The sequence below is a fragment of the Pyrus communis genome, chromosome 12 (genome assembly GCF_041283825.1).
Source record: "Pyrus communis isolate YQ-2024b chromosome 12, ASM4128382v1, whole genome shotgun sequence".
NCBI lineage: Eukaryota > Viridiplantae > Streptophyta > Magnoliopsida > Rosales > Rosaceae > Pyrus > Pyrus communis.
In genome coordinates, this window is record NC_142576.1 from 8,720,270 (window position 1) to 8,780,025 (window position 59,756).

The window sequence follows — 59,756 nt, forward strand, 5'->3', positions numbered from 1 at the left end:
GAGATGTGTTCAGAACGTCATGATCTTTAAAGTAAGCTATCTTGGGCCGGATTTGGAGGAGATTTGAGGCTAAAACGTGGTTGGATATTTTCTGTGCAGATTCTCCTAGTTTAATTATGACTCCATTTTCTAAGTTATTTTATTTTTTATTTAGTTTCCTAATTGGAGAAAAAGACTAGGGTTTGTGCGATAGCTAAAGTGGATTTTAAGGCTTTTGCGGTTCTTAGTTTTCTTTCTATGCCTTCTTTTATGCAACTTTGGAGACAGTGAGTAATTGCTAAGGTTCTTGGAGATTTTCTACTTTAAGATGTTTTCATTCCTTTTATTCTTGATAATATTTTCTATGATTTCAATTATGAATATGCGTAACTAATTCCTTTTACTAGGGCGAAGCCTTGAGCCTTCACATGAATATGTGATTTTTATTTAATTGCTTATGATTGATTGCATGCACACTTTGAATTATTGATCACTATTTTAAACTATCTAATTTTCTTAATGCCTGATCACCATTAGGATCTTTAGAAAATTAATTTAATGCAATTTTGGTCGGAAGGTTCCCTGAAATTGACGATGACTTCTTGTGGTTAATAATTGTAATTTCACTTAAGATGAACACCATGACAATGGTTTCGAATGATTTAATAATACCTGTGGAGAACGACCTTGCGAGAACTGTTTATACTACAATAACCTTGTCATTCTTGCAAGTAATATAGGAGTTTTTAACCCTTTTGCGTGTGTGGTAAAATCTCTATCGGTGAGTATTTTCTATTTTGCTTCATATTAATTTTTTAATATTCTTTTTTGAAGAAACCACATTCATTCATCAATGAAAACATTTTATAAGTGGTAGATTGTCATGGTGGTTATAATATTTTTCATCAATTCATTGCACTTTGCGTTCAAAGTTCAAACTCTCATTCTCCCCTTAATGTAGATTAATCTACAATTTTGTTTATACTGGAAAAATAAAAAAAAGATAGCCAAATCTAAACTCAATGCTATTGAATATAAGTCCCACATCGGGAAGTTAAGAAATTAATATCCAATACATAAGTATATGGTTCCACTCCTAATAACATTAAGATCTTTTATGATAAAACCTAACATTTAATAATAAATGATTAAATTATAACAATATTAATGAGATTAGGACCAGACCAGTGGCACTAGTAGAAAAACCAACTTGCGTGCGACGAAATAATTGGTCGCGCAAGAATACTTAGCGCGACGAATAATTGTTGTCGTCGTGTAAATTCAATGCGGGGTAATTTTATTTGGTGCGAAAAACTTGCGCGACAAACGGGCTTTTGCGGTACCAATTGTTCATCGTGCAAGTTCCAGTCAGCTTTTACCATTTAATGCAGGTGAATTAGAGGACATTTCATAGATATGTTTGTGCGACAAAGCCTTCGTCACTCAAAGATCCTAACTTTGCTATAAATAGGTGCTTCTACTATCCTTATTCTTCACAATTCTGTTATCCTTATTTTTCACAATTTTGTTCATGTTGAGATGGCAGATAAAAACAACAATAAGAGTGTGTGCGACGCCAACCCGCATGATTTGAGAGAGCATTTTGAGTTTGCTTATGCGATTGTTGTAGCTATGGGGAATAATTGTCCCACTGCTGAGTGGCGTTCTTGGAAAGATGTGTCCGGGAATGTGAAGAAGGCTGTAATGGATGAACTCTTAGTAAGTATATTGTTGATGGATCAATAATGAAGTTTGTGAAATTTTTAGTTATATGTTGAAATTAATTATTTGCATATATGTGTAACAGTGTAACTATGTTTTTGATGATGAATCGAAAAAACAATTGATGAAGTTGCTGGAGGATGCATTGGAGGGAGGTTACAATCGATGGCATTATGAAGTCTGGTGGAATGGAGCAGGATCATCCAAATAGTAGATTAAAATTTATGTTTTGTGTGATAATATTTAAATTTCAGGTTTTTTTTTAATTATTTTTTTTATAATTTATCTATTGACTTAATTAGGTTTCAATTCCTGTTAGGTTTTTTTATTGAGACCTAATGTAAGCACCCTAGCTATCTTCGGTTTATATGTGTTTTTAATCTTTAATGAATATCGTATTTATGCTGAAAAGAATTGTATGGATTAAGCCATTAATTATTTGTAGAATAAATATTTAAGTTATTAACTATTTATAGAATAATATTTTAGGTATTAATTATTTAAAGAATAAATATTTAAAGTATTAATTAATTTTAGAATAAATATTAAGGTATTAAATCGTTTGTGAATATTTGTTTGTAATTATAAAGTTTACGTAAGCATAGATATCTATGTTTACGTAAACTTTGTAATTACAGTTATTTTATTTGTCGCGCAATATATTGCGCGATGATACTTCGTCGCGTATTGATACGATAATTTTTCTATAATTTCATTGCTTTTCTTTTCTACGCAATTTTTTTTTTTTTTTGTCAAACATTTTCTTCTCAAATTTCATTAAGCGAATTTTCTTCTCAAATTTCATTAAGCGAACTTGTAGACATTTTTTCATAATAATAACTTGTTATATATATATATATATTATTAAAAATTTAACTAAATAATTTAAGTACTTAAATATGATAAATGTAAGTTCTTGTAAGCATCTTGATGTTTTCCTTAACACAAAACTTAGCCATCGTGCATGGAGACTTCGATGAAGATATCTTTCTTCTCCAGCAAGACGTCATCCGATTTGATCACTTCCTCTCTGGTCTTCTTTAGATCCGATTTTTAGCCAGTTTTTCAGTCTCGCTCATATTCTATTCGTGCACTTCTTTCAATCTCTCCACCTTCAATTGCAGATACCTACTCGATCAAGTTGGGACTTGGGAGCAAGAGAACTGAGCTATTTGGAGAGTCGATAGCGGAGGAGCCAGAAGAGTCGTGAATTCTAGATTGAGATCAGAGATAGAGAGAGAATGAGACAAAGTCTGTTTCCTCAGCTATTTGGACAATGGATTCTGTCTGGATTAAGGGCCTTTTTCTCTATTTAGACCCATCTCGCCCCGCCACATTTTGAATTTAAAAAATTTGGACCCTCCCCATACCCACCGGGAACTGTTTTAACTCGCCCAACCCGTGGTCTAGTTGCCCGTTTGCCCAGCCTTAAAGTGAACACCACAACCAGAACCTAATCCTACTAGGAAAATCCTAAGTCATAAAAAATACAAACAAACCAAATAAGAAAGGAAAACTAATTAAGGGCTGGTTTGTTGTTGAAATTTTTTTTAAAGCAACATTTTAAAAAAGTTGGAGCCAAAATTGTGTTTGGTAAATAAAAAAAGTTGGAGCTAAAATTTTCTTTTTAAATAATGGGTCCAAAACAGCATAAAGTAGAAGCAGATCTACCCCTGCTTCTCAAAACAACACTTTTTTCACAGCACAGTAGCCGCAAACTAGGCCTAGGAGCTTATTTAAAAGTGCTTTTAAAATGACTAAAAGCGTTTTGGTGGAATTGATTTTAAGTTCCAAAAACACTTTAAGTGGTTTTTGAAAAAAGCACAAGATAAGTGCTTTTTGGTGGAATTGATTTTGAACTAACCCAGAAACAGTTTTCTCCTCCAACCCTTTTGGGTTAAATTTTATTAAAGAATGAATTGAGGATAATTTTTTTTTCTTAAGGTAACTTTAAAAAAAAAATTATGTAGACTATCTTAATTTAATTTTATGAACATTTTAACCTTAGATATTTAGATTCCGATAAATATTTAAAAATCTTTAAACCGACACCATGAAAATCGTGAAACATTATGAAGGAATATGAAATACAGAAATTTTTTTTTTTTTAATTACTATAGCCGTTGGATTTAAATTTGGACTATTAGATCTTTTTTTTACCTTTGGATTTAATCATATTAGATCTTAGTCGTTGGAATTAATGAATATGTAAATATAAAACTAAAAAAAGTACACATATACGATGAGCCAGCTTCACTAACTCAGGTAGAATCCTAGGTTAAATTTGCCCCAAAAATGAGTTTTGGGTTAAAACTCATATTTGCCCAAGGATTGAAGCAAGTTGGGGTAAGTTTAGAACCTAAAATTTGAGTTTTACTCCAAGGGTTGAAATAGGTCTTAATGTAGATAATATCGTTTATTCAAAAAAGAAAAAAAAATCATTTGATGCGAAATACTTTTTTTTATAACTGGAACTACGTCTCTTACGATATTTTGAACGTGTTTAAAAATAGAGAAAATAATATTTAATAGCACAACTGATTAAATCACATTATTACTTACCCATTGTGAGGTATTAATTATAAAAATAAAAAAACTGTGCAAAAAAAATCAATTATAAAAAACACTGTTTATATGATAAAAATACCCTTGCATTATTTTGAACTGCTTTTGAATTTTTTTTGTTTATGGGGTATTTTTGTCCCATTCTTTTTAGGTGAAGCCCGTGACCCTAAATGGGCTGCTGGATTTATATAGTAGTATATAGAAGACATAGATATAGATGAACAAGTTACAGACAACACATTTGCTTGCAGATCGATTTGGAGATTGTAGCTGTTAGGAAACTATCGGTCTGGATTGTATAGGTGTCACTCTGTTAGTGGTCATTCACTAATTAACAAGTTGTTAGCTGTGATAATTGATTTGTTAGTTAGTGACGTCAACTTTAAGGAGATATGCTGCTCATACGAGTCAAGGTTGAATGCTTTGGTTTATAACAGTACAGACATGACATGTACCAGCCTGTACACACGAATTTTTCTCAAGGATGATTTCAATTTTCATCTTATCACATCAAGAAGTTGAAGATGGTGACGCTTTCTCGCGAAGCGTGAGAAAAACAAAGGCGGTGTATGAGATTGCAATAGCGGCAAGCATAACAATCAACATTGCCTGCAATGAGATGTATGAACTGATAAAGAAGACGACTGCAATCGAAGCACTCTGCCAGACCTTGAGCTGTGCAAATGCTCCTTCCTGTTCCCAGAAACAACACAATGTGAGTACAGATTGGTACACGTAAAGCATTAGGGAACAGAATTAGGGAAAGGTGTAGTCAATACCGTGTCGCTCTTGAAGAATATACCAAGCAAAGCACTGAGCTGTGTGTTTAAGACTCCATCACCAATACCTAATACAGCTGCCATTATAAGAGGGTAGACAATTCCGAGTACACCACTCTGAGCGCTGCATCATGACAAGAAATTCATATTCAACAACAGCTTCAAATCAGATATTTACATTATCGGCCAAAGGTTTGAATTAGATTTTACCATAAAAATTTCTCTCTCTACAAAATTGTGGTACACCACACGTAAATACTACTAACCTGTATCCTAGAAGAATCCACAGGAATATTATAGCCTGAAGGAGGACTCCACCAGAAATTATAATAGTGATGGACTTGAGACTGGACGTAAGTCGACCAGCAGTCAGTGAACACTGATTTATGATCCAAACAAATGTGAGATAGACAAACACCAGATATCGAGCATGCATAAAAACTCCATTAATGCATCATCAGCAAAAGTGTTGATTTTGAATGCAACCTCCACTGACCTAACTAATGGTACAAGCTGCATTTAATCAATGATACAAACTACTTTCGTTGGCATACTTACGATTGCATCAAAAGCTCCATAAACAGCCATTGCACCACCCACGCCAGACACACCAAGTGTTGGAGTAACAATATACTCGGTGTATTCGGCCCTAAAATTAGAACAATTGTGCAATGTTCAATAAGGGAAAAAGTAAAAGAAGAAATGAAAACCTAAAATATAATGTTTCGGCTACAAGAGAGTAGGCAGTAATAACTGGTCAAGTAATTACCACACAAATGCTTGTTGCAATCCTGAATACGCCATGAGGGGGATGATCAATAACATCCGTACATCATACAAAGGAGTAATGATTGTCTTTAACAAAGACAACAGAGATGCACAGAAGCTGGGAGAAGAATCCTGGGTGTCCTCCTCTGTTCTACCCTCCCTTTTATGTAAGAAGCACATCAGTATGGTACCCAAAGTCATACTGATGAGAAACACACTAAACAATAAGGTTGTGCCATTATTACTTCCCCCCTGCGGTGATATGAAAAAAAATAAATCAATGCACGTAGTTTCAAAACACTGATAAGTTCTAAATAAAAATCATAGTCTAGTGTATGTGCAGGACTAGACACTCCTAAATTTCGTCGTTACTGAGAAGTCCAAAGAGGAAGTAAGAAACCTAAAGCCATGTTTGCACAACCGTAAGACTGCTGTACTTGTTAAAATAGTATCAGGTTTCGTTACCAACAAATGCATTTTGATTTAACTTATGAGATTGAAGAAGATTCCAAAATGACGGTTCTTTTCTATGCTAGGACCATCAGACTCGTGGGGTCTAATGAGTGAACAAAATCAACAGAAAGGGCACAAGATAAACACAAGTTTAACTACAAGGATGGCAGAGTCACATACTGTTCCATCTCTTAGCACGGCAAGTGATATAAGATTTCCCACAAACTGCAAAAGTTTAAAGTAGAGATTATAAGCCAAAACAGCCACAAACATTACCAATAATGTAACACAAATTCACCTGGTGAGCGGCAAACATTCCCCAAAATTCTCCATTGAAGTGGCCAATGACTGTTCCTTCATGTAAATTATAATCTTTGGCATGACTACGCGCGGTGGAAGTTAGATATGTCCCCTGATAGAGACACATTATGGTCAGCACTTCCACCAAACGCTAAAAAGAGACTTGCAACAGATACATATGGGGTGTAATTTGCACCTGCCCAACCCATATTATCGAAGCAGCGAATCCCAAGTACAAAGCAGCCGGAACCATAGTATACCTACATTGAAATACTTCAAACCTAAAGCATATGCATAGTGAACAAATTTATGTAAGAGAGTACGGATATAAGAAAATTAGTTGCTACCAAGAGGGTAGCAAGTTTGCAGCTATGAACAACCAATAGCCAGTAGTCCCAATAATCAAAGCATTCTTCGATCCCAATGCTCGAACAACAGGAGACGCCACCATAGAGAAAAATGTGAAAGACAAATACAAAATCCCAAGTGAAATTGTCCCCAAATCATCCTCCTGAACACAAATTCACAGCCCCAAACAATCACAATCAAGCTGAAAAAATCACAACAATCTATCAAGGGGAAAGCATTTATCAAGCAAAAGTTTCAAACTTTTTTGTTTCGACATAAGGGGATATTCTAAATCACTCAAATCTACGAGCAGCGGGTTCAAACTCCGGTGCGGGCGCGCCAACTGGCCTAACCCACATCCGCAAATTAAATTTCGGAACTTAAAACTCACCGTGTTGACACTTGTCTCGAGATTCTGAGCGGCCCCATAAGCGAGGAAAATCAGCAAAAAGGCACAGCTGAGAATATGAACGTCTCTGGTATGACTCCTCCGGCTTTGAATCGGCGAATTATCCGCCACCAGAGGCGTCTCTTCGTCGGGAAAACCGGCCGAGTCCATAGCTTTCGAGTCCTTCTCCGTACAGATTCTCAAAGAATCGCTATAAAACCCTAGACATGAGTGAGAGAGTCCAACAGTGCGAGGCCAAAAGGAAGGGGTTTCTGCCGGCAGAGAAAACCGAGAGCTAGTGGACAAACAGAGAGATTGACTTTCAATTGGGGTTAATTTTCAGTTCTATCTCTAAAATACTGTTTGGTTGGTGAGAAAATTGAGAGGGAGTTAAGGGGATTCTGAATTTAGGGATTTTGCCGGTTGGTCGGGAATCAAGCGGTAAAGGAAAGGTCTTTGAATCAATCGAAAGAAAAATCTGACGAAACGACAAACGCCGGCGAGCAGTTTCCCAATCATTTCGGTGTCATTGCCGCCATTAATTGCAACGTTTTTTCTTTTCTTTTTTTATTATTTTTTATTTTATTTCTTAAACAATCTCCAACTTTTAGGCTAAAAACTAAATTTTTTAACCCGAAAAATTTAGCTTTTAGTTCAGAAACAACTTTTATACTTCAACATTTCTGGCCTAAAATTTTAGGTTAGGATTATCAAATAATGAACTTAGGTTAATTTTTTTTCTTAAATTTACTTTTAAAAAAAATAAAAAATTATGTAGACTATAAATAAATTAATTTTATGAACATTTTAATCTAAAAATATTTAAATTCCAATAAATATTGAAAAATTACTAAATTGATACATGAAACACTATGAAAGAATATGAAAATCATGATAGAGATGGATAAACACAAAATACATAAAACATACAAGACACATAGAACACATGTAAAACACATACAAAACACATGTGAAGTACATACAAAACAAATGATAGAGATGAAGCACACACAGAACACATGTGAAACACATACAAAATACATACAAAACACATGAAACGCATAAAACATAAACCTACACACATGAAATTGAAACCTTCAATCATCCTCTATATAAACACAGGTTGAATATCAGTTGATCACACAATCTTTCAATCTTCAATCATCCTCTATATGCACCAATCTTTCAACTTTCAAAGTGTTTTTGTTTCCTAAAAATCCTCAATATCTCATCATCAATGGGTCATAGAAGAAGGCGTAGCAGGACAATGCAGATGGCACAATACCAAGCAAGCCTTGACATTGAGGATACATAATGTAGAAGCTAAACTTGCAAACTCGATTACGCAATATGAGCACCATGTCGAATCTAGCTATCGTGGTTTTGTCACGGGATGTTCATTTGTGCAGCGTGAAAAAGAAGAATGTCATGACCGAATGATGAAAGATTATTTCATTAAGCGTTCGAGATTTCCTGCTCATGATTTTCGGAGGCGGTTTCAGATGTGGATGATGACTAACCAACACATACGAGAGCTATGGCAAGATATGTTGAATATCTCGCTGCAACCACATATGAGACCCGACAGGATAGAGTCACATTGAGTGAGTATATGAGATGTTTAAATAGAATTCAAACTCCTCAAGGTCATGACACACTCCGTAAGGATTTGGTTGAGCATGTATGGCGCTGAGAAGGTGAATGTTGATGATGTTGGTGTATTAATGTGTTCTTGTGTTAAATTGAAGTGTGCTATGTTGTTATTTTATGTAATAATTTTAAGTGCACTATGTTGGTATTTGCTGGTAATAAATTTAAGTGTATTCTTGTGCAAAGTTTTTTGTCTAGTACGTTGGAAAAGTTATTGAATGGAGGTTGAATTATTGAAGGCATCTATTCTACATCAAAGTGTGGAATAATAAGTACAATAATTATCCTTTTTGCTCTTTAAGATTTCATATTTCATGCGCAACACATCATGAACCTGAACCTGAACTCGATGAAGCGAGGTTGATTTGTCGCCTCAGCGATACAGAAACAGAAAGAAGGCTTACGAGAGGCAGATCGCAGAGAGCGTAAGAACTAGCATTGCCTGTAATGAGATGTATGGACTGATGAAGAAGATGAGTGCAACGGCGCCACACTGCCACACCTTTAGCTGCGCAAACGCTCCTTCCTGCGCATGGTCCAGGAAAAACAACAGACTCGGATTCAGATTGTCAAGGCAAGTGCAAGGATAACAAAACTTATAAAGGAGTGATATTTTTCATACCGTATTGTGTCTGAAGAATATTCCAATCAAAGCACTGAGCTGTGTGTTGAAAACTCCATCGCCGATGCCCAAGAGAGCTGACATGATAAGAAGGTTCATTGTGCCAAGTAGTCCACTTGACGGGCTGCTTGATCATTAAAAAGGTAAAATATGAACTAGAGATAACAAGGCATTCACTTCAGATTGGAGATTACAATTGCCATAAAAACTGCTAAGTAACCTGTAAAAAAGAAGCAGCCAGATGAATATAGCGGCCTGAACTAAAGTTCCGCCTGTGACAATAAGAGTGATGGACTTGAGACCCGAGGTAAGTCGACCAGCAGAGAGTGAACACTAACATAAGCGGCACCCAAACGTGTGATCACAAGTCTAGAAAAAACTTCTATCAAGGTTAAAGAACTACTTGTGTATATATACTTACTACTCATCAAAAGCCCCATAAACTGCCATTGCACCGCCCACACCAGACATACCGAGCATTGGTTTAACGATGTACTTAGTGAATTCAGCCCTGAAATTAAAATAATTGTGCAATTATTAACACGGGGCAAGAAAAAGAAAGATTAGAAAAGGAAAATAAGTTATTATTGTTTGGCTGCAGGACAGTATAGCTGCGATAATTGGTCAAGTAGTTACCATACAAATGCTTGTTGTAATCCTGTATATGCCATGAGGGGGATGATTAATAGCCTCCGTATATCAAACAAAGGATGAGCGACATTGACGAAGATGACAGAGTAGCAAGTAAGTTGAGAGACTCTACTTTGTCATCCCGTTTGCTTAAGAAGCACATCAGTATGGTTCCTAAGGTCATATTGCAGAGAAACACAGTGAACAACAAATTTATGTCGCCTGTATTTCCGTCCTGCAGTGATCAAAAGGGAAACAAAATCAATGCACATCGTATCCAAACAACCATGGATTCTAAACGCAAATTGAAACAAGCAATGTATACAAAAGGATGGCAGTTGGCACTCACTTTTCTACTTTTTAGCAAGAAAAGTGGTAAAAGATTTCCAATGAACTGCAAAAGTTCATAGCAAAGATCATAAGCCAAAATGGCAGGATAAATTCGATAGAAAATTGTAGCACAAATTCATAAGGAGGACCGAACAGATTCACCTGTCGACAGGCAAACAATCCCTAAGTTACCAATAACTGTTCGTTCATGTAAGCCATTGTCTCGGGCATGACTATGCACTGCTGCAGTTAGATATGTTCCCTGATGGATCCACAATCAGTTCAGCAATTAAATTCCATCTTTTGTCACTGAACACTAAAGACTTGAAGTTGACGCAAATATGAGATCTCGTACCTGCTCGACCCATATTATTGAAGAGGCAAACCCAAGGTACAAAGAAACCGGAACAATTATGTACCTACAAAGAAATAGTTCAACGTAAAACCATGTGCAACAAAACTAGAGTAAAGACTTTCTTATACTTGGCTCCTCTGTGCAAACGAATCTCAATTTGACATGTTTGCATAAACTTTTTACTTTCGTGATTTCAATGCGTTGCAAAGAATGTATGTCATATGTGTACTACTGTAATTTGCAGTTAAGGAGTCGTGTTCTATGCACATCAGCTGGGATTTTTTTTTACTTTGGACTAAGAATTCAGTTGCTAGTTATTTAGTGGATTAGTAAAGTAGCTACCAAGTTGGTTTCAAATGTGCAGCTATGAACAACCAATAGCCAGTAGTCCCAAGAATCAAAGAGTTCTTTGAACCCAAACGTCGAACCACTGCCGACACCACCAAAGAGAAAAATGCGAATGATAAATACAAAATTCAAGCAATGTGGTACCCAAATTCTTCTCCTGATTGCCAAATCCAAAAGTTCCATAACCATCAGAATCAAGTTGATCAAAAACATAAAACATATCTAGTACTTCTAGCACTCATTCTTTATCCTTCTGTACTACTTTTGCAAGTGCTAAAAATTTCCAAAATATTTAATTCGGAGTGCAGATGACTAAAAGAGCGAGTGTCAAACCCTTGAAAAATAGAGGAAATGGGAAAAAAAAACATAAAAAAACCCAACTCACAGTGATGAGAGTGCTCTCTAGATTCTGAGTGGCACCAAAAGCAAGAAAGATGAGCAAGAAGGCAGAGCTGAGAATATGGACATCTCTGGCATGGCTCTATGGGATTCGAAGCCGAGAATTATCGACAAGCAGTGGCTTCTCCAGATCATGAAAAGAAGCTGCAGAGACCATAGCAGCAGACTCCACAGCTGATTCTTCTTCTTCTTCAAGTTCCAATCCAACAGATATAGTGAGAGTTAGAGAATTCAACAACCGAAAGTAGGGTTTTTTTAGTAGTGATCAACTCAAAAGTCTGTTTGGTTGCTGAGAAAATGCAGGAAAGATTCTGGATGTAGTGCTTCTGGCACCCGAGAAAATTAATAATATTTAAGGACACCCCATGCAGTGAGTCACTGTTTAGAGAAAAGACATACCCTCTTATGATGATAATCTCTATGATTATGCTGACAAGTTAAATAGATTTATGTGCTACTGGTTGGCGGCAGCGGCTGAGGCAGATGTACACAATTTGATGTGCCACTTCATGCCACCACCCTCTCGTTATATACTTGTGACTACTCGACCAAGTTCCCACAACATGTGGGGTCTACATTTTTTTGGTGAATATCACGTAACTGCATGCATGCAGATAAAGACAGATTGGATCCTCGCAAATTGGAACGCGAAAATTCTGGAGGGTTCATGACGTGGATCAAGATATATGGCCGTTCATTTCTTAGCCAAACCATTTAACGGTTAAGAATGTAACAACTATTGATTTTGGTTTACTCGAACATGCGTAACCGTTTGATTCTTGGCTATAAAGATGAACTAAGGATTCAACAGCCAAGAATTCTGGTTATCATCACATGCATCGAGATTTATAACCATTTGATTCTTAGCTAAACATTCATTAATTAAGGATTCAACAGTAATATGATTATGATTTACCATATCACATGATAGTTCAAATCTTAGCTAAAGGGTAAGGATTTAGAGACTAATGATCTACCGGTCTAGAATCATGTTCTATGCTATGCTATGAGCTGATCCATTCTCGACAAACTCAAGTATATATTAGAAGTTGGAAGCAATATTCTTTCTATAATTAAATAATTAAAAACCCTCTGACTAATAAATAAACTTGCTAGGAAGAGTAAGATTTTAGGATATTAAAGTATGTGTCTTCATACAATTACATGGCTTGAAGGATGTTCCAATTTGATAAGTTCTTGAAACTCTTTCTCCATCTCTTTTGCTTCCCTCAGCAGACTGCTGATGCAAAACCCTAATCCACCCAAACAAACAGTTACTTGCCCTCTAAGCTTCTGATGATCCTCTATTAATCCAGTCATGGCGGCAATTTTTTCGGATAATTCATTGGAATTTTGAAGAAAAGAGTCTACAATGCTTTCAGTCTCTTCCTTATCTGAATCCAAACCCCTAGAATCATTTTCCCTTGCTGATGTTCCAAACTCAATGTCATGTTTGTTATGAACTGCAACAGACTTCTTGGAAGCCAGTTCTTGAAGACAGTGCAGAGATTTCCCAACTTTTTTCTTGAAAATCTCCAAATCTTTCTCAAAGCCCTTCATGGGTTTTCGGAGTTCTTCCAAATCAAGGTCGAAGCACTGTAATACGAGTGATAGAGATTCTATTATGTTGGACATGAAAAGTGAAAGATTCTCCATGTTTGATAAAGATCTCAGGAGCTTGCCATAACAGGCACCGTTGAAAGGGATGAACCAGAAATTAGGCTCCAGCTGAGCTTCTTCAATGAACTTCTCTAACTTTTTGACATGGGATTTCAACTTGCTCTGTTTCTTTCTCAACTTTGGACTCATTGAAGCGATTTGGTTGTCGAAAAGAACTAAATCTTCGATGCATTCTTGAAGGGATCCCAATCCAAGTGAAAGTTTGAGTTTTGCCAGAGTTGCTGCTCTTGCAGGGGATGTGAGAATCTCTATGGTGACGAAACATATCAATCCAATGACAGCCCCTGTGATTCGAGCAATTGCAAAATCGATCGGAGGGCCATAATCTTTCCTGCCAAGTATTAGTAGTGCCCCTACAGCTGCTGATATTCCACCGGCTTGGCCATACATCCTGCTGTGCCTTAGGAAGCTTGTGAAAACTAACCAAGGTAGAAGAGATAAGAAACTCAAGTCCTCGACTTCCTTGAAGATGAAGCAACACAAGATCCCGTAGATTGATCCCATTGCCGTAGATTGTGCTCTAGCATTCGCTACAGTAAATGTTGCTTGTCTTCCCCTAACAAAGCTTATTGCAATTATTAGTCCTGCCCAACATGCTTCTCTCTCATTGAACAGCAAACCCAACAGCACAGCAAGGCCTAATGAAAGTGAGCACTTAACTGCAAAATATAGACTTGTTTTGCTTGGTTTAATGCACAAAATGTCACAGCTCCATTTGATTTGTGAACCACCTGAGCTTTCAGTGTAAGAGCTCTCTCGCTTGCATTCTTCAATAGCCTCGGTATTTTCTTGGAGGAGTTTCAGACAATCAACGAAAAAGAAAGCCAATAAATCTTCATGAAAAATGGTTTCAAGGGGCCAGAAGGCCTCTTTCAAAGATCTTTCCTTTTTCTTTCTTGTGTAGAAAGGTGCAAAGCGCTCGAGCTGCTCAAGCTGGTCATGTATTCGCCTTTTCAGGTCGTGTAAAGCATCCGCTTGCAGTTTCTTCATCATGGCAACTGGAAAGGAAGGGCATGAAGTTGAAGCTATTGCAATCCCTCTCAAGGGTATTTCAACTTCCTGCAATTTTTCTCGAACATAGAAGCGACTAGGGTTGAGGATATTTTTGATTGTTGGTCTTTCCCACAGTAAGGCTTCCTGTCCAAAAGGAAACCAGATTGGTTTAACTTAAAATCACAATGTCAGCAGAGAGAACCTGAGCAGAGGAACCAAGCTCCTGTACAGAAGGTAGTTTTACCTGTTTATGTTCGATACTTCGGAGGAGCTTTTCTCCTGCTTCAGCCAAGGGTTTGGCCTGTAAAATAAAGTCAAGTGCAGCAGAGCTGTCTTGAGACAAGATTGCATCTAAATAGAAGTTGAACCTCTTCCTAGCGTTCTCGGCATATTTTTGGCACATTTGTCTCACCTGAAATGTTACAAGCATTCCCTTTAGGTTCATCGTGACATGTGATTTTGAGGTGTGACAAGAAAAAGAACAGGTTGAAGGTTATATCACTCAATTTGCATATTTATTCTACGCACACATCATATAACCATTTCAAATCTTATCAAAATTTCAGTAAAACTAATGTTGAAATCTCGAATTTGGACGGAGTAAGTTGCTACAAAAAGAATGGAATTACGTGGTGGATGTGAAGTTGAAGATGAAGCCACGAAGGAATATGGAATAGACCGATTTTCAGGCATCAGTGACAAGAATTTAAGGACCTCTTCTTCCACTGACCCTTCTTTTTTTTTGGGTGACCCTTCTCTTTTTGGGTGTGTTTTCACTTTCTTTTTTTTTTTCAATTAAAACTCGATCCTCTATAATATTATTTTTCCATTTTTGTTCCTAAATTTTAGTTCAGTTTATTCAAAATTTCTGTTAAATTTTGTACCTTTACCATTTTATAACCTCAAGAATGCCTTTTATAACCAAAACAAGAAAAGAAAAAAAACGAAAGAATGGACCACATGATTTGAATCATCGTGAAGTTTTTAAGAATACGATATTGTGAACTACTCCAATCTATAACCAATGGGTTGCGAACTTCCATGCAAGAAGGTGGACGCACTTGCCTAACCAACGTCTATGAATCCCGTACAAAATGATATGCAAACATATGGAAGACAAACAACACATGTTGTAAATGTATGTGTGTGTGTGTGTGTGTGTGTGTGTGTGTGTGTGTGTGTAGATGTATATATACCTCGTGGTAGGCAAGGTAAGGAGACAACGCAGTTGCCAGAGATGGCTTTCGGTAGAAGAACAAGTTGGGAAACAACATAGCCCCAACAGATGCCGAAGCTCCAAGCACAGTACTCAAACACACCTGAATCGGGCGCATAAGTACCAACTCATCAGCTTCTGCACAATGAATGGCAGTGCCTACATACACAATCACAATCTGACCAAACGCAATCCGCTTAGACATCAAGTGAGTTGCTCCCGGCAGTGCCACAACAAAAGTGCACAGTGCCACTGCAAGGGCGGATACGAAATAACTGAAGTGTGCGGGTCCTATCAGCCGGAGGCTCAGGAGTGTAAGGATCAGGACCTGAATACAACCATAAAGCGCGTGCCAGAAGCCTCTCAGCGCCTCCCCAAGTGTCGCGTCTGGGAGGATGAGGATTGTGGTGAGGTAAGAGTATCCAGGGTAAGCTACTAAACGCCTGAGAGGCTGTGGACCGTAGAGGGTGGTGGTGTAGACTATGGTGCAGGCTAAGATGGTTTGAAATGCTGAGCGCAGCCTTAGGCACCACACGGCACAGGTCCAGCTCGTCCTGCTGGCCGGAACCATTGATCCCGGAGCGTTGTGAGTCTCCAAGTTCACATGTAAAACTGAATGAGATCATATGGTATCATATAGTCATGTGCTAGCATAGCAAAGCTAGATTCGACTTAAAACAAATTTGCCGGTGTATATTTGTTTGCTTTTAGCATGCAGATGCTAGTGAAATGGTAGTAGACAATTTTCATGGCTTTGGTAGAAACAAAGATTTTTTTTACATTTACTGAGATGTCAATGTGCAATGTCTCTACAAGTACAGAATAATTTCCTTTTTTTTGTTTTTTTTTTTTTTTTTTGACTTATTTTTTGTTATGCTCTTTGGAGCTTCATTTTGATCTTATTTTGCTTTCTGTAACTCCAAAATTACCATTTTACTCCCTGAAAATGAAAATTCGTATCACTTTGACTTGTGGACTCTCTTCTCCATCAAACTTATAGGTTGCCTCTAGAAACATATGTAGGACCTAACATTTAATAAGACTATGCTACATGCAATAAATTTGATTATAAATCTCCATTATGTGTTTACATTCAACAATCAAAGAATATTAAGTTTAAAAGAAATTGAAGAGGTGAAAAAGATTAAAAAAAAAAAAAAGAAATTGATTAGCCTGTCGCTCCCAAATCAAACCCACATAAGAAATTAACAGATTTAAGGCAATGTGAAGCGAATTTGAGTTTTATATAACAACTTTCAAGGTTCAGGGGGCAAAATAAGATCAAAATCGAGTTTCATGATGCAAAGTTGAGCGAACTTTGAATTTCAGGGAGTAAAGTAACAACTTTTGAGTTAAATAGAGCAAAGTGAGATTAAAATTGAATTTCAGGGGACATAGCTAAAATAAGCCTTATTTTTTGGGGGATTTTTGATCTAGGTCCAAAAGTATAGGTTATTTTTAGGATTGGACCCAGTTATCTAATTACATATTTTTGTATCAATTTGTCTTTTTAGATAAAAAAATTTTAATTCATTAACTTTTGTGATAAAGTTATATTATAAAGAAAGATGTAATACAATTAATCTATGTTATAGGTAGACTATGAACAAAAACTTATGGTATAGGTAGATAGACAGTTAAAGCTAAATTACAATTCTATGGTTGGTGTTTTAGTCAAAAGCCACTCTGGCTTACTTGGGAATCATGGATTGTTAAGGGGAATTGGATCCCATCCGGATTCACTTTGTGAGGATTCTCGGGATCTCCATATCTTAGTCATTCATCATGTATCATGCGGTCAGAAATCATTTGACTTTTTTTATTTAAAATTAAACACAAATAGTATCTCATGAAAACTGGCCTCGCGATATACGATGAACAGTTAGGATGTGAGGATTCCTAGGATCCCCACAAAATGGATCCAGGATCATCTTTCTAAGAGGAATTGGATCCCATCCGGATCCACTTTATGGAGATCCTAAGGATCCCCACATCTTGTTAAGGATGATCTGCATAAAGTTAAGGTGGGGACCACTATGACGGTATTCCAAACTCATAACCAACTATTAGTTGGCAAAATGAAGCAATGATAATGCATTTTTTTGTTTGAGATACTGCCCCGGCGGCAGTATAGGTCCTTCCTTCGTATTGGGTTTACTGCTTACCCTCATATTTTAGTTAAGATATGATTCTCATACACCCTTTTTTAGTTCTGCACAATTATGTTATTTTTGTCTATTGATTCTCCTATAATTTATTCATATAAGACCATAAATAAACAAGAGTGTACACTATGCAAGAGAAGAAAAAAAATGTGCGAAAATCACTTTCCTTTTAATAATAATGACTAAATTTAATTGAATTGCTTGTAATACCTGCTAACAACTGTATACTGTAAAAAGAATAATAATAATACAAAAAAATATCTATACTAAGGGCTAAGGGGTGCGGATTTAAGCTAAGTCACACAATAAGTCGGCCATAATAATTTGTTACCGAACTCGCCAACTACATAAGTCAAACCCAAAACCTCACACTTACACACGTGAAGATGAAGACCAACTAAACTGACACTGCATTGTAACTTAAAGACAAAATGATAAACCTTCATATGTCATTAACATGACAAATGATATTATCTACACTAAGAGGAAGGGGGGGCTAGCAATAATGTGGTTCAAATTCGCCTTTGGCGAGAATCGAACCTCTCCCTTACAAGTGAAGAAGAATACCACTAGACCGTAGTAGTGTAATACTAAGTAACTGTTTTAATGAATTTAAGTTACTTGTTTTTATATAGTTTTGATTCCTATTTGGAGAGAAATTGAAGCATTAAGAACATATACGGTTATCAATAGAAAGACCCAATTCGACCAAAGTACATACAAGAAATTGCAGAAAAAATACAGGAACAAGACCCAATTAGATATTGTAAGCCGTATAAAATAAGTGGGTCCAAATTAATTTATCCGGTTCTTATTTACTACAAACAGCGCTAAACACTGGATCCATACTAGACAGTACTATCCGGTGTCTAGAAAAGTCTGCCAAACGAGGCCTAAAGATTCCAAAAAGCACTTGCATTTTAATTAAAAATCTTGATGTGCTTCTAAGCAGAAATGTTTTTTAAGATAGCATTTCCAAACACTTGTAGAAAAACTAAGGGTTTAGTTCAAGAGTAATGTTAATCACTCGTCTTTGTGTTCGACTGGTACGTCCCTGATCAACAAAAAAGCCATTTGCACTGCAAACTGAATTCTGTCCTGACCAGATAAGATAATGGATCATCAAAGTGTCCACCAGATAAGGCAAATCTAAATGCTAAATATTTTGTGCGACTGAATGAGGTGCATAAGTACCAGATGAAAGAGAAATAACATAGTTAAAGAATACACCTTAGCATATTCTTCACAATTACGAGAGCACAAAATAAGTTCCAATGGAGAGATGGAGAGAGCGAGAGAGAGAGAGAGAGAGTAAAAATACGTTCCATCATGGGTCGCCTGAGACTAAGAAGAGGAGGATCTGATTCTAAAATGAAGAAATTTTCTTCTTATATACTCATAAGTTCAAGACAGACTTGAACTTCCAGTAAGGTTCACATTGAAATATGTTGTGCCAGAATCTGCATGGCACAGCACGAGTGACAACTCAATACTCCCATCAAACATGTGCTACATTCGAAGAAGAACCTAAACCCGTTACACACAGCAGGGGTCACATTTTACACAAATATGAATGCATGACGTGAATATGTGAGACTACAGAAAAATCTATAGCTCTATTCTTAATGTTTGATCACTTCTTTTGGGTCTTTCTCTATACACGTAAAGTCCAACTTGAATCAACATAAAGTGAGAAGTTGCAGTCGTATGCATTCGAATTAATATCATGATAAACATGTACTATTGTTTCCAAAAACTTAGTCCATACGCCAGCTATTTTTTTCTATACTCTAGAATAATACACAAGCACCATCAGGGAGAACGGCTAATACATTTGAAAAAAGTTTGCAATACGTTTACATTATCTGCTACATCAGCTTAGAAGATAGAGTATCAAAAGAAAGGATGGATTCATTTTCGGTGGTATAATATTACCATATCTATGGAAGTACCTGAACTCTCCTTTTGTAGATGGGGAACAGTGCTGTAATGTATTGATTCCATGCTTCCTAGCTTTACGCATATCATCCACCAAAATACCTTCATCATGTTTACTACATCTATGTTGCATCTTCTGTTGGACTAGAAGCTGATACTTGAAAGTTGAAACTGATTCAGAATAAATCATCTTTGCCAATAAGATTTTCTGGGCTTTTCTCTATTCAAGATACCACCAAGGTTGGCCAATGCATCCTGATATTTGCGGATTTTGAGGAAACCGCTTATCATGGAAACTTCACTGTCTGAAAGCTTTGCTTTCTCCATGACCATATCAACAAGGTTAATTAAGGTATCCTCCATGGATAAAGCTTGGAGTCCTTCAGCCAGCATAGAAAATGATGAGAATTCTGGTAAATAACCTTTCTCCATCATCTCAACTGCAAAGTCAACTGCTTCTCCAATTGGTCCTCCACCATTACAAAGCCCGCGTAGGACAATCTTATATGTTATAGAATCAGGAGGATCACCTTTCTCCATCATCTCTCGGAAAAGTCTCATGGCTTCTGTTGTTCTCTTCCGTTTAAATAGCGATTGTAGTACGGGGTTATAAGCCTGGGGAGATGGGATCAACCCTTTCATCTGCAGACTTCTGAGGAGTCTGCTTGCAACCTGAACCCTACCTGCCCTACATAACCCCCCAATCAGTGTCCCGTATGTGACTATGTCTGGTTCACACCCATTTGAACTCATTGTCTGAACAATATCTGCCGCCTTCTTTATATCCCCAGCTCTACAGAAATACGTGAGCATGGAATTATAGGTGAACTTGTCGGGCTTCAAGCCTTCCATTATCATCTGGTCCATAAGCTGGGAAGCTTCCTCCACACGTTTACTCTGACAAAGGCCATCAATAAGGGTGTTGTAGGTCACTGAATTTCTTGAAATCCCCTGCAGTTCCATCTGATCAAAAATCTCTTCTGCGTCATCAATTCTTTTGTTTTTGCACAACCCATCAATGAGAGTATTGTATATAACCACATTACGTGCACAACCTCTCAACTCCATTTCTGTCAGCAGGCTCATTGCCTCCTTTAGCCTCCCTCTCGAACAGTGGTTATCAATCAACATACTGTAAGTAAACCCATCAGGCTGGCATCCTGATGCCTTCATCTCCTCAAATAGTTCCAAAGCAGCTTTATGATTACTGTTCAAGCAGAGACCTTGAATCAGAGAATTGACAGTACAAACATCAGGCAAAATTCCCTTGCTAGTAAGAACACGAGCAAGTTTGGTTGCCTCTTCAACCCGGTTCTCCTTACACAATGTGCTAATCAGAGTATTATATGTGACAGTATTTGGAGAACAGTCCCTCGAAACCATTTGATCAAGAAGTTCCACTGCCTCTTCAATTTCACCCAACTTACACAATCCGGAAATCAAGGAGTTATACGTGTAAATATCCAGTTCAAATCCCTCTTGAAGCATCACGTCCATGATCTCCAAAGCATGCGTAACATGCCCCACCCTGCACAAACCCTTCACCAACGTATTAAACGTAAACTGATCCGGAGAGAACCCCTCATCCACCATCTTTTCTATAAAACTGAACGCTTCATCGACCTGACCCTCTTTGCAAAACCCATTAACCAAAACATTAACAGTCACATTTGTACACGGGCACCCATGTTCTACCATCTGGTCCCTCATTCTCAGTGCCCCTTTCATGTCACCTTCCTCAATGTACCCCTGCATTACTGTCGTGAACGTTTTCTCATCCGGCTTCAAACCATGGTTCGACATATCCTCCATCAACAAAAGGGCAGGCCTAATCTGATGAGCTCTACACAATGCCTTTATCAAAATGTTAAATGTGGAAACATCCGGCTTAATTCCTCTACCAAGCATGCCCGAATTCGCAGTTTCGACAAGCTTAAGTTTGTTCCCCTCAACAACAACATTCAACAAGAAATTGTAAAAATGAGTGTCGGGTTTGCACCCGAACACGCCTTCCATCATTTCCACAACCCCAAGAATTTCATCATACAAATCAAAGGCTGCGTAGCTCTGAACAAAAATCAAGAAAGTACCTGAGCTAATAGGGCAGCCGACGTGCTTCATCTCGTTAAGGATGCTCCTCATCGACTCGAAAGACCCCACCTTTCCGAGCTTGCGGAGGACCTCCTCGTACACGGTGGAGTCGGGGGTGAAATTGGGCTGCTTGGAGGCCCAGTCGAAGAGGCGGAGCGCAGAGGACTCGTCGTTCTGGCGGCGGAGGGTATCGAGGAGCTGCTGCTGAGTGAAGTCCGGAGGGAGGTGGTGGTGGTGGTGGGTGGAGGTAGGGGTTGAATAGGAGAGGGAAGAATGGATGAGGAGCCGGTCGTGGCGGTGAGAGAGCGGGGAGGAGAGAGAAGTGAAGGGTTTTTGAGCGGAGGAGGGCGGCGGTGGCAGGGTTTGGGGTATGGTGTGGGTGGGAGACCATGGATAGCATTTGAGAGAGAAGGAGAACGCCATTGAAGCAATTCAACAAACGGATGGGGTGCTTTCAGGCCATGGCGGAGAAGAAAGGCAGCTTTTAAATTGAGCTGAAAATTTGTTTGAACTACTGAAGTAGAGAGAGATGGACGGATAAGTTGCGGTTTGTATCCTGGTTATGGGATTTTCTTTCTTTCATTGAAACGACGCCGTATGGTGAGTTAATACGTGTAGTTGACAGTTGACCATTCTTCTCTCTGTCTTTGCCTCGAATCCCAACTGTTCATTCCTCTTTCCTTGCTTCAAATATAGATCGAGAGCTTATTTCAGATTGCTTTTCAAAAAGCACTTTTATTCCTTGGCATTTTTTAGGAGGCACTTATCAATCGTGTTTTGACAAAGAAGCACTCTTTCGTTTGACTATTCACACGGACGTGCTTTGCACGATAAATAAGTGCATTTGATGGCGTTGGGCTGTGAGAATATCTGTCTCGCTGAAGGTGGGTCAAAATCACTCGTGTTGGTGTCCCTAGAACTAGTTAAGATTGGAATTGACTCCAGCACGTCATGTATATTCCCGTCCCACAAAATAGGACGTATAAGACACAATAGATGGGATGATTTCTTCACCTTTAAAACTCAAAAACCGTCACTTTATTTTCTTGTTTCTTTTAACTTCGTTAGACATCTTGTATGTGGCGACATGTGTCAGACAAACCACCCAATAAGACTGCCACCGTGTCACTAGGTCTAGGCCAACATCGACCAAAGTTGTATTTTACACCAGCAGCAGGGAAGTTATTTCCCTCGAACAGATAGGCATGTACATGAAAGCCAAAAATAGGCACAGAATCACAACTCAACAACGGAAAATGGGGAGATCATCATCTTAAAACCACACCCAAATGATTCGTCGAAACAGTCGACATTTTACTCGAGGGAGCGTGCGAGGGAGCATGCTCGCTTAAGCGTTGCCGCAACCATAAGTAAAAACATCTCTTACCAACTAGAAAAGATACCAGAAGATCAAAAATACAATTAAGATGCCAAGGTAGGTCATACAGAACAGGCATGTAAATTAGCAACAAGGAAAGGCCATAAAAGCATGCTCCTTTTATACTGCTCCAAAGTAAAATGACAAGGGTCATATACAACACTCGGAAGGCGGAAAGGTGCCGTCTAAACCCCACAAACAGCTGCATATTAGTTTGTTGACGTACAGCTACCAAAGCAGCCACTCAACAAAGATAGGTTCTATCAAATAAACATATCATATGATATACCAGAAACCACAGACGCTTGTTTAAAATAAATAAGAAACAACGGCGAAACTTGGAAATTGATTCCATCATTTGCCAAGTTGCCAATTCCACAATGTATAAACATATCACGCAAGTAACAAAGGGTGCAGGGACGAACTCCCCACCAGATAGCCTATGATTCATAATCTAGCTGGCTCGGCTCTTGATGACATCGAGACCAATCTCAGTTGGATCAGTCGCTTGCAACTCAACCTGAATTCCATCGAGCTCTCTCTTGAATCTGTCTTTGGAGCTTGCGTAGATCATCTTGCTTCTCACCCTTGATGTATCAGGAGACCTTCATAGAAAGGAGAGGGAAACAAACAATTGAATTTAGAGAACGGACGATTAGACAACAGAGTACACACATGTTTGAAAATGGTTAAAAAACGGGGCATTACCAGGCAATGAAGAATATCCGGCTTTTCTGGACACCTTCAGGTGTAAGAAAGTCAAAATCAAAAATAGCATAACGGCATTCATCAGCAGGAAGCTTCTCAGTGAACTGCTCATAGGTTTCTGCTGGTTCACCAACATGTTCCACCACAACTTGCTTTTGCTTCTCCTCAATCTTGAAAACTATGGAGCGGTAGGTCCGCTTTGCCTTAAGCTCCAAAAACTTCAGTTTGCAATCATCGTGCACAGCCATACCAGATGCTGCGTTGGCCTGTAAATTGCATGCAATCAACAAAGATCAAACGGCTACACTACAACTTTTCAAGAGAGAAATGAATATAGATTGAAAAGACGTTTTATCAAACAAAAATTTGACACAATGAATCTCTACATGCAGTCCCAAGTTCTCAACCGAACCATCATGTCTTATGTCCAAGCAAACCGCATAACTCGGGTGAAATGCGCACAATTTTTCTTATCCTCAGAATGTCTTTTCATGATATGATCCAAAAATTATAATCTATTGGTCCTTTACAATGCCTTAAGTACAGTAATAACACAACAAAAACAACCAATGTCAAACTTCTTTCCCTCGCGCCGTAGAGAAAATTGATACGAATTACACATTTATATGTTTAATTTTCATCCGAATCGTATCAAATTGACTCTCACACAACATGCACACACATTAATAGCCCAACAATACAAGATCAGCAAATTATACATAAACAAACATAAATACTAAGTACTCAACAATATTTCTTGGTACCTACCAAGTACTCATTACTTTATTATATGTTTAAGAACAAATATACAAATTACACCTGGACCGGACCGGACCGGCCCAAATATCTGTTACAGATAGTAGATCCACAACATTCCCAATCAGCAAAAACCAGATCAAATTCCCGGCCCAAAACACATAGACGATGCAAAATCCAATCTTAAAAAAAAAAAAAGAAAAAACAAATCGCGATCAAAATTTCTACAAAAATACAGATCTGAAGGCACGAGATGTATAGATAACAGTAGATGAACTACAAATTGGAGCCAAATTAGCTTAAAACTATCAGATCGACACAGCGGAGGCAAGAAAATCGAATGAACAAAACCGATGATCGATTAACCAACCAAGAAATCGCAATCGGACGTAAATCCGTGATTTTTACTTTATTTTCTCTATTTTCTCGGCAGCCAAACAGAAATTACAGTCAGAAAACCCTATCCGAGCAAAACGGAGCTAAAAGAGTGCGAAAAACTCACCATTTTCGCTGCTGTTCGGTTCTCTGTTGGCGACGAAGGAGGAGGAGAAGATATAGGGAAAGGGTCTCCTCCGATGACGACTCGGCTATCTGTGTCTCGCACAAGAAATGTCCAAGGGCCCTTTATATTTGGTGGCTCTCTGGATGCCAGAGGATTGACAACGTGGAGCTGATCGTATGATAGAGGAGCGGGTGATGGGCGGTTCGGCCAATGGCGTGCCGCCACGACTTGTACGGGTCTTTGTGTATGGATGCGGGAGTGGCTTTGCTTGAGTCGGCTTCTCCAGACTCGGCTTATGAGAAATGCACTGATTTCCTATTTTAAGACATGGTTATTAGTAGACTCGGAAGAAATAGGTACCGTTAATAGCGAGTTGGACACTAATTTATAGTGAGCGGATTACTCGTGACTTAAATCAAATTTGTTGATGTAAATATATTGATGAACTAAAAACTTAATCTATAATTTATTCCACATTTTAACAAATTTATTGGTGTAAATATATATTGGTGTATTAAAAGAATAACTAAATGATATGAATGAGAATGTTGGTTTTCATTATGATATACTTGAAAAATGAATGCATCACATTAATATACGAGATGTATATCTCGTACTCTGTGAGTCTTTCGATCTCTATAATGATGAACCGTCATGACGAAACTACTAACTGGTCATTTTTAAAGATAAATAGACATCTCACTATAGTTGAACTTAAGAGCTCTCCCATACAAGTGAAGATGAATATTAATTAAACCGTAATGTTAAGTGGTAAACAAAGAAATTCTAGTGTTTGGCATCCGACCACCAATTTCCAACGGCCCGGACTCAAAAGCGCTATCATGGCCCACCCTCTAATTTTGAGGCCCACCACTACCCCATTTTCTGACCTACCGTCTCGCACTTTTGGTCTTATCTGGTGTTCAGACAGAAGACCTTCTCCTGAACCAGAGAAATTGTATTATTTTATTAATATAATAGTACTTAAACAATGTTTTAATGCACATTGGACCTTATATTATTGTGGTTAGTGTCTAATTTTTATTTTTTTGGTTTAACAATGTTTTACTTTAAGAGGTGATGTTTTGGGTAAGTTACGCAAACTAGGTATCAAACTCAATAAAAAATTTCAATTATTATGATTATCCAAGTAAGTCCAACATGGTACATCTCAGTTACCATGTAAAAACAATACCACTAAACTGTAGGGTTGTAAACAAGTCGAGCCATACTGAATATTATATTTGTTTAATTGAAAAGCAAACCAAGTTAGGCTCGAGCAAGCCTAAAAACTTCAAGCTTGATACTAAACTCAAGTTGTTCGGGGTCATTTACTACGATAAGTCAACTTGAATTGTAATTTGCAACTTATTAGTGGCACTGACACACCCCGACCGAGATCGGAGCGTGCTGGCCGTCACTCAAAGGTGACGTAGCCATGTGCACGTGCGGAAGCTAGTAAGTAGTAATATAAAGGTACGAATAATTAAAAACTAGCATACAAGTACTAGAATAAGTGCTAGTTAGTGCTATACAAATTCAGAGCAGGTCTATAGCAGTCCAAATAAAACGACAACAGTAGTACGCCCGAAGGCGACCCTACAATGTGGGGTGTCTGTCAGAACGCCGAAAAGCTCTCAAGGGAAACCACCGCAACGGCTAAGCAACTAGAACCTGGAGGGGCGCAAAACAAAAGCGTGAGTGGGCAAAAACAAAGCTCTTTGAAAACCATTTCATAAAATACATTCTAACCCCTCACCGTAAAACCTGTATACTTCCCAGGAAATAAACATATGTACGTATGTATAGATATGTCCAACATGCTCAAGGGTATGCCAATCATGCTCAAGATATGCCATGTCAAAACCTCGTAATGAAATGTATGTGCTCAGGTATGAATCATATCAATAACATAACATCTGGCAGCCGGAGTCACCTAACGTGACCTGTACGGCTGCATATAGAGCTCAATCTCAAACTCAACAACTGAACCTGCCCACGAGTCGGAACCACTCTAGGTGGTCTGTACGACAGGCCTGGGTGTAATACATATATACGCTCTAGTGCTACGATCACGTGAAGGCTGTGCGAATAATCGCGGGTCACCTACGAGTCGGAACCACCTAATGTGGTCTGTACGACAGGCCTATGCACCTAACTTGGATCCAAGCTGAGCGTGTGGTGCGGGAGGTGAACATCACGTGAAGGACTGTGCCCTACTCTGGGCGGGAGCACTAACACCGGGGGCGCAGGTTATGAGCTCTCTAAGTCTCTCAAACTACTGCTGAAAGTAAATATGCTTACCACTTACCTGGCACTTACCTGTGCGTCCACAGCACCCAATATGCATATATATGTATGCCACTACTAATGCGTGCAATGATGCATAAACGATAACAATAACATGCATGGCATAAGGCAAATAACCCTTTTTAATTCAATTTTTGGGAATATAGATGTATATAGGTATATACGGAAAACAAAAGCCCACTCACTGGTATGTAGAAGGGTCGTAGCCCCCCTGTCTCGCGTGTGCACGCTCGTCCTCTGGGTACGTGTCACCTAGATGCGAAACAACTATAAAAACGTTAACTTTAAAGCACATAACCCGTTTCTCGTAATAACTTCTCATACATTGCTCAAAATGGACAAATGAATATACCCACGTGCTCTACACAACCTCAGGATCACAACCATATTTTTAGAAAAAATTTTGGACCCCGCACGCGCCCCCACGCGCCAGCACAGGCACGGACCTACGCGCCCCCCACGCGCGGCCACGTGCCAGGCACACTGACGGTGTCAACAGACGCCGTCAGGAATATTCCGTTAAACTGACGGAATATTCCGTTAAACTGACGGAATATTCCGTTAAAACTAACCGGATCCGTTAACGGCGTTAGGAATATTCCGTCAGAATTGACGGAATATTCCGTCGCCTTCTTCATTCGAACGCCGGCGACGTCGCCGGCGCCGGAAACTGGGAAAACCTGCAACTAGGGTTTTCTCGCTCGTTTCTCGACCGTTTTTCGTGATTCTTGGACCAAATGAAAGCCCTAGACTAGTAGAACATGTCCCAACAAGTTTTAAGGGCTAAAACTAAGAGATTATACCTGTGCAAATTCTCCAAAACCGGCCAACTTCGAGCAGGACGATCCCGACGTCCAAATTCGTCCAACGAAGTACTCCGAGGCTCCTGGGAACCTCACAAACACAACTACGAGCTCAGAAAACCCAAAAACTTAATGTATAAATTTTGCATGAACAGTACTCAAAACGGACATCGTCGAATCGACGTGAAAACGATGTGTTTCTCACCTGAAAATGCTACGGTTGTGTTCCCCTCGACCTCACGAGCTCAAATGTGTCCTTGGTTTCCTCGATCCACCACAGTTTGAGGGGTATGTGTGTTGGTCCGTACGTTTTTGGAAGAAGAAGAAGAAGAAAGGGAGAGAGAGAGAGACACGGGACAGAGACAGAGAGAGGGTGAAGAGAGACAGTGTATGTGCAGGTGTGTGTGTGTGGCCCAAAGCTTGCCAACACCACACAAAGTAACCAAAAACAATAATACGAAAACCAACTAGGGGTAAAAAGGTCATTTCCTAAGCACATTTCCGATATTTTCGGGACGGGATGTCACAACCTTCCCACCTTAATAGAATTTCGTCCCGAAATTCAAAACAACCTAGTAACCACCCCTAGTAGCCAAAGAACAAACGAGGGTACAAATCCCTCATCCGATCTTCTGTCTCCCACGTAGCTTCTTCGACTGAATGGTTTCTCCACAGAACCTTCACTAAATTCACTGTCTTGTTCCTTAGAACCTTCTCTTTCCAATCAATGATCGTCACCGGTTCCTCATCGTACGTCAAATCTGGGTTAATCTCAAGCGGTTGAGGAGGTATCACATGAGATGGATCAGCGACATAGTGTCGGAGCATGGACACGTGAAAAACATTATGCACTCTAGCCAACTCCGGAGGCAACTCCAACCTGTAAGCTACCTCACCAACTCGTTCTGCGACTACGTATGGTCCGATGTACCTGGGGCTCAACTTCCCTTTATTTCCGAACCGCACAACACCTCTCCACGGTGAAAGCTTCAGAAATACCCAGTCTCCGACCTCATATGCCCTGTCCGTAGCATGCCGATCCGCTAGACTCTTCTGCCTGTCCTGAGCTGCTTTCAGGTTAGACTTGATCACCTGAACGTTCTGAGTAGTCTCCTCAACAATCTCTGGACCTACTAAAACTCTCTCGCCAACCTCTGACCAACACAACGGTGTGCGACAAGCTCTGCCATACAAGGCCTCAAATGGCGCCATTCCAATGCTTGAATGAAAACTGTTGTTGTAAGCAAATTCCATCAAATCTAACCGCTGGTGCCAAGCATCACCAAACTGCAACACCGAAGCTCGCAGCATATCCTCCAAAGTCTGAATAGTTCTCTCTGACTGCCCGTCGGTCTGTGGATGATATGCCGTACTATAAAGTAATCTCGTGCCCAAAGCTTCCTGGAAAGCTACCCAAAACTTCGATGTAAATCGTGGATCTCGATCCGAAATAATGCTCACAGGGACACCGTGGTACTTCACAACCTTCGAGATGAACAACTCCGCTAAACGGCTCAAAGAATACTTCTCTCTTACCGGAATAAAATGAGCCGACTTAGTGAGTCGATCAACGATCACCCAAATGCCGTCAAAGCCATTACGTGTACGCGGGAGCTTGTACACAAAATCCATGGTGATATTTTCCCATTTCCACTCCGGAACGGGAAGTGGCTGCAACAACCCAAACGGCTTCTTCCTCTCTGCTTTAACTTGCTGACAAACAGCACATCTGCTCACATACTCGGCTATCTCCCTCTTCATACCCGGCCAATAATAAAATGGTCGAATGGTATGATACATTTTCGTAGCTCCTGGATGCATAGCGTAAGCCGAGATATGAGCTTCATCGAGAATTTCTTTCTTCAACTCCGCACAATTAGGCACGAACATTCTACCTTCTAGCATCAACATGCCATCTGAATCACGAACTCTGAGGTCTCGCCTCTTTCCTTGATCTCGAGCTTGAATAAATTCTTGAGTCTCCTGATCAGCTACTTGGGCTTCAAGCACCCGATCAACAAGTATCGGCCTAACTTGAAAATTAGCAAGTAATGCCACATCTCGATCTTCGGCTTCTAGCCTTACTCCCGTAGTACGCAAGTCCACCAAAAGAGGAGCACGACTAGCGTACAACGCATTAATAAGGCCCTGTGACTTCCTGCTAAGTGCATCAGCCACTACGTTCGCACGACCAGGATGATAATCAATCGTGCAATCGTAATCGCTGAGCAACTCCAACCACCTCCGCTGACGAAGATTAAGTTCTTTCTGAGTAAAGAGATACTGGAGACTCTTGTGATCTGTAAAGATCCTGCACTTTTCCCCGTAAAGATAGTGTCTCCACAACTTCAACGCAAAGATGATAGCAGCCAACTCCAAGTCATGTGTAGGGTAATTCATCTCATGGGGTTTCAACTGCCGCGAAGCATAAGCAATCACCCTACCATGCTGCATCAATACACATCCCAAACCATTTAAGGAAGCATCACTGTAAACCTCGAAATCACCACTATCGTCTGGGAGTGCCAAAACAGGTGCATGAGTGAGACAATGCTTCAACTGCTGGAAACTCTGCTCACACCTATCATCCCACTCAAATTTGACATTCTTCCTCGTTAACTTCGTCAGTGGTAAGGCGATCACCGAAAAATCCTTAACGAATCTCCGATAATACCCTGCCAATCCAAGGAAACTTCTCACCTCGGTGACGGTTCGCGGTTGCTCCCAACTCTCTACCGCTGCAACCTTCTGAGGGTCAACCAAAATACCCTGAGCAGAAATGACGTGCCCCAAGAATGCAACTTGATCTAACCAGAACTGGCACTTGCTAAACTTAGCATATAACTGGTGTTCCCTCAACCTTTTCAACACCAAAGTAAGATGTCGAACATGCTCCGCTTTCGACTTAGAATACACCAGAATATCGTCAATGAAGACAATGACAAATCTATCCAAGTAAGGCTGGAATACTCGGTTCATCAAATCCATAAAGGCGGCTGGTGCATTCGTCAACCCAAATGGCATAACCAGAAACTCGTAATGACCGTAACGAGTCCTGAACGCCGTCTTAGGGACATCATCCCTACTGATCTTCAGCTGATAGTAACCAGACCTCAAGTCTATCTTAGAGAACACGCAAGCACCTCTCAGCTGATCGAACAAATCATCGATACGAGGCAATGGATAACGGTTTTTAATCGTCACCCGATTGAGTTGCCTGTAGTCGATGCACAGCCTCAAAGTTCCATCCTTCTTCCTCACAAACAACACTGGAGCGCCCCAAGGCGAAGTACTAGGCTGGATAAATCCCTTATCTACTAACTCCTGCAGCTGAACTTTCAATTCCCTTAACTCCGCGGGAGCCATACGATAAGGAGTTAAAGAAATAGGATTAGTACCTGGAAACAACTCAATGGTGAACTCTACGTCTCGATCTGGGGGTAAACCAGGTAAATCCTCGGGGAATACATCAGGGAAGTGTCTGACCACTCTCACATCCTCCACTCTGCTAGTAACAGCCTCCTCCAGCATCACATGAGCCAGATACCCCTGACAACCCTTAGTTAACAACTTTTTCGCTCGAAGCGCCGAAATAACGCCATATCTCACCCCACTCTGTTCACCCACAAAAGTAACCACAGGTAGTCCAGGTCGGTGAAACGTAACTACCTTCCCGTAACAGTCAATGTTGGCACGATAGAAGTGTAACCAATCCGTGCCCAGAATCACGTCAAAGTCCACAATATCTAACGAGATAAGATCAGCTGACAAAGCAACTCCCTCTACGATCACTGGACATCCTGGGTACACACAATCTACGACACAACTCTCTCCTCTAGGCATAACAAACTCTAAATCATACCCTAGAGGTGTGGGGCGAGGTTGCGTCGCTTGAGCAAACGTATGAGAAATTACGGAATGTGTAGCTCCACAATCAATTAAGACTCTAGCAAAACAACCAAGAATGTTCAACGTACCCATAATCAAGTCTGGGTTGTTCTGAGCGTCATGCAGAGAAATATTGTGAAGACGCCCCTGTCCCTGCTGACGCCCACCGCGGCCTCTGCTAGCCTGAACGCCGCGTCCCTGAGCACCACGCCCCTGACTGGGCTGGCCTGACTGTCTCGAAGACCCTGCACTGCTAGTGGCAATCTCCCCCTGCTGATACTGTCCTCCCTGATACCACTGTGAACCACCCGCTGGGGCTGGAGGATACGGCATATAGCCGCCCGAATACTGGGGATAGCCACCCTGGGAATAGGGATCCTGAGGGTGCTGATACTGCCCCGGAGCATAAGGGACAGCATCACCCTGATAGTGGTAAGCACCACCTCGACCCGTCTGGCCGTAATTACTAGGACCCTGGATCTGCTGGAGTGGTGCAGGCGGTGGCATAAAGGTCTGCTGTGGTTTTTGCTGCTGCTGACCCTGGGGACAATTCGCCGCTCTATGTCCCACCTGTCCACATGTGAAGCACCCGTTGCTACCACGTCTACACTCGCCAAAATGCCGGTTGTTACACCTATGACAAACTGGGGCTCTGCCTCGCCCACCATCGCCCTGCCTCTGGCCTCTAGCGCCACCAGCAAATCTACCTCCACGACCCTGTCCAGTGGCACTGAAGCCATCACTCGAAGAACTAGAACTAGCTCCACCTCTCTTGAAGTTCTGAGTCTGACGGGGCCCGAGCGATGCCTGACCTTTGCCTTTGTCATCTTTCTTCTGGTTGCCGTCCTTCTCTTCATCAGTATCGCTCGACATATTCTCGGAATCCTCGATCCTCAACAGTATCTCATAGAAGTCCCGGTAAGTCTCACTGTGGACCGTAGACGCCATAGAACGCCACTTCTTCCTGGTGCCCAGAAGGAAAAGACGGAGCATCTCCGCCGGATTACCAGCGACATCAGGGTGATAACGGGACAAGTCCGTAAACTTACGGTAGTACTCATTCGCTGACATCTTCCGCTGTTTCAGTTCGGAAAACTCCTGTTTCTTACGGTCGATGTACTCAGGGGGGACATACCTTCTCCTAAACAACCTCGTAAAAACATTCCAATCAACCCTCTGATCCGGAGTCAACCTACGAAGCTCCTGCTCCCACCAAGCGGCCGACTCCGTATCTAGAAACCAAGCGGTCGTCTCAACCCATCTCTCCATAGGCAAGTTCCCCTGATTATGTAGCACCCGGAAAGTCTTCTCTATGTGTTCTAGCCAGCGCTCTGCGCTCTCGGGTCCCTCACTGCCCTTAAACTTATCCAGCTTCAAGTTGTACATAGTCTCCAAAGAAGTCCTCTGGGGAGGGCGCATCACTGCCTGAAGGGCTGTAGCAAAAGCTTCCCCCAACTGAGTAATATCGGGGAAACTAGGCTCAGAAGAGCGACGGGGTTCCCGACGAGGCGACATAGTTCTGACAGAAGACACCAAAATCATTAGAATACTCACAAGGACACAGGACTGCCAAACCTAGGCTCTGATACCAAACTGACACACCCCGACCGAGATCGGAGCGTGCTGGCCGTCACTCAAAGGTGACGTAGCCATGTGCACGTGCGGAATCTAGTAAGTAGTAATATAAAGGTACGAATAATTAAAAACTAGCATACAAGTACTAGAATAAGTGCTAGTTAGTGCTATACAAATTCAGAGCAGGTCTATAGCAGTCCAAATAAAACGACAACAGTAGTACGCCCGAAGGCGACCCTACAATGTTGGGTGTCTGTCAGAACGCCGAAAAGCTCTCAAGGGAAACCACCGCAACGGCTAAGCAACTAGAACCTGGAGGGGCGCAAAACAAAAGCGTGAGTGGGCAAAAACAAAGCTCTTTGAAAACCATTTCATAAAATACATTCTAACCCCTCACCGTAAAACCTGTATACTTCCCAGGAAATAAACATATGTACGTATGTATAGATATGTCCAACATGCTCAAGGGTATGCCAATCATGCTCAAGATATGCCATGTCAAAACCTCGTAATGAAATGTATGTGCTCAGGTATGAATCATATCAATAACATAACATCTGGCAGCCGGAGTCACCTAACGTGACCTGTACGGCTGCATATAGAGCTCAATCTCAAACTCAACAACTGAACCTGCCCACGAGTCGGAACCACTCTAGGTGGTCTGTACGACAGGCCTGGGTGTAATACATATATACGCTCTAGTGCTACGATCACGTGAAGGCTGTGCGAATAATCGCGGGTCACCTACGAGTCGGAACCACCTAATGTGGTCTGTACGACAGGCCTATGCACCTAACTTGGATCCAAGCTGAGCGTGTGGTGCGGGAGGTGAACATCACGTGAAGGACTGTGCCCTACTCTGGGCGGGAGCACTAACACCGGGGGCGCAGGTTATGAGCTCTCTAAGTCTCTCAAACTACTGCTGAAAGTAAATATGCTTACCACTTACCTGGCACTTACCTGTGCGTCCACAGCACCCAATATGCATATATATGTATGCCACTACTAATGCGTGCAATGATGCATAAACGATAACAATAACATGCATGGCATAAGGCAAATAACCCTTTTTAATTCAATTTCTGGGAATATAGATGTATATAGGTATATACGGAAAACAAAAGCCCACTCACTGGTATGTAGAAGGGTCGTAGCCCCCCTGTCTCGCGTGTGCACGCTCGTCCTCTGGGTACGTGTCACCTAGATGCGAAACAACTATAAAAACGTTAACTTTAAAGCACATAACCCGTTTCTCGTAATAACTTCTCATACATTGCTCAAAATGGACAAATGAATATACCCACGTGCTCTACACAACCTCAGGATCACAACCATATTTTTAGAAAAAATTTTGGACCCCGCACGCGCCCCCACGCGCCAGCACAGGCACGGACCTACGCGCCCCCCACGCGCGGCCACGTGCCAGGCACACTGACGGTGTCAACAGACGCCGTCAGGAATATTCCGTTAAACTGACGGAATATTCCGTTAAACTGACGGAATATTCCGTTAAAACTAACCGGATCCGTTAACGGCGTTAGGAATATTCCGTCAGAATTGACGGAATATTCCGTCGCCTTCTTCATTCGAACGCCGGCGACGTCGCCGGCGCCGGAAACTGGGAAAACCTGCAACTAGGGTTTTCTCGCTCGTTTCTCGACCGTTTTTCGTGATTCTTGGACCAAATGAAAGCCCTAGACTAGTAGAACATGTCCCAACAAGTTTTAAGGGCTAAAACTAAGAGATTATACCTGTGCAAATTCTCCAAAACCGGCCAACTTCGAGCAGGACGATCCCGACGTCCAAATTCGTCCAACGAAGTACTCCGAGGCTCCTGGGAACCTCACAAACACAACTACGAGCTCAGAAAACCCAAAAACTTAATGTATAAATTTTGCATGAACAGTACTCAAAACGGACATCGTCGAATCGACGTGAAAACGATGTGTTTCTCACCTGAAAATGCTACGGTTGTGTTCCCCTCGACCTCACGAGCTCAAATGTGTCCTTGGTTTCCTCGATCCACCACAGTTTGAGGGGTATGTGTGTTGGTCCGTACGTTTTTGGAAGAAGAAGAAGAAGAAAGGGAGAGAGAGAGAGACACGGGACAGAGACAGAGAGAGGGTGAAGAGAGACAGTGTATGTGCAGGTGTGTGTGTGTGGCCCAAAGCTTGCCAACACCACACAAAGTAACCAAAAACAATAATACGAAAACCAACTAGGGGTAAAAAGGTCATTTCCTAAGCACATTTCCGATATTTTCGGGACGGGATGTCACAGGCACATATTTTAAAAATAATATATAAAAATAGACAATATAAGACCAAAAATTTCAAACATAGTAGTTTAAGCTAGCGCATAAATGTCTTTTTAAAAGCCTGTAATATCTTCATAAACAAAGAAGAATGGATCTCCATCTTTAAAAATTCAAATTGAAGATGGTGAATTTAAATAGAGAAAAAAATAAACAAAATTCTCGAAAAGTAAAATATGTGACAATTTATTTCATTCAAACTTCTTGAATATAATGTACTTTTAATTGTCTCGTAAAAAAATGAATTGTCACAAGCTCTGCGAATCAAATACACTGATGTTCGACAACCGAAGCCAATACAAGTTTGAACTGCTCCAAACCAACTATTATCAAAATATAAAATTGTCAACTCTTACAAAGACAAGAATAACTTATACGATACATATATATCGTCATCATAACGACATAACTTGAACCATGCAAGTTCCTCTCTTCAAAAACGGCTCAGCTTGGCTGGGCTAGCTCGGCTTGTAATTAACATGTTAATAGGTATTTTGGGGGTAGGCATACTGTTAATAGATCATTACGGAATTAATAGTGCCATATGTTCAGATATTTTTCACAAGGAAAAAAAAGGGCTAAATTTTAAGGAATAGGACCCTCTTTGTGAGAATTCGGATGATCAATTAATCATGTTCATATATCGTATATTATATGGTTAAAAATTATTTTAAAATTTTAATTTAAAATTAAATAAATAGTAACTAACGAAAACTGACCGTACGATATATGATAAACGGATATGATTCCCAATCAAGAGAATCCGGAGAAGATCCTTGTCCAAATTTTAATAACCAAAATGACACAGAGGCGGGGGGTCCACACAGATTCTTTTTTCCGCGTAGATACAACACTACACCACCTTTTGATATGAACTTGAATTATTAATTTGCCACTACTTTTATCAAGAAAAAAAATAAAGAAAAAGAAAAATCAGCAGCACATGAACGATCATGATCAACTAGCTTTGAAATCCCTTCCTTCTTCTCATGAGGTACACAAACACAAGTGATCTCAATAATTGAACAACTAATAATACTTAAATACTTTTGAGTGTGTGCATCGAGTTTAGTTCCTCTTTTTTGTTTTTTTTTTTTTTTTTTTTTTTTTGATATAAAATCCCTATTGATTTTCAGTTCTTCTTTGTTACCGAGCTCTGTTATATATAATTTTTATAAATAATGTTATCCACATATTTATTTTTTATACAATTCGCTCAATTTTTTATAGTTCAATCTAAAGTATTGAAAAATATCAATATTCAAAAATTAACAAAGGATGTGTGAGAGATAAAAATAAGTGTTTGAATAGCACTATCCAATGCAAAAAAGATTCAGTTTATTCACTAAGACATTTCGTCGAAACTTGGTGGGCTTATTGTTGTTAGTCAAATATGTTGTACATATGTCAACAAATATCGACATATGCCGAAGTAATCTAATGAGTGAGATTAAGAGAATCTGCCGAGTGCTATTGATGCAATCTGTCGAGATATATTAGCAAACATAACACCAAACACTACGTGGACATAAAAGGGACTCGTACTAAATATACAAAGATTCCTCAAAAGACATTCACATGTATATTTTTCTGAAATTCAAAGTAACCTTGTGACCACCTTAGTCCTAATGTATATCCTCCCTTGCTCAAGAATCAATTGTGTTGTCTTTTTTCTTTTTCTTTTATTCAGACATTCAACTACGTTGTCTGATAATCGCATCTCGCACTTGTGACCAAAGAGTAGCAAGTTATGAATGGAATTGGCCATTTTGATGGTTGGACCGGTGTCCTACTGCAGTTTGGGCTTGGTTGGGGTGGCCACGAATCCACGATGGCGGGCGGTAATTGAGGCGATGGCTGTTGGGATTTACATATCTATGTCATTTTGTGAATCAAATAAATTGCACTAATTCATTTTGAGTTTGTTGTACAAATTTGCCTATCTTATGAACCTTTAGTTTAATTTTATTTTATGTTTTGAATGGTAACACAAATACGGCATCGGTTGTTTAGCCCTTTTTGGTTGTGGTTGTAAATGCTGGTTCACAGTGTATCACCCTTAGAGCATGGTTAATGCACGCAAACTATTCTAGGCTAAAGTGTTATTTAGCACCAAATGACAAAAATCAAATTTTAATAGGACATATCCAACGTAGGCTAAAATAGCCAAGGGATCTTCATGGCTTTTCAAGGCTTTTCAAGGGCCAGTTTAGGAAGAATCTAGTAGTGAATGAAAACTAGTCATCTAACACGAACTCTTAGCAAGTACCCTCTACCATAAAGATAGAGAGAAGTGTTCCTATTGTACTACGGTGTGGATTCGAACATCGGTAGCTCTGTAATTTAACATCTATCGTTTGACAAAAAAAAACCATTTTTAACTCCTAGCCTCTCACACCATTTGAACAACAAAAAATTTGGAAGGTTAAATTTCATAAATAGTGTTAGTTTGGAGGGCAAAATTTCGTATTTAGTCCATGACCCTTCCCTCTCCCAATGAACATGCTGGTGATGTGGGCTTTAATTGGGTGGGGTGAGTTGCAGTGGCGGATCCATGATTTTAGATTCAGAGGGTCCCAATAATAAAGATAAAAAAAATTACAGTGAAAAATGTCCTCTCCACGCAACTATTGATCTCCCATTTTGTTGCGAAGTAAACCCTCAATGATATTCATATCAAAAAATGTCATCTCTATTGAAGCAGTTGCAACTGATAAAACCAAAGCCCACTGAATAAGCAAATATACATATGCAAATATTTGCTGCAACCCTTTCTTCCACCATTTTTTTAGCAAGATTGCTAGTCCCTCTTAATTGAGAAAAATCATTATCAGAATGCACAAAATAAATATAAATATCAAGTTATTTTTAAGGAAGAATATAATATCAAGTTGAGGAAGGGATGGGGTGGGACCGCGGGGGGATGTGATAGGGGTTTGGGGTTTTTTTTTTTTTTTTTTTTTTAATGATACAAAGATAAAATTCATTAGTTACTAAGAAATTTTACAAAATAAAGACCCAAAAAAGTAATGCAAAGAAAAAGTGCCTTTAAAACAAGAAAACAAGCAACACATCAACTATCTCACCAAAAGCCTGAGCAAAATATTAGGCCCACAAACAAACAGCAAAAATCGAACAAAACCAAACAATTAGCTTAAACAGGCTTTATGGGCCAAGTCTTAAAACAGAAAAAAAAAAAAAAAAAAATTTCTTCTTTGCGCAATCGTCTTCTCCAGGAAGACGTCGTTGCCGTAGCTGCACTAGCCGTCATCTTCGAGTACGAGGGGTCCTCAGAAAATTTCAAAGCACGATTTAGGTTCTCCGAAGGATCCAGGGACCTCCCAAATCCCTCTTTAGTTCCTTCACTGGTGAGTTGTAGTCGAAGGTCTGTGTAGCTGCGGAAAGCAAACCATTTTCTCTTGTACTGACAGTAAATAGGATCAAGCATCGATAGATTTAACGGTAAGAAGTTACTAACTAAATTTAGGGACAAACTATAATACTTATATGTATTTAATATTGTAAGTATTATATTTTGTTATTGACCCCAAATTGATAGTTTGCATCACTAATTTCTTACAAATAAAAAAATTTGTCACAAGGAGAATTGACATATTACTCGAGAATACAACGATCTAACTTGGAGCGGAATAACATACAATTAAAACAAACAAGTATTACAAACTAAAACACTATTTTAATTTATAATGTGGGACAATATCTTGACAAAAAATAGCATGCCCTTGAACAAAACCGAACGAATGCACATACTATTCATGTTGGCCATGTAAATTGACCGCACAAGTCAATTCTTATCCAAATTGGGACCATTTCGAGGCCAAGTCAAATAAGAATTCATCAAATATGCTCACCATAAGGAAGAAGAAGCATTGATGCAAATGGTGGATTGCCTGGTGCAATTGAAATTCTTCCATCTTCCTCTACTCACTTACAAAGCATTTTAGTAATTTTAAATCGGTGATATATTTATACTAAAAGATGGGGAATTCAGATTAAGCATTACAATGGACCAGTCAGTATAAATTGGTATTAAGTTTGAATCTATATGAGTTAAGCCTAAGATTTTTACTTATAACTGTAGAAGAATATTATTAAATAGTAGTACTAAGTACAAAACATTTTAGTAATTTTAAATGTATTGTGTTGCAATTATTACGCCTGACTTTTTGTATTAGAATATACCTAGGAGGATCCTCTTTATGAGAATTCTGGGGATTCTCAAATCATTTTCGTTCATCGTATATCGTGCGATCAATTTTCATCATGTACTATTCATATTTAATTTAAAATAAAAATATTTAAAATGATTTCTGGTCACACGAGATATACGATAAACGAACACGATTTGAGGATTCTCAAAATCCTCACAAAGAGGATCCGAAGAGAATCCTCATTTAGAATATACAGTCTCGTTTTGATATCTTGAAGCTTATATTAAGTATCATATTTTCCTACACCCATGCATTATCTTATTTTGGTTCGTTTATAGCAAATAAGTATTATCCGGCTAAGTATTTCATTAAGTCGTTCTTACTTGTATGGTACAAAGAATGAGAATAAAAAGGACTAGGGATGAGAAGGATTGGATATGGAATAAACAACTTCCTTCATGTAAATGGGATACCTTAAATTTTCATATGGATAATGTTATTCATACATTTATTTTTACTGCCCATGCATTCTTGTTAATTTTTTGTCATTGATTTTCTTCAATTCATTCGATCTGAAGGTCAAAAATTTTAAAAAAGTGTGTGAAAAGTAAAAATAAATATGTTTATAGCATTACCTTTTTCATATATCCTATATCAAAATCTATGTAAGACCCACTTATTTATTCATTCATTTGATTTTAGTAGACAGTAGACAAAGGATATGAAATCAATGGGAATGTATACCTTTTCCTTATAAATTGGTTCTTGCAAAAATAGGATCTAATTACAATATTAATAACATATAAAATTCATAAATTAGAATGCAAGTAAATACACAATTTAAAGCATGCACATTATTGGTCGGGTCAAATGTTAGATATTCTATCCTTAAGACAAGTTTACGCCCCATTACAATGCTCATGATTAATTGGCGCTTATCTCTTAGAATACGACCATGTTCTTGTAATAGTAGCATTTCAAATCACAATGCTCTAATAAACCACAATTGTATTGAATACTATCTCATATGGACTTAATGAGACTCAAATATTTAGTGCACTCTATGTACTATGATGTAAACAATGAAAATTTATATAACGATTATTGGGGTCTTCTTTATTTATAGAATTTGAGATACGTCTTTTGAATGCATATGATTATTCATGAAGAGTTGTCAAAAGTTGCAACTCTTCATTTGAATTGGGATAGACACATATTTTCACTAAAAGACACCACTTTTAATTTTCATTCAACTAATAAATTTAATATAATAGCAAGTGGTCATCTATCACAGTGGTGAAGATAAGTGTTGCCCTTGTACTACGATGTGGATTCGAACCCCCACATGAATAGAAATTAACACAACACTATGCAAATTACAATAAAGACATTAGAGAGAGAATTCAGTGGGAAAAGTACCGCATCGCGATAGATAACTTTTGACTTTGAACCTTTTGTAGTGAATTACTACCAGGTTTACTTTGCTATCCAGTGAACACAATATCTTAACTGATATGTTGTTTGTGTAAACCAAGATAATAGTAATCCTACAATATCCTTCCAGACACGTTGTGGCTGCTCGGTTCAATTCCCTTTGCCCCTGAACAATTCTTGGTTTCTCATGAGTACTCTAGAGAATTAAGCCCTTTCAGAAAATTCTCATAGGAACAATCCTATTCCACACTCAAGATAGGTGACTTCCCATTAAGAGTATCTTCCAAGTTCTAGAAATTAGTAAAAGCATAAAGCTTAACCTAATTTCAATGGCACACAACACTCTTATCATTACGGGACATGGATAAGAGAGTATATCTCTGTAGTGCTACTCCGAGTTGTCATAGTTTAATTGTCCCTTTTGAACCTAGATCAGGGGATCTCCAGTCATCTTAGTTGGATTTCCACTATGTTTCCACTATGACTACTCTAGCTACAAACTTTTAGCTCATTTCCGTCGATGATACAACTTACTCTCTAGCTAGTTTTTCAATAATTGGTACCACTAGGATGACTACTCATTAATACTATATGGCCATCACAATACCCATCCATGCATGAAAATATATAACATTCGTTTAAGAGTAGTAGTTTTTCGATGTTAAGTGCTCCAAACATAAGACTTACTAAGTAATTTGTCTATACTCCACATTTGAGGTATTTTTCGGAAGATCTCTTAACTTTACAATACTAAGAATAACTTTTCAATCTCACTTGGATTAGTCGCTTGTAACTCAACCTGAATTCCATCGAGCTCTCTCTTGAATCTGTCGTTGAGGCTCGGCTCTCAATGACATCGAGAACAATCTCAGTTCGATCAGTCGCTTGCAACTCAACCTGAATTCCATCGAGCTCTCTCTTGAATCTGTCTTTGGAGCTTGCGTAGATCATCTTGCTTCTCACCCTTGAGGTATCAGGAGACCTTCATGGAAAGGAGAGGGAAACAAACAATTGAATTTAGAGAACGGATGATTAGATAACAGAGTACACACATGTTTGAAAATGATTAAAAAACCGGGCATTACCAGGCAATGAAGAATATCCGCCTTTTCTGGACACCTTCAGGTGTAAGAAAGTCAAAATCAAAAATAGCATAACGGCATTCATCAGCAGGAAGCTTCTCAGTGAACTGCTCATAGGTTTCTGCTGGTTCACCAACATGTTCCACCACAACTTGCTTTTGCTTCTCCTCAATCTTGAAAACTATGGAGCGGTAGGTCCGCTTTACCTTAAGCTCCAAAAACTTCAGTTTGCAATCATCGTGCACAGCCATACCAGATGCTGCGTTGGCCTGTAAATTGCATGCAATTAACAAAGATCAAACGGCTACACTACAACTTTTCAAGAGAGAAATGAATACAGATTGAAAAGACGTTTTATCAAACTAAGATTAACAAACAAAAATTTGACACAATGAATCTCTACATGCAGTCCCAAGTTCTCAACCAATCCATCATGTCTTATTTCCTAGGAAAACACATAACTCGGGTGAAATGTGCACAATTTTTCTTATCCTCAGAATGTCTTTTCATGATATGATCCTAAAATTATAATCTTTTGGTCCTCTACAATGCCTTGAGTACAGTAATAACACAACAAAAACAACCAATGTCAAACTTCTTTCCCTCGTGCCGTAGAGAAAAATGATACGAATTGCACATTTATATGTTTAATTTTCATCCGAATCGTATCAAATTGACTCTCACACAACATGCACACACATTAATAGCCCAACAATACAAGATCAGCAAATTATACATAAACAAACGTAAATACTAAGTACTCAACAATATTTCATGGTACCTACCAAGTACTCATTACTTTATTATATGTTTAAGAACAAATATACAAATTACACCTGGACCGGACCAGACTGGCCCAAATCATCTGTTACAGATAGTAGATCCACAACATTCCCAATCAGCAAAAACCAGATCAAATTCCCGGCCCAAAACACATAGACGATGCAAAATCCAATCTTAAAAAAAAAAAACAAAAACAACAAGTCGCGATCAAAATTTCAACAAAAATACAGATCTGAAAGCACGACATGTATAGACAACAGTAGATGAACTACAAAATGGAGCCAAATTAGCTTAAAACTATCAGATCGACACAGCGGAGGCAAGAAAATCGAATCAACAAAACCGATGATCGATTAACCAGCCCAGAAATCGCAATCGGACGTAAATCCGTGATTTTACTTTATTTTCTATGAATTTTCTCGGCAGCCAAACAGAAATTACAGTCAGAAAACCCTATCCGAGCAAAACGGAGCTAAAAGAGTGCGAAAAACTCACCATTTTCGCTGCTGTTCGGTTCCCTGTTGGCCACGAAGGAGGAGGAGGAGATATAGGGAAAGGGCGTCTCCTCCGATGAAGACTCGGCTATCTGTGTCTCGCACAAGAAATGTCCAAGGGCTCTTTATCTTCGGTGGCTCTCTGGATGCCAGAGGATTGACAACGTGGAGCTGACCGTATGATAGAGGAGCGGGTGATGAGCGGTTCGGCCAATGGCGTGCCGCCACGACTTGTACGGGTCTTTGTGTGTGGATGCGGGAGTGGCTTTGCTTGAGTCGGCTTCTCCAGACTCGGCTTATGAGATATGCACTAATTTCCTATTTTAAGACATGGTTATTACTAGACTTGGAAGAAATGGGTACCGTTGATGACGAGTTGAACACTAATTTATAGTGCGCAGATTACTTATCCCAATCAAGAGAATCCGGAGAAGATGTTTGTCCAAATTTTAATAACCAAAATAACACACGGACCGGGGGGGGGGGTCCACACAGATTCTTTTTTCCGCGTCGATACAACGCTACACCAAATTTTAATAACCAAAATAACACACGGACCCGGGGGGGTCCACACAGATTCTTTTTTCCGCGTCGATACAACGCTACACCAAATTTTAATAACCAAAACAACACACGGACCGGGGGGGGTCCACACAGATTCTTTTTTCTGCGTCGATACAACGCTACACCACCTTTTGATATGAACTTGAATTATTAATTTGCCACTACTTTTATCAAGAAAAGAAATAAACAAAAAGAAAAATCAGCAGCACATGAACGATCATGATCAACTAGTTTTGAAATCCCTTCTTCTTCTCATGAGGTACACAAACACAAGTGATCTCAATAATTGAACAACTAATAATACTTAAATACTTTTGAATGTGTGCATCGAGTTTAGTTCCTCTTTTTTGTTTTTTTTGTTTTGTTTTTTTTTTTTGATATAAAATCCCTATTGATTTTCAGTTCTTCTTTGTTACCGGGCTCTGTTATATATAATTTTTATAAATAGTGTTATCCACATATTTATTTTTTATACAATTCGCTCAACTTTTTATAGTTCAATCTAAAGTATTGAAAAATATCAATATTCAAAAATTAACAAAGGGTGTGTGAGAGATCAAAATAAGTGTTTGAATAGCACTATCCAATGCAAAAAAGATTCAGTTTATTCACTAAGACATTTCGTCGAAACTTGGTGGGCTTATTGTTGTTAGTCAAATATGTTGTACATATATCAACAAATATCGACATATGCCGAAGTAATCTAATGAGTGAGATTAAGAGAATCTGCAGAGTGCTATTGATGCAATCTGCAGAGTGCTATTGATGCAATCTGTCGAGATATATTAGCAGACATAACACCAAACACTACGTGCACATAAAAGGGACTCGTACTAAACATACGAAGGTTCCTCAGAAGACCTTCACATGTATATTTTTCTGAAATTCAAAGTAACCTTGTGACCACCTTAGTCCTCATGTATATCCTCCCTTGCTCAAGAATCAATTGTGTTGTCTTTTTTTTTCTTCTTTTATTCAGACATTCAACTACGTTGTCTGATAATCGTATCTCGCACTTGTGACCAAAGAGTAGCAAGTTATGAATGGAATTGGCCACTTTGATGGTTGGACCGGTGTCCTACTGCAGTTTGGGCTTGGTTGGGGTGGCCACGAATCCACGATGGCGGGCGGTAATTGAGGCGATGGTTGTTGGGATTTACATATCTATGTCATTTTGTGAATCAAATAAATTGCACTAATTCATTTTGAGTTTGTTGTACAAATTTGCCTATCTTATGAACCTTTAGTTTAATTTTATTTTATGTTTTGAATGGTAACACAAATACGGCATCGGTTGTTTAGCACTTTTTGGTTGTGGTTGTAAATGCTGGTTCACAGTGTATCACCCTTAGAGCATGGTGAATGCACGCAAACTATTCTAGGCTAAAGTGTTATTTAGCACCAAATGACAAAAATCAAATTTTAATAGGACATATCCAACGTAGGCTAAAATAGCCAAGGGATCTTCATGGCTTTTCAAGGCTTTTCAAGGCTTTTCAAGGGCCAGTTTAGGAAGAATCTAGTAGTGAATGAAAACTAGTCATCTAACACGAACTCTTAGCAAGTACCCTCTACCATAAAGATAGAGAGAAGTGTTCCTATTGTACTACGGTGTGGATTCGAACATCGGTAGCTCTGTAATTTAACATCTATCGTTTGACAAAAAAAAACCATTTTTAACTCCTAGCCTCTCACACCATTTGAACAACAAAAAATTTGGAAGGTTAAATTTCATCAATAGTGTTAGTTTGGAGGGCAAAATTTCGTATTTAGTCCATGACCCTTCCCTCTCCCAATGAACATGCTGGTGATGTGGGCTTTAATTGGGTGGGGTGAGTTGCAATGACGGATCCATGATTTTAGATTCGGAGGGTCCCAATAATAAAGATAAAAAAAATTACAGTGAAAAATGTCATCTCCACGCAATTATTGATCTCTCATTTTGTTGCGAAGTAGACCCTCAATGATATTAATATAAAAAAATGTCATCTCTATTGAAGCAGTTGCAACTGATAAAACCAAAGCCCACTGAATAAGCAAATATACATATGCAAATATTTGCTGCAACCCTTTCTTCCACCATTTTTTTAGCAAGATTGCTAGTCCCTCTTAATTGAGAAAAATCATTATCAGAATGCACAAAATAAATATAAATATCAAGTTATTTTTAAGGAAGAATATAATATCAAGTTGAGGAAGGGATGGGGTGGGACCGCGGGGGGATGTGATAGGGGTTTGGGGTTTTTTTTTTTTTTTTTTAATGATACAAAGATAAAATTCATTAGTTACTAAGAAATTTTACAAAATAAAGACCCAAAAAAGTAATGCAAAGAAAAAGTGCCTTTAAAACAAGAAAACAAGCAACACGCCAACCATCTCACCAAAAGCCTAAGCAAAATATTAGGCCCACAAACAAACAGCAAAAATCGAACAAAACCAAACAATTGGCTTAAACGGGCTTCATGGGCCAAGTCTTAAAACAGAAAAAAAAAAAAAAAAGTTATTCTTTGCGCAATCGTCTTCTCCAAGAAGACGTCGTTGCTGCAGTTGCACTGGCCGTCATCTTCAAGTATGAGGGGTCCTCAAAAAATTTCAAAGCACGATTTAGGTTATCCGAAGGATCCTGGGACCTCCCAAATCCCTCTTTAGTTCCTTCACTGGTGAGTTGTAGCCGAAGGTCTGTGTAGCTGCGGAAAGCAAACCATTTTCTCTCGTATTGACGGCAAATAGGATCAAGCATCGATAGATTTAACAGTAAGAAATTACTAACTAAATTTGGGGACGAACTATAATACTTATATGTATTTAATATTGTAAGTATTATATTTTCTTATTGATAGTTTGCATCACTAATTTCTTACAAATAAAAAAATTTGTCACAGGGAGAATTGACAAATTACTCGAGAATACAACGATCTAACTTGGAGCGGAATAACATACAATTAAAACAAACAAGTATTACAGTCTAAAACACTATTTTAATTTATAATGTGGGACAATATCTTGACAAAAAATAGCATGCCCTTGAACAAAACCGAACGAATGCACATACTATTCATGTTGGGCATGTAAATTGACCACACAAGTCAATTCTTATCCAAATTGGGACCATTACGAGGCCAAGTCAAATAAGAATTCATCAAATATGCTCACCATAAGGAAGAAGAAACATTGATGCAAATGGTGGATTGCCTGTTGCAATTGAAATTCTTCCATCTTCCTCTACTCACTTACAAAGCATTTTAGTAATTTTAATTCGGTGATATATTTATACTAAAAGATGGGGGGATTCATATTAAGTATTACAATGGACTAGTCAGTATAAATTGGTATTAAGTTTGAATCTATGTGAGTTAAGCCTAAAATTTTTTACTTATAACTGTAAAAGAATATTATTAAACTGTAGTACTAAGTACAAAACATTTTAGGAATTTTAAATGTGTTGTGTTGCAATTATTACGCCTGACTTTTTGTATTAGAATATACTTAGGAGGATCCTCTTTATGAGGATTCTAGGGATCCTCAAATCTTGTCCGTTCATCGTATATCGTGCGGTCAGTTTTCGTCATGTACTATTCATATTTAATTTAAAATAAAAGTATTTAAAATGATTTTTGGTCGCACGAGACATACGATAAACAAATACAATTTAAGGATTCTCAAAATTCTCACAAAGAGAATCCGGAAAAAATCCTCATTAGAATATACAATATCGTTTTCCTACATCACACGGTACAGGAAAATTCTTTGTCTAGGACCGTTGGATTAGATATTTTGAAGCTTATATTAAGTATCATATTTTCCTACACCCATGCATTATCTTATTTTGGTTCGTTTATAGCAAATAAGTATTATCTGGCTAAGTATTTCATTAAGTCGTTCTTACTTGTATGGTACAAAGAATGAGAATAGGAAGGACTAGGGATGAGAAGGATTGGATATGGAATAAACAACTTCCTTCATGTAAATGGGATACCTTAAATTTTCATATGGATAATGTTATTCATACATTTATTTTTACTGTCGATGCATTCTGTTAATTTTTTGTCATTGATTTTCTTTAATTTATTCTATTTGAAAGTCAAAAATTTAAAAAAAGTGTGTGAAAAGTAAAAATAAATATGTTTATAGCACGACCTTTTTCATATATCCTATATCAAAATCTATGTAGGACCCACTTATTTATTCATTCATTTGATTTTAGTAGACAGTAGACAAAGGATATGAAATCAGTGGGAATGTATACCTTTTCCTTATAAATTGGTTCTTGAAAAAATAGGATCTAATTACAATATTAATAACATATAAAATTCATAAATTAGAATGCAAGTAAATACACAATTTAAAGCATGCACATTATTGGTTGGGTCAGATGTTAGATATTCTATCCTTAAGACAAGTTTATGCCCCTCTACGATGCTCATGATTAATTGACGTTTATCTCTTAGAATACGACCATGTTATTGTAATAGTAGCATTTCAAATCACAATGCTCCAATGAACCAAGATTGTATTGAAAACTACCTCATATGAACTTAATGAGACTCAAATATTTAGTGCACTCTATGTACTATGATGTAAACAATGAAAATTTATATAACGATTATTGGGGTCTTCTTTATTTATAGAATTTGATATACGTCTTTTGAAAGCATATGATTATTCATGAAGAGTTGTTAAAAGTTGCAACTCTTCATTTGAATTGGGATAGACACATCTTTTCACTAAAAGACACCACTTTTAATTTTCATTCAACTAATAAATTTAATGTAATAGCAAGTGGTCATCTATCACAGTGGTGAAGATGAGTGTTGCTCTTGTACCACGGTGTGGGTTCGAACCCCCAATGAATAGAAATTGACACAACACTATGCAAATTGCAATGCAGACATTAGAGAGAGAATTTAGTGGAAAAAGTACCGCATCGCAATAGATAACTTTTGGCTTTGAACCTTTTGTAGTGAATTACTACTAGGTTTACTTTGCTATCCAGTGAACACAATATCTTAACTGTTATGTTGTTTGTGTAAACTAAGATAATAGTAATAATACAATATCCTTCCAGACACGTTGTGGTTGCTCGGTTCAGTTCCTTTCGCCCCGAACAATTCTTGGTTTCTCATGAGTACTCTAGAGAATTAAGCCCTTTAAGAAAATTCTCACAGGAACAATCTTATTCCACACTCAAGATAGGTGACTTCCCATTAAGAGTATCTTCCAAGCTATAGAAATTAGTAAAAGCATAAAGCTTAACCTAATTTCAATGGCAGACAACACTTTTATCATTACGGGACATGGATAAGAGAGTATATCTCTGTAGTGCTACTCCGAGTTGTCATAGTTTAATTGTCCCTTTTGAACCTAGATCGTGGGATCTCCAGTCATCTTAGTTGGGTTTCCACTAGGTTTCCACTATGACTACTCTAGTTACAAGCTTTTAGCTCATTTCCCTAGATGATACGACTTACTCTCTAGCTAGTCTTTTAATAATTGGTACCACTAGGATGACTACTTATTAATACTATATGGCCATCACAATACCCATCCATGCATGAAAATATATAACATTCGTTTAAGAGTAGTTGTTTTTCGATGTTAAGTGCTCCAAACATAAGACTTACTAAGTAATTTGTCTATACTCCTCCACATTTGAGGTATTTTTCGGAAGATCTCTAACTTTTCAATACCTTAAACTAACTCACTTTAAAAGATGAGTTTAAAACCATCTTGTAAATTAATCCACAACATTATCTCTTTCAAGAAGCAAATTACTTTTTCTTTCTTATGAAGTATATATCATTTCTCAAAGAAGCAATTCTACCACTGTTGCCTTTAGCCTCTAAATAAATTTGATCTTACCTGTTGGAATGAATCTCTTTCGTTTCTCACAAGAGCAATACTCTACCCCGAATTCATTAATTTGAATTCAACAGTATGTATGTCATGAATTCATTAATGATACGCGATATATTTTGTGACAAAACTCTACACTCGATGTGCTAATATTGAAGACAACCTGCACCAGTCACCAACTCTTGGATTTTGCAGCAAAGGCCTTCAATCCACCGCCCCAATGCCCTCCATTGAACTCCATTGTTTAATTATTCCATTAATTTTAATTTGTGACAGATAATTGCTCAAATGAGCCTCCCTATTGGATCCAAACACGGAAATACACATCATAAATAATAAAAGGAATTAAAAACTAATTATACTCAAATTAAATTTATATTTTTTCATTAATGTGGTTCATCTGTGATTCTCAACATCATAAAAACGCTCGAGTGTTGAGACAACATAACAACACCGATCAGCAAAACACAAAAGTAACACAACACAACATAACCAACACAATTCCAATTACCAATTGGGTTTAGTTATCCACGTCTGTGGTTCTTGTTTTTTCCTCGGTCGAAACCTCCTTGGTCTCCGCTGCTTTTGGGGTCGGTGGAAGAGGAGGAGTCGTCATCTGCGGTGGCGGAGCTTGACCCGAAGCCGCAGCAGGAGCAGCCACCTTGTCTGCAGCTGCAGCTGCAGCATCATCAGACAAGGGAGCCAAGAGATAGTCAGGGGACAAAAACAAGCTCTGGGATGGCCTTCTCTGGTGGCGATTCGTTCTCTGAGACATTTCAGCTTCTTTTTGGAATTGGGATTGTGAGAAAAAAGGATGAGAAAAAGGAGGAGGAGGAGGAATGATGAGTATGGGAGTGAGAGTATGGAGAGTTGGTGTTTAAGCAGTTAGGTGGTATGGGCATGTAGAAAACAGTGTTGACTCTGTTTTTATAGTGCTTTGCAACGGTTAAAAGCTGGTAGGTTGGGATTATCTAATGCCCCGGGATCTATTGGGCACATTATCTTGGGAATAAAATGGGAAGATTTAACTATGTAATGCCATATTTATCCTTCATAATGAGTGGGTATGAGAGTAAAAGTTCTACGATGAGACGGTCGTATACGTCTTTTCAATTATATTTACCAGTTACTGCTCACAAAATAAGATGGTTGTAAGAAAAAATTTAGTAAAAGAAAATTCTTAGGTAGAGGTGAAAGGATGGTTGATGGTACATAAATGTTATTTGACTACCCAGTTAATTGTTTGGATTGCGTGCTGCTCACGTAAGGATATGATTATAACAAATTACCATAAAAGTTTCTTTAAAATGATACTTTGATTCAGGTCTAAAAGTTTGAGCAGTTGTTGAATTTAGTTCACTTTCCCTATTTTTTAACTTCAGTTATATTTCTTGAGTTTTGCACCTATATTCAAATTTTCAATTTGAATATTTAAATATGAAAATCTAATCGCTTTCATAGAAAATAGTTAAAAGAAAATTTATTTGTCATCATATATAATACCTATATCATAGGTTGATAAAACATGTTTAGCCTGTGTTATAGGTATCTACGAAAATAAATGAAAAATAATTTACCAATAAAAAAGGAGAAACAACATTACTTTAGTCTAAAGTAAGGAGGGAAATTGCATTGTACGAATGCGCAGTGTTTGGGTTCGAATTTCACTTTATTTACGAGACTGCCATTATCATGCCTTCAGCCCAATTTCGCTTCATTTACAAAATTTCCATTGGGCTTAAGAATGGGTTTTGGGTCTTTGGGCTGGATCTGGCCTTTCACTCAAGGAGACAAAGGGAAGAGAGATAGAAGGGTTGACAGGTTGGAAGGTGGGTGTGGCTATGGCTGATGCATCAGTCAGAGGGTCATTAGGGGAAGGAGATGAGGGGGACAGAGGGACTGAGGGACTGACAGATTGGAGAGAGATGAGAGCTCTGGATTGGAGAGAATGACTGACGGAGGTATGGGAGAGTGTGGGTTTTCAATTTTCTCCTCTGATTCAACAAGTAATGCACTGTTTTAAAATCATTGTTTATTGTTTGGTTTGCCATTTGCTTTGTTAAAATAAAGATTGAGGGATAGGTGTGAGATTTGGTGAGGGGAAGTGTTACAGAGAGAAAGGCAAAGAAAGAGGGATGAGTAGGGGTGAATAGTTCCCGTTGGTACAATGATGTGCTCATCCATTACCCACTCTATGTCTGATCTCCTGGTTTTATTTTGTTTCTGCCAAAATCCCAAGCGTAACCACTTTCTTTTTTTCCATAATCTCGCACTAGCTTTCTCTCTCTCTCTCTCTCTTTCTGTTCGGTCCAATCTCAAACTCAGCGGGTCAAACTCAGTACTTGGCACCTTTGCAAATCTAGCTTCAAGCTGTACATTTTTCTCTCTGCATCTGCACAACGTCGTTTTGTTAGAAATGTGCCTAAAGCCAATTATATGATGATACTTTACAAACATTTCACATGTTAAACTAATCTAGTTTAATATAAAGGGCAAATATTATTGTTTAAAGCCGTCTCATATAAATGTTATATGCTTAAATGATAAGTCCAAGGAATATGTAATTGGGAGAATGTGATCTAAAGAAATTAGATTCATGAGACCATTTTCTTTCGTATACATATCCTAAACGTTCCTGATCATAGGATTGCCAATTGGGCATTGACAGTCCGTTAAGATCAGTACGTGTTATGTCTTCTCTTAGAGAGAGTGATTGGTCTCGAGTCATTGGTGTGACTGATACCAAGACAAGCATGTAGGTGCTCAATAGAGAATGAGTCCACTGAACGTGATCAACAAGGAGTTCTCATACTCATGTCACATGAAAACTCATGGTTGGGATAATGCAAAGTAGTCCTTTGACCTAAGGCATCATAGTTATCTTATGCTTAGGTCCTTAATCTTTGACTATATCAAAGTCATTCCGTCAAAGGGTGTCCACGACATAGTTAGGGTTAAGCCACTTAGTCATGGAGGCAAGTAAATGCACAACAAGGGATCTCTAACCTTCAAACTGTTTAAGGAAGAATACTCTATGATATGATTAAGAATCTCTGGCCAAAGTATGAATAAGATTTAGGAATTCGTTCCAAATCACATTCAAGGTAATCATATAAATAAGAGAATCACATTAGATTGTAGACATGAATAAACTATCAAATCAAATAATGTGGTCAAGAGTATTGTATTAAAGAAAGACCGTATTGCATTATAATCTCAAACTGAATAAGTTCTCCACCTCTTATGATTAGCTTAGGTAGCCATGACATGTTGCTAGGTGTCTTTTATGGTTTGTGGAAGCCCTAAAGGTGTATAATCACTAAAGGGAGAATTGAAAAGTAAGTTTCAATTCACAATCGATTTGAAGAGTTCTAATCACCCACTGCATCTCTAAAAGGAACCTAATGGATCATACACCGTGTAAGGTAGAGATTGAAGAAACAACGGAGATGAGTAAGGATAATTAAATGGTTTAATTATTTATGGCTAGGATTAATTAATATGTTAATTAATCAAACGAATAAGTTCGTTTTAGACCTCGGGTTAGTTTGGGCCTCAAGGCCCAACGGGCTTCGAATGTCAAGTCCAATAACTCAAGTTGTATGACAACTTGAAAACACAAAAGGCATAAAAGCCCAATGAACCCACATGACCCGCCATAGAGAGTGTGAGGGAGAATTGGTTTTAATTTCAATTATGCCACTCAATGTAAGTGGCTATAGAAAGGAAATTATAACCCATTCCGTCATAAGAGCTTTCTAGAGAGAAGAGAAAAACACAAAAAGCTCTCTCTTCTCTTAGGAGGCCGGCCACCCTAGGAAGAATGGACTAACATCCATTTCTTCCTAGGTCACTCATCTCTTCCTCAATGCTCTCTTTGGTGTGGAAACTTAGAGGTTCCCTTTCTTGGGAACTTGGAGAATCCATTCCTTCATCCATATCTAAGAAGTCATGGAGCCAAGAAGCAAAGTTCCTCCATCCACATCCATGGAGCCAAGGAGCAAGGAGACTAAGGGAAGAAGGCCCTCACATAGGTGAATATCCTTTGCTAAGCAAATAGGTGCTTCAAAGGTATAAAAGTTTCTCAACTATTTTCTTTAAGATTTGAGTTGAGTCTTGGTTCACCACAACTATTAGGCCTTGCATTTCATGGGTAAAGTTTTGTTTTTGAGTGCATACAAGCATGTTTCCGCCTTTAATTGTTAATTGCATGCATAGATGTTGCTCAAATGTTTTCACAAATTATTCCTTCATGTTCTACCATGCCTAGGTTTCAGGGAAATGATGCTATAAGTGCTTAAGCTTATCTATATGTATATTTATTTTAACTTTTGTTTTAGTTGTTTTTAGAATAATTACAATAAAATTGCTTACCTGATTATTTGGACTAATTTATTGTGTTTGTGTGTGTAGGTTAGGAATGTGTATGTTCAGCTCAAGGAGGAAGATCAAGCTGCGCTTTAGAATCTCACTAGAAGGTTTTATGCAGGTTAGTTCCCTTTCTTTTTCTTATCTTGATATGTTACGAACAACATGATCAATAGTCGTGATGGTATGGTGGTTTTATCATCACTGTAATATGTTTCACCGAAGTCACTTTCCTGTCTTTTGATTGATTCGTAATTGGTAGATGTATTGTGCTACATGACAGTTTAGTGATTATAGTTTGCACATTATTGCCAAACTTCCAACTTAGAGTCGAGCTATTTATGAGAACTGGGTTTATTTCGAATTTTCGATTGATTGAATTTTTAAACATGTTGTCTATCAGGGCTGACCTTAAGACATTTGGATTTAGGGTGAAAGAAAACCATGCATTCACACAATCGCACATAAGAAACTTCTATTTGTATGAAGAGGAAGACAAATTTTATGGACCTTAACAATCTTAAGACGTTGGTGCTTGATCGTCTTCATAAGCTATTTTGCAAAGGGGTTTAGTTGCGGCTTATTAGTTTTGGTGAGAACACAACTTTGCTTTTTAGTTTCCTTCTTGATAACAAGTATTTATTAGTAACATTGTTGAATAAGTATCTAATCTGATTTTGTTTGCATTGATTTGGGTATTTAATGAAAATGCTTATGAATGTGATACATGGATAACAAAGGTGTGCATAATGGATAGTACAATGCATTGCATAGCTTTAACATGTGTTTGCACTTTCATGATGTAGTACAGATTTATGTTCCATATTAATTTCTCATTTCATATCATATTATGTTTAAAGAATGTGGAGTTAATTAAAATAGGAGAAATCATTTAGAGCTCTAGGAGTTATGACGGTGTTCTGGATGCTCCATTGGATGTTGAGGAGTGTTGAATAAAAAAAAAACAACCTTATTTGGAAGAGTTAGAATAAAATTGCTATACATGGAAAAGTAGGAATATAATTGCAAAAACAAAATGTTAAGCCTGCTCTCATTCAACTTTAAATATATTCTTTTTTCTATTTGGCAATCGTTGATTTATTATAATTTTTTGCTTTGCCTGCATGTTGATGCAGGTTTGTTCTTTGAGAATTTTTGGGGCAAGTGATTTGTCGAGTTGGGATTTTTGTTGGGGTAAGTGATTTGATGATGGTTTGTTCATGTTGTACAAGTAGTAAAATCACAAAAGATTGTATATTGTAAGTCATTTTAATGGTAGATTGCTACTAGCCTTATCTAATTGCTAAATTTTTTTTTTCTTTTTCCTGAGTTAATCATTTGGCTACTGCATTGCATGAAATCAATATTCAAATAACTTCTTGGATAAAATTGTTCTTGCTTTTTATTTTCTTTTAGGGGTTTCTTTGCTGCTTAATTTGTTTGTTAATCTTTGAATGTGGAGAATATTTGTTACTCCTTATTCTATTCAAATAGTCCAAGAAGAATAGAAGGGCTGGTTTAGTATTGCTGTGCTTTGAAAAAATGCTGCTTCTGCTGTGCTGTGAGAATAAGCAGCTGTGAAATAAAGCAGCAAAGTGTTTGGTAAACTTTTTTGTAAAAGTGCTTTTGAAAAAAAAAAGCAGTATTAGAGTGTTTGGTATACTTTTATGTAAAATAGATGTGAAAAAAAGCCGGTTTTTCAAAGCTGGGTTTTGCAGCTTCTTGTTTTTGGCTTTTTTTCACCCAAAACTGTGAAAAAAAGCTGAAGCTGAGTGTTTACCAAACACAAAAACAGCTCCCAGCTTTTTTTGATAGCAGCTTTTTTCAGAATCACCTCAGTACCAAACCAGGTCGAAGATTGTTTCATTTTTCTGGCTTTGAATAAGAATTTTCAAATTTAAGCCTCGTCATATCCTAATGAGGTCATGTGCAGATATATGTCCTTATAGTCAAAATATATGTCCTGTCACTGCAGCATGAGGTGGTTTTTTCAACTCGACTTGCATTATTGTTCAGGACTGACAACTGTGATAGTAAAGTGTGGTAGATTCTCTTATGTACGTCTAAATTTGAACAGTTTATTGTATCATATAGGAAAAATGAAAAGAGAATATGAGATGATATTGAAGAAGGCCTTGCAAAACATCTGCTTGATTCAAATACCACAACCTCGATTATTGTTTAGGTGAGGTTTTCTATTTATATGAAAATCTTTGAATCTTGAATATTTTAGGCATTGTGTCAACAACTTGAGATGATTGTAAGCAGTACACGTAGTGATGATGCCTTTTACATTACATACATATTTGTTTCGTTGGAATTAAACTTGCAATGTACAAATTTATGCCAAGCAGAAGTCAGGGCCTTTGGAGCCTGATATTCTTTGTTAGAGTTTCTATTACAAAATTAGGGAGCTATCCTATCTATTTATGCTTCTATTTAGTAAGATTGCGGTGATAAAGATTTCTAAGGTGTTTTTTGAGTTGTTTTGGAGTTGCATTCATTTCTTGGGGCTACATTCATTAAGAAGCATTTTGTCAATTGATGCCTTATGGAAAATTTTCGATATTTAATTCTCCTTTTGTTTTAGTTTAGCGTTAGCACATTGCGTATTTTGCTTTGCTTGCTGGTTATTTGATGTGCCGTCAAATTTGAGTATCTTTATGTGGAAATGATTCATAGCTGTTGCGGATTATAGCAACACTTCGTTTGGATTTGTAAACAAACTATATACTTTATCTTTATCTTGGGTTACAATATAACGTTAACGATTGAATTTGTAAGATGGTTTAGCAATTTTTTTCAAAAACTTACTATTCCTACCAGATGCTGAAGTATTATGTTTCTACTTTTCTACTTTCCCTTTTCTGTGTTTTTCTTCCATGTAGCAGGCTGATTACTTAAAACTACGACATTGATGGCACGATACGATCTACAAATGGATGTTTCTTATAGCATGCATATCCATATATAGCAAGCAAAATTTGACTTTGTTGGCTCTTAGGTATTACGTCTTTTTAGTTGCTTTGTGTTCAGAGGTCATCCTAAGGATGGGTTAGCCTCATTGTATCCTAATGAGGGCATGTTTGGTGGTCAGTTGCTTTGGTTGGTTGGAGTTTCATCCTTGCACCTTGCTTCGTTGGCTCTTAGGTATTACAACGTCGATTTAGCTCCTTTGTTCATTCATGATTATGTTGAATTTTTTTTTAAGTTAAATATGTCTTATTCATGTAGTTAAGACTGGCATTCAGGTCTCGTAGCAAGGCGCATCCATATTTACTAGTTTAATTTCTATATTTCATCCTAAAATTAAATAAAAGATAAACTTATAAGTAAGGGATTACATTTATGACAATCTAATAAAAAATAATAAAAAAATTGACGTGGATAATCATTGAATGGACCCAACCTAACAAAGTACTAAACTCAATAATGACTTAACAAAATTGGACTTATAAAAAGTTGGGATGTGCTATCCACACATCCATTTTTACTTCTTATACACCCCTTGTTAATTTATGTCTGTTGATCTTCCTCAATTCATCCGATCTCACGACCGAAAACTTAAAAAGTGTGGGAGAAGTAAAAAGGAGTGTGTGCATATCACATCCCTAAAAAGTTTACTTTTCTTTGAAAGGCGTGAGAGGGTAGTTGGCTCATAAATGAATTTGATTGCACATTTTACTTATTGTTTGCATGCTGCTAATGAGAGAGATGACTGTAAAAAAAAATAAAAAAATAAAAAAAAAAATCTTATGAAGGCATGAAGGGGTGGTTTATACATATATATTAATTTGACTACACATTTAATATTTTGGATTACGTGTTGCTAATGAAAGGATTTGATTACAAAAAATTACCATAAAAATACTTTTTGTTGGAAATAAAATATAGAGAAAGAAAGAGTAGAGAGAAGTATAGGGAGACGAGAGATTATGAGAAGAAATCAAAGTGTTATTTCAATCTCATTAGAAGCCTACTTATAGGCGTAAGATTTACCATAGAAAACCTTCCAATTACTTATATATTACATATTGACCCCAAGTGGACAGCCACATGATCAATAATATTTACAACATTCTCCCTTGGATGTCCACTAATCAATGGTATTTGCCTCGATAAAATCTTCCTTGGAAAATCCAGTGGGACAAAACTTAAGCAAAGCCGAAAAGTCGGGCACCACGTTTATGAAACATTGATATGATATTTGACATGCATAATGTGTCTCGCTAAAACCTTGCCAAAAAAAAAAAAAATTCCAGTGGCATTAAGTCTGGTTGAAGGAAAATTAACGAACACAATGCTTATGTGTCCATTATACATATTGTCGAAGACTCCTCATGATGAATAACTCTGTTAGATAAGAGACTCCCCCTTATGATTGTGAGCCCTAATTCGACTAGTCATCATTGTCAACTTTAAAGTAATGTGATTTTATTATTCACGAAATTGAACTTGAATACAACTTGACCCTTGGAAGTGCAGAAGTTTATCGGGAGTTGACAATAGCCATTTGTATTTATGCAAAGAACAAATAAATAAAAATAATAATATCTAGGATTCAAAATAAACTAAGAGTAGTTTACTCCATGCTAAATGTAGACCATAAATACAAAATAACCTCATAGGGTTTTCAATAATCCTACAAAAATTTGAACTATTTCAAGAGTATGTTTCAACAATATAAATTTAGTTCGATGTTGAACAAACTCAAAAATATGCTTTCAAATGTGCGAAGTAATATGGGCATCTAAGGTCAATTCTAACTTAGATGGTCCAATGACCGATTTTTCATGTGAGCAATCTTGCAAGGACGTGCACAATGCACTTTGTTGAGGCCTAAAAATAAGTTCATATGGATTTGTATTCATCCAAAACATCATTGTGGATCATGAATAGCTATGATAATCAGCCACCATTTGATCAATGACCCTCTGGTTCATGTAAGCGTACACTACTTCTATGATTGTGCAATACAACTAATAAGAGAAAGTACGGGCTTCTTCGAACAACTGAATTCAACAAAAATAAATCCATAGTAATATAAGAAAAA

The 59,756-nt window shown here is 38.1% G+C and overlaps 5 protein-coding genes and 1 pseudogene across 6 annotated transcripts; all 6 read right to left on the reverse strand.

Moving 5' to 3' along the window:
* Positions 1–4,647: 4,647 nt before the first annotated feature.
* Positions 4,648–8,193, reverse strand: LOC137745635 (UNC93-like protein 3). 2 transcript variants are annotated; one of them, XM_068485621.2, is made up of 10 exons: positions 7,306–8,193; positions 6,914–7,077; positions 6,763–6,826; positions 6,565–6,678; positions 6,447–6,491; positions 5,815–6,065; positions 5,604–5,694; positions 5,312–5,424; positions 5,046–5,169; positions 4,648–4,959 (listed from the first exon to the last, which is right to left on the reverse strand). In XM_068485621.2, exons 1-10 carry the CDS (start codon positions 7,471–7,473, stop codon positions 4,777–4,779), a joined length of 1,317 nt encoding a protein of 438 aa, XP_068341722.1. In that variant the 5' UTR covers positions 7,474–8,193; the 3' UTR covers positions 4,648–4,776. The 2 variants fall into 2 exon arrangements, with proteins under 2 accessions (XP_068341722.1, XP_068341723.1); XM_068485622.2 differs by having other exon boundaries at positions 6,914–7,116; positions 7,306–7,446.
* Positions 8,194–9,325: 1,132 nt separating this feature from the next.
* Positions 9,326–11,823, reverse strand: LOC148692288 (UNC93-like protein 3; annotated as a pseudogene).
* Positions 11,824–12,767: 944 nt separating this feature from the next.
* Positions 12,768–16,096, reverse strand: LOC148692289 (uncharacterized). Its single transcript, XM_088682043.1, has 3 exons — positions 15,506–16,096; positions 14,554–14,721; positions 12,768–14,453 (listed from the first exon to the last, which is right to left on the reverse strand). Exons 1-3 carry the CDS (start codon positions 16,094–16,096, stop codon positions 12,789–12,791), a joined length of 2,424 nt encoding a protein of 807 aa, XP_088538169.1. The 3' UTR covers positions 12,768–12,788.
* A 3,284-nt stretch (positions 16,097–19,380) lies between these two features.
* Positions 19,381–22,378, reverse strand: MEE40 (Pentatricopeptide repeat (PPR) superfamily protein). The gene has a single exon (XM_068484613.2). It carries the CDS (start codon positions 22,140–22,142, stop codon positions 19,815–19,817), a length of 2,328 nt encoding a protein of 775 aa, XP_068340714.2. The 5' UTR covers positions 22,143–22,378; the 3' UTR covers positions 19,381–19,814.
* An 818-nt stretch (positions 22,379–23,196) lies between these two features.
* LOC137744813 (actin-depolymerizing factor 2) lies at positions 23,197–25,224 on the reverse strand. Its single transcript, XM_068484614.2, has 3 exons — positions 25,064–25,224; positions 23,806–24,071; positions 23,197–23,702 (listed from the first exon to the last, which is right to left on the reverse strand). Exons 1-3 carry the CDS (start codon positions 25,064–25,066, stop codon positions 23,552–23,554), a joined length of 420 nt encoding a protein of 139 aa, XP_068340715.1. The 5' UTR covers positions 25,067–25,224; the 3' UTR covers positions 23,197–23,551.
* Positions 25,225–42,173: 16,949 nt separating this feature from the next.
* LOC137745030 (actin-depolymerizing factor 3) lies at positions 42,174–44,287 on the reverse strand. Its single transcript, XM_068484883.2, has 3 exons — positions 43,920–44,287; positions 42,645–42,910; positions 42,174–42,541 (listed from the first exon to the last, which is right to left on the reverse strand). Exons 1-3 carry the CDS (start codon positions 43,920–43,922, stop codon positions 42,310–42,312), a joined length of 501 nt encoding a protein of 166 aa, XP_068340984.1. The 5' UTR covers positions 43,923–44,287; the 3' UTR covers positions 42,174–42,309.
* Between the last annotated feature and the right edge of the window lie 15,469 nt (positions 44,288–59,756).

Coding starts and splice junctions, on each gene's coding strand:
- LOC137745635 (XM_068485621.2), bottom strand. CDS start 7,473: ATGGACTCGGCCGGTTTTCCCGACGAAGAGACGCCTCTGGTGGCGGAT. Junction 6,827..6,913: donor GCAAACTTGCTACCCTCTTG/GTAGCAACTAAT, acceptor ATTTCAATGTAG/GTATACTATGGTTCCGGCTG. Junction 6,492..6,564: donor GAATGTTTGCCGCTCACCAG/GTGAATTTGTGT, acceptor AAACTTTTGCAG/TTTGTGGGAAATCTTATATC.
- LOC148692289 (XM_088682043.1), bottom strand. CDS start 16,096: ATGGTTCCGGCCAGCAGGACGAGCTGGACCTGTGCCGTGTGGTGCCTA. Junction 14,722..15,505: donor CTTACCTTGCCTACCACGAG/GTATATATACAT, acceptor GTAACATTTCAG/GTGAGACAAATGTGCCAAAA. Junction 14,454..14,553: donor GAAGTATCGAACATAAACAG/GTAAAACTACCT, acceptor CCTTTTGGACAG/GAAGCCTTACTGTGGGAAAG.
- MEE40 (XM_068484613.2), bottom strand. CDS start 22,142: ATGGCGTTCTCCTTCTCTCTCAAATGCTATCCATGGTCTCCCACCCAC.
- LOC137744813 (XM_068484614.2), bottom strand. Junction 23,703..23,805: donor CGGATATTCTTCATTGCCTG/GTAATGCCCCGT, acceptor CTTTCTATGAAG/GTCTCCTGATACATCAAGGG.
- LOC137745030 (XM_068484883.2), bottom strand. Junction 42,542..42,644: donor CGGATATTCTTCATTGCCTG/GTAATGCCCGGT, acceptor CTTTCCATGAAG/GTCTCCTGATACCTCAAGGG.